Below are 72,089 nucleotides of genomic sequence, written 5' to 3' on the forward strand. Positions count from 1 at the left end.
TTAATCTGAATGGGTCGTGCATGAGTGTGAATGAATAGTCGCAGCCTACTGGTTTGATTTTTTTTTCCGGGAGGTATCTATTTGTAAGCAGCGTCCCTTCTAGAAGTCCGATTCCCTTCAAATGAAGTGAACTGTAGTATTTCGAGATAAGAAGGAGCAGCTTACAAGAATAACCGTTGAATTGAACCAAGGGGACAAGCTGTCATTCCGACTGGGCTCGCTGCAAGACTCAGTATCGATACCATCTTTTTCTTTTACTTCTGCAGAGTCATGAACGAGGGAATAAGACAGGGAGTAGCATGTAACCAGTACTCTAGCAATGCTGGCTTGGTAGCTCAGAATGTTCGGTTAGGCGTCTGGTCACCCCCTCTAATAAAAACAACGTAGTGAAGTTGAGTTTGATAGTGTTTCAGTGGTATCATACGATATCCTCGCAGAACTGCTGGCGAAAAATGGCGAAGTAACACATAGAAGAAAAAACAGGGGGTAGCGTCTTTGACTAGTAATAACAATGTACTCCATCACGGGTTCGTACATAAGCAATGCTTGAATTTTGAATAAAAATTATTACTTAACCTAACAAAAGAGTTCCGGCATAAGAAGTCACCATTGTGTTGCGTACGGTCTTGTCAAAGATTGCAGAGGAGCTGACTGAAGTTCAGGGCACTCTCTTGCCTTTGGGGCGGAGAAATGCCTCTAAAATGCGGAAAAATCGACGGAATAAGGCTGCAGAAGACAATGGAAACCACGGAATTAAGGACACACAATGTGTACCCACATGACATGTGTCACAATGATCTCTCCATTGGCAAAAGATTCCGAATTAGTCCCCCATTATGATCTCCTGGAGGGGCGGAAAGGGGGACGTGATCATGAGAAAAAGACGGATTAGCGAAAGGGAAATGTTCTGCGAGTCGGAACGCGGTATTGCAGATATTGAAATGTTGTTGAGAAACTATAAAATCCGAAAAGAGAAATGCAAACGGTCAGTGTAGCTATAAAATAAAATGAAAATACACTCCTGGAAATGGAAAAAAGAACACATTGACACCGGTGTGTCAGACCCACCATACTTGCTCCGGACACTGCGAGAGGGCTGTACAAGCAATGATCACACGCACGGCACAGTGGACACACCAGGAACCGCGGTGTTGGCCGTCGAATGGCGCTAGCTGCGCAGCATTTGTGCACCGCCGCCGTCAGTGTCAGCCAGTTTGCCGTGGCATACGGAGCTCCATCGCAGTCTTTAACACTGGTAGCATGCCGCGACAGCGTGGACGTGAACCGTATGTGCAGTTGACGGACTTTGAGCGAGGGCGTATAGTGGGCATGCGGGAGGCCGGGTGGACGTACCGCCGAATTGCTCAACACGTGGGGCGTGAGGTCTCCACAGTACATCGATGTTGTCGCCAGTGGTCGGCGGAAGGTGCACGTGCCCGTCGACCTGGGACCGGACCGCAGCGACGCACGGATGCACGCCAAGACCGTAGGATCCTACGTAGTGCCGTAAGGGACCGCACCGCCACTTCCCAGCAAATTAGGGACACTGTTGCTCCTGGGGTATCGGCGAGGACCATTCGCAACCGTCTCCATGAAGCTGGGCTGCGGTCCCGCACACCGTTAGGCCGTCTTCCGCTCACGCCCCAACATCGTGCAGCCCGCCTCCAGTGGTGTCGCGACAGGCGTGAATGGAGGGACGAATGGAGACGTGTCGTCTTCAGCGATGAGAGTCGCTTCTGCCTTGGTGCCAATGATGGTCGTATGCGTGTTTGGCGCCGTGCAGGTGAGCGCCACAATCAGGACTGAATACGACCGAGGCACACAGGGCCAACACCCGGCATCATGGTGTGGGGAGCGATCTCCTACACTGGCCGTACACCACTGGTGATCGTCGAGGGGACACTGAATAGTGCACGGTACATCCAAACCATCATCGAACCCATCGTTCTACCATTCCTAGACCGGCAAGGGAACTTGCTGTTCCAACAGGACAATGCACGTCCGCATGTATCCCGTGCCACCCAACGTGCTCTAGAAGGTGTAAGTCAACTACCCTGGCCAGCAAGATCTCCGGATCTGTCCCCCATTGAGCATGTTTGGGACTGGATGAAGCGTCGTCTCACGCGGTCTGCACGTCCAGCACGAACGCTGGTCCAACTGAGGCGCCAGGTGGAAATGGCATGGCAAGCCGTTCCACAGGACTACATCCAGCATCTCTACGATCGTCTCCATGGGAGAATAGCAGCCTACATTGCTGCGAAAGGTGGATATACACTGTACTAGTGCCGACATTGTGCATGCTCTGTTGCCTGTGTCTATGTGCCTGTGGTTCTGTCAGTGTGATCATGTGATGTATCTGACCCCAGGAATGTGTCAATAAAGTTTCCCCTTCCTGGGACAATGAATTCACGGTGTTCTTATTTCAATTTCCAGGAGTGTATTATGTATGGTCCTGGTCGGAAGAATGTGGGGTAAAATCAATAGTATTAGCAAATGGTATAATGGGCGTTCGGTTCGTAATGAATAGGACGGAAGGGCAGAGAGAGAGAGTTACTGCGAACACTTTGGTGGTATGTTTGATCAGTTGTTCTCATCCGATTTGACAGAAAATCAACGTCGACAACAGTAGTTCAGGTATACATGTCAACATCAGACGCAAAAGATGAAGAAATAGGGAAAGTACATTTGAACTGCTAATTCTGTGTGTAAACTAATAATCGTGGGGAACTAGAATGCGGTTGTACAGGAACGCACAGAAGAATCAGTTACGGAAGAACAAGGGGCTTCGTAGTACTAATGAGAGAGGAGAAAGACTGTTTTCTCCAGTAAATTTCGGCGCTGCTGTTTGCTACTGTAAGATGAAAAAACGAGCTGCCTAGCACAGGTTATAGATTGCAGATTTAATTTGCATTATGATATGACAACAGTGACAATTAATCGTTTTTTATCTGAAGTCAATGCTTTCATATCATATTGCACATGCATTTAACAACCCGATGACGGTCGGTCGACCGAAAATGGTTGTTTAGATAAATAGTTGTTTAGATAAATGTTTTATCAGCAGCTCAAAGCGGTAATCTAAATTTTTCAAACTATAACGAAATTACAAGTGCCGTCCTAAGTATTGGCAGCCATTCTAAAGGCTGTTACTGTGACGATGTCAGTCCTCAGGACGGCATAGGTTATGTCACTTCATTCTAGTCTATCAGCTGGGTGGATGACATGAAGTGCATTTTATAAAGACACGTTTGCAAGGGAGGCGCCAACGGAATTTTAATATTCTTATTCATATTTTTATCTTCAGCACTTTTAGAGACTCTTATAATAATTCTTATGATAACGGCTTGACATTTGAAACACGTCAGTTTTAGTGTTTTTGTCCTGTGAAATGGTGGCTGATTTGAGATTTTAAGATTGATCTAACGTAGATTAACTAATCATGCCTCCGCCACGGCTATGATCTGATTCTTTCTTTGATGTCTTAACACATAGCAATACAAGAGACTTACGTTCTGTCTAGACTACATCCTCTCGAACTAGCTGGATGCCCACTTTTTGGAAATACAACGTTGGTATATTGCTTTGGCATTTTTACTAAAAATGCTCAAAATTACGCTCCTGGTCCCTTTATAAAACCTATAACGTTGTTACCGGTAACGGTGACCGCTCTCATCTTATAGGTTTTAAATAGTGACCAGCAACGTGGTTGAACATGGTATTGCCTGGCTTGAGACCACAACAGAATGGATAATATATTCTATTCTGTGAAAGACTGTTCAGGTATGTACTTGATGTCTCTTCAAATACTCTGTTGCGGAATATAATTACACCACTTCGACAATTATAGGTAATTCCGCACCGCTATTGCCGCTGTAGTCACATTATTTTCGTGTGTCCCGACGACGATATTTTTGTCTCTCCGAACCGGCACTGACATGCTGTTACACTGCAGTGCTCAGGTTCCATATCTCATAATATTTACTGTTATTTTGTTTGAGCTTTACTTGTTGGAAATCCTAACATGGACGATGTGGTGGAGTGACTGGGCAACACTTGGGGGAAGAACAGAAGCCCTTGTTACTTAACAACTGGATCAGGAAATACGGGGAATTCCTCGGTAATCTGTCGATGAAACACCTGATCCATGATACTGAGAATAATTCATTCTTCAATTCATGCTTTATAATTAATTTTACTGCCTTGTCCCAGTAGATTACCTTTCATAAACTAATGCAAGCTACAGCATTCACTAATCTCAACTTCATTTTACTATTCTAACTATCAGTATACTGTCTAAGCGTAGTAGTTGGGACTATAATATTGTATATGTTAGCTATTAAATATATTAATGCGTCACTGCATGAAACTACATAAACCTATAAAGAATTATTTTTTTTGGGAGGTACTTCATTTAATTAAAATTAACGTAATGAGCTTTGACAAGATACTTTTGCTAAAGAGGCCCAACGGCAAGGAACTCAGTGAATCGTTTTCTGTAAAACAAATGAAACATTGTTGTTCTTTCATTCTCGCCACATTTATGCTTCTTTTATTGTCCGACTGTTGTAACATAAGCACCCCTCTTTCTATGTACCGTAATTTTGAGTTAAATAGTGTGTATTATTAAAACTCCGTATCTGGAATTCATTTAAAATGTGAGACATGATTGTTTTCCATGTTAGTAACCGTAACTTTATACGACGAATTGTTCGAGGATATAACGGCCGAATACTTTCCGTGTTCTTTCCTTACTTACGTTGTATCGCTTTTAGTTCCTTGCCTATAGTTTTTACATTAGAACCTTGTTAGTTAATGGGTCATTCTCTTCTAACAATGATGTCGACAATCGCTTCAGTAACGATTAGATTTATCTATAATTATCGGATCAGGTTTGTCGTCTTTGGACGTTTCTCTCGCTCGTCATGATATTACATTATAATCAGTACTTTAATAAAAGTATTGTACTCTTGACGAGACTTAATGCAAAAATTTTCATTTAAAATACGTGAGCCTTTTTCTTGTAATAAATGGAGGAGCCTGCATCAGTATCTTCACGGCATAGAAGACGCCGATTCTCGTAAAGTAACATTTTTTTTCTCCTGTTCGTTGTACGTTGGTTTCCCATTGCTCGCTATCCTTCCTGAACCTACAATTCTATTCGAACACCGATTCGACTGCCGCGATATAAAATAACTGCGATGGTTAGGGCCGCATCAAACGAGGAATATTGCGACCAACACCCTACTGCGTGTTGATACGTAGGCACATTACCATGTTATATTTCACGAATAATGTTCATCACTTTTCACAGACATATCGCAAACTTGTATTCTTTGTGAAGTACGAGTAGATCTTTCGTTTCTCAATGGCAGAGGACGACTGTCTTTTGATCTACATCTATATGCATACTCCGCAAATCACACTCAAGAGCCTGGCAGTGTGTTTGTCGAGCCACCATTTCCGATGTGCACGAAGTTTCTCAAGCGGTTCATCGCCCGTTGCGTTGATGATATCGGCTCATACATTACGTTTCAGATACTAATAAACCATTGGCAGAGAATGTTTCACGTAATTGTGTGGTAAATCAAACATGCCACTTCGTAGATTAATACAACACAGGCATTCGTGTGCCTATTTCCTAAGTGTAGTCTCCGAGCAGCTGCGGTGTTACGTGTACGCTCGCAATATGTGTAAATAGAACCGTCATAATTTCTGGCCTCTACTTCCCTCCCCTTTTTTTTTATGTTTCTCACATGTACACATAATTTCATTTATATCGACAGTTCCACTACGTACCAAATAAAGCTGTAGGTGGGTATATGTTGTTGTTCACATTTGAACTTAAAGGAATGGATATATACTGGTTTAAAAGAATGGTTAGCATTGCTGCCTCTAGATTCGAGGTACAGGCTTCGACTCCCGACCAGGTCGAAAATTTGTCGGTCGAGGAGTGGGTGTTCGTTTTGTCTTTATCATTTCATCTCATCTTTATCGACACGGAAGTCGCTGAAGTGGCATCAGATAGAAGTACTAGCACCAGGTGACTATGGCCAATACTGACATATGATCATTTCATTTCGTCATTGGTGATAGATTAGGGGTTTATTTTATGACAACGTGTATACAGGTTATTAAGGGTACAGGTGCAGATATTTTTATTGGTGACTGAGGACAGTGTACTGAACAATGTTACATCAATATTCATTGCATTTTCGTACTAATAACTATAGCTTTTCAGAATGGTATATTTTTAGGTTGATTAGTACCTCCAAGAAAATGTGGCAAGAGCAAGCCGTTATTGATTGTTTTCCCCTAGGCAGCAGGTCAGGTGTTGAGGTGTGGATGTGTGCATGCATAGACAAAAGACAGTCTATACTGACGGGCACAGTCCACTTAGTGGTTCAGTTATGACCGTGTAAAGAAACATCAGGTAGTTAATTAAGCGATGTTTTTGTGGGAAGACTGTTGGATCCAGAGAAAGGACACCTAATTGAAGTGGGAACTTTTAAGGTCCCAACGATCACAATATCTGCATTTAAGCGCCTAACACCCTGTATGTAACTGAATATTTATTTCGTACTTTTACTATAATAATATTTACATTTAAGTTGAACATGCGTTAATGTCACCTAAATATGTCGGGATCAAAAAATTATTGTGAATGTATCTCGTTCTTCACAAAACTTGGAATTTACACTTGAGATTTAAACCATTTATTTTACCACAGCATTATAGTTTTTGTATTAGTGGCTTCGTATTTGTCTTCATCGTTTTATATTGATGTAACCAGTAGTATTTATTAACTGTATACAGATTCTAACCTTTGTAGACGTGTAGTCCTTCGATACTTTAAGGGTGTGCCAGGCGATTACGTGGTATCAAATTATTCGTTGTTCGTGCGATACACAATGCCATTCAGTGTGCAAACAGTTTTCTTATTAGACGCTGTTTCCGAATGCTATTAGCCTGCTATTACAGTCTCTAGCGACAAAACTGATGATATTATCTACTTAACCGTTATCTCGTTCTTTATTACCGTTTAAAAAAATAGGAAAATAGTCTCTTGCCGCGTCCCTTATATCTTTCAATTCTCACTTGTTTTATTAGTGTGAGAAGACACATTGTTCAAGATGTGACACGTAGTCACGCAAGCGTCCATTTTATCGAATTTAAACTATTGAACAGTGCTGATGTGGACCCTGGGTAAATATTTAATAGTCACTACACGTAAGGCAACTGCTTTTCTAACGTGTTTCGAAAACATTCATCTTCAGAATCAAGTTAGGGAAAAGAATTCATCGAGGCAGAATGGGACTATGTGAATATTACACGCTCCAAAACATAAGGTTTTTGGAATGTGTAATATTTCACATGAACCCATACTGGCTGTATTAAGTTTTTCACCCTTATGCAAGTATCCGAAACATGTCAATGAAGCGGTTTCCTTACATGTAGTTACTATCAAATATTTATCTAGCCCCCATATCAGCACTTACTAACATTTTAAAAGATATATTGCATTTACGTTGTTCACGCAATAATTAAACTAATGACTGCCAGTCTTGTTAAATACACAGTTGCTTTTTGAAACATTGTCTTCTTTTTCCAGTTACAGATGGAGATCAGCCGAAATATGTCAGACAATTACTAAAACCACTGCTATCAACAAAAACATGCAGTTCAATTACGTGAGTGTAACTATGAACACTGTACCTCAATGCTTGTTAATGTAGTTTGAGCTGAAATGCCGTTACCAAATATTTCGCCGAATGAGGTATGGAAACAAATTGGTTCACCTGTGAAAGCCACCATTATGAAAGCAACATTGTAATGAAGAAATTTACATCACGATATTTATATCGCCAGTGCGATTTTATAAAGCGGTTTTCATCAAAATGGCTAATGGATGCATGTTGGAAATGGATGAGTGGCTCTGAAGGGAACAATCTTATAGTGGCAAGGAACAGCAAAAAAAAATTTAATAATCTCTTTGTCTAACAAGAAATTTTCGTTTCTACCTGAAATATCCCACTTAAAACATATAACGATAAAAGGAGATCCATAATCGGCGATTCTTAACAGAATAAAGAGATAAACAGATGACAGGGTTAGGATTTTATCTAGTGTCACGCACAAAGGCTCGTGAACACTGCGGAGACAACAGATTTTATTTGTTCAGAAGTCTTCTGTGACGTTGAAGTATCATTCGGTCATCATCACGTTATGAAGGGGTAGAAGCGAAATTTTCTTTTTACAATATGGTAAAGGTCAGTGAGATCGAAAATCTATGACAGAATCTGTGTTGGAAATATCGCATTTAGAATTTTCTGCAGACATTTAATGTTGCTATAGTTACTACAACCATACTCCCCACTGTCTCTGACACTAAAACATAAAATCATGTTTACATTGTAACTACACTATGATATGCCCTATTTTACACTCTCAAAGAACACGATGCATTTACAAACAAGGGCCTTAGCCGACAAAAGGTCAGAGAAAACGATCCGCGTTGTCAGCTCGTGAACTTAGTATCCTGTTTTCAAGGGACTGGAGATTCCAACATATGTTTCTCCATGGGATTTAGGGTTGCAGTGAACTCATTAAAAGAATCTGCCTCCTTCGCCCAGTATACACTAGATGGGGAATGAAACTCATCAAAACTTCCTGGCAGATTAAAACTGTGTGTCGGCCCGAGACTCAAGGAAGTGCTCTACCAACTGAGCTACCCAAGCATGACTGACGACTCGCCCTCACAGCGTCAATTCTGCCAGTACCTCGTCACCTCCGTTGCAAACTTCACAGAAGCTCTTCTGCGAACCTTGCAGAACCAGCACTCCTGCAAGGAACGATATTTCTAAAACTCACACACAGAGTTATTAACCCCATGTATCTAACTTTAATTAGTTTCTTGGGTAAACTCATTTTACTGTGTCAGAAATTCCCCGCATTAGTAGTTTGCATTACTGCACACTAACGTGATATTTATTGCATATACTATTTTAAATATTCTCTTTGAATTTTTAAAATTTGTCGTCTTATTTTCTTGACTTTAAATTTAGTAAACAGCTCTCTGTGACGTACGTAGTGATTCGTAAGTAGAAACCAAGTAGGTTTGGCTCGCACAGTTCCTTGGAGCAAGATAAATTAAAATTAAGAATTGGGCGAGAACTTGCTCCCAGGCTTTTGTTGTCACTGCAAGTTCTCCGCATACTTGATGCTACAAAGGACAGATCGCGAGAGGTAGAGCGTAAAAAAAGGTTTCTCACTGGACGGACAGAAATTCCAGCACTTTTGCGATTGCTTTCGCATGAGAGAGTTTAGCCTTCGCTGCTCCGAGGGCATTCGAGAAGTTTCAACTTTTGTAACGTCCGGATTATACGTCATAGTCAGAGCTCACGTTTAAGTTGGGTGGGTGCAGAAGGAATCGATTTAACTCTTGAGGACGCTAAAGCACTCCAGTGATTAAATAACCAACCTAGCCGTCAGATGTCCACGTTGACAATACGCCACACACAGCAGTGCCTCTCGTAAGACCTGGCAACTGGATGTCGATGAATGCAATTCACTGGTCACTCCAGAAATTAAACGGGATTCTGGAAGAAACCATTACACAGAACTCTCGTAGCTCTGTCAGTTCCTATTGTGCCCTTAGAGCCAGAAAGCATGTAATGTATCTTACTCCTATTTAAATAGGAGAGCATGCTGAGGAGAAATGCCTCCGAATTTATTATGTGAAAACTGTTCAAGCATTTTAAATAAAAATGTAATTAACGTTGTAAATATTTATTCAACATTTCTATATATTTACTTCTAAACATAGTCACCCTGGCGACGAACAGATATCTCCCAACGGGAGACCGGTTTATTGTTACCGTCGCCGGCCGCGGTGGTCTAGCGGTTCTAGGCGCTCAGTCCGGAGCCGCGCGACTGCTACGATCGCAGGTTCGAATCCTGCCTCGGGCATGGATGTGTGTGATGTCCTTAGGTTAGGTTTAAGTAGTTCTAAGTTCTAGGGGACTGATTACCATAGATGTTAAGTCCCATAGTGCTCAGAGCCATTTATTGTTACCGTCACTGTAGAATGTTTGATTTCTTTGTCAGAGTCACAATCGCACTTCTCTTTTCTCCGCTTCATCGTTATCAAAATGAAGTCCTTGAAGTCGTTCTTTAACTTTTTGAAGCAGATGAAAATAGGATGGGAGCAAATCGGATGGAGGCTGATCGCTGAAAGTGAACCAAAGATATTGGATTGTTGCAGAATTCGCAGCGCTAGTGTGTGGTCTGGCATTGATTTAAGTCTTTTGTCCTGTTAAGTTACGGTCTCTACAAACAGTATACTGTAACGTACGACAAATCAAAGAATACAATATTAAATGAAGTAAAGGAGAAGAAAAACGGAAATATCGTCACGTGTCTACCATGAATAATTACTTTCGGAATAATATTTCCGTTTCTTAACCATGCTTTACTCAACATATCATGCGTCCTCTTTTGCTTTTTTAGTAGCACAAACAAAGCGATTATCAAAGTCAGCGCATCGTTGTCTGAGCCCGACATTTCCTGGAAAAGAAACTGATGCTTGTACAAGCAAGCCTGAGCCACGTGGAAGCGCGGGAAATTTTGCATGCTTGCGTAAGCCATGAGTGAGTAGCCATGAGTGCGTAGCCACCCTAAGATTACCGACGTGTGTTACGCACCTTGTAGAACGGAAGAGTTGCCGCAAAATTTTTTATTTTTCTTTTTTTTTCCAAAATGCACTAAGGCCCACTACTTGTCTAATTTCAAATTACACATTGCTTCGTTGATTTCTAGAAAAAACTCTAAAATGTACACTGAGATTTTGGAGACACAAAATATCAGAGTGAATAAGAGCCTAGGGGACGGACGTCAAAATGTTTCAACAAGATAACTCATCTGTGCACATTTCTGCTACGACCAAATAGTGCTATGAAGAAAAAGACGTCGATGCCTTATTCTCTCCTGCTTGCAGCCAGGATTTGAACCCCGTGGAAAAGCTCTGGGGAATAATTACAAGGCGTGTTTATTGGAATGAAACGCGATTTGAGACCATATGTGAGCTGAAAGGAGGATACCACAAGAGTGGGCGACAATTTAACTCTAAGAACTACAAACCCTAATAAAATCAATGTCGAAGAGAATTTTTGATGTCATTAGGAAGAATGTAGGTTAGACAAAGTACTAACTTCCTTTATACCAATTTCTATCCGGCAAATGCAAACGCGTTATTTTGTTACACGTGTTATAAAACAGACTCTGTAATTCCATCATGATTGATTGTGTATGACATGTATCTACTAATACGAAACTTCCTGATAGATTAAAACTGTGTGCCGGACCTAGACTCGAACTCTGGACCTTTGCCTTACGTGAGCAAGTGCTCTACCAACTGAGCTACCCAAGCACGACTCACGACCTGTCCTCACAGCTTCAATTCTGTCAGTACCTCGTCTCCTACCTTCCCGCGTTCGAGTCTCGGTCCGGCACACAGTTTTAAACTGTCAGGAAGTTTCATATCAGTGCACACTCCGCTGTAGAGAGAAAATCTCATTCTGGATGTATCTATTACTTTCTTAATGAATTCTTTAAATGAATGCTTCAGGCGTTGTGCTCTTACTTTCGTAGGAACCTTGCCTTTATATTCACTTCCACTAATCAATCCCATATAAATAAGTGAAACATTTTTTGCAATAAAACAGATCTAGTGTGATAAAAATAAGTTAAAGTACTGCATCAGACATCGAGAGACATATTACAAACCTAAAAGGAATATTGATCGTAAATGAATGGTAGCTGGTACCGGAAAATAAACTTCATCTGCATTGGTCAAGACGTTTATGTCATACTAATAACGAATTGTTTGCCGTAAGCTGCTTATTCGAAGTGTTTTGTTTTACCGGACTAGCTTCGGGCTTCTGATGACAAAAACTGACAACGGCCGCTAAAGCGGCGTGCTGACCACGTATCCCTCCATATCCGCATCCAATGACGCTTCTCGGGTGAGAACAACACGTCGGCCGGTCAGTACTGTTGGACCTTCCGAGGCTGTTCGGACGGAGTTTAGTTTAGTGTCGGATCTTGCTGAGCATCAGCGGTGTCTTACACGTAATGTTCTCTATCGAATGACAATTACAGTATTTCGCAACATTCATGTAAAACTACGATTATGTCATTCATACAATGTACATACAGGCAAACAGGATAATAGAAACTGAGTATATTTTCGTAGAAATTCCTTATCGAATGTGTGTGAAATCTTATGGGACTTAACTGCTAAGGTCATCAGTCCCTAAGCTTACACACTACTTGACCTAAATTATCCTAGGGACAAACACACACACACACACACACACACACACACACACACACACACACACACACACACATGCCCGAGGGAGGACTCGAACCTCCGCCGGACCAGCCGCACAGACCATGACTGCAGCGCCGAAGACCGCTCGGCTATCCCGCGCGGTAATTCCTTATCCTTACGCTGATTATATGTATGTGTATAAGTCATATAATCGTATTATTACGTGTCATACACTAGAGAACGTAGAGTATAAGACACCGGTAATTATGGACAAAGCCCAAAACTTGTATAAAATAAATCACTACCAACAAGCAACTTGTGTGATACAGTCAATTATTAATATGACATACTTAAAATTTCTACAAGCTGCAGAGCACCAAATGTGAGATTATGATACGGAATTTCGAATATATGTACTTTCCAGCAGAAAATCTGGAACATTTTAATAGGAAGCACTTTAAATACTGATGAAGAAACGGAACCATGCTGTAATGGCAACAACAAAAGGCAGTAGGAGCTCAACAGAAATATTTGTCGACAGACATGCTAGTTAATAGCGGAACTTTACCTATATAGCTCAAGAGGATATTGCGACACACAGTTTCGAATTTAGGGGCTCTGCAATAGTAGGCCTAAATCGAAAAAGATTTGACAAGAAGCACATTAAATATTTGTCAAGAATAAACGAAAATGAATGCAGTAAAAAGAAGCAGCACAGCTATGATGGACGTAAGGAAATGCAGTACTAATTTAGAGAACACATTTTTCCTGAAGAAAATATACTTCAGCTTTATGTTTCACACTCCAAGAGCAGATGACAACACGCAGTTGCGCACGTACGTACTTTCAAGTAGTAAATTGAAACATTAGTGACAAGAACCTACTTAATTATTTCTCGGAATTCGGCCGAATCGAGTATCATGAAGACAGCTCTACAGTTGTAGTTTGCTCCGTGACACACAGTATGAACTGAAAAAGAAACTCATAAATAAAATGAAGCTACTATTGGGAAATACTCTTTAGCTAAGGCTCAAGAGAAAACTACTGTATACAGTTCAGTACATACATACTTACCAGTGCTAAATCGAAATGATCGTCACAAAAAGAACTTACACTACACAACGGTAAGAAAACGGGTCGAGAATAGTAAAACAGTTACAGTGGGAATCACAATACACGTTAGGGACTAAAACCATATTTAACGTAAGTAAATCAAAGCTGATATCGAAAATACACTTTAGCTAAGTAGCTCAAGTGGAGACTGCAGTTACAAAAATATATCTATGTATCAGTAGTAAACCAAATTGTTTATCACACTACAACTCAAACAGTACATCTGAATGAAATCGAGACGAGTGTCTTAAGGAAACGCTTCGGCTGTAGTAGGGAACACTATAAACAGTCTGAATTTTTAAAAAAATGTGGTAAAGATTTCCTTCGAAAGAAATCAGATGTTATTCGTACCTCATGCCAAGAAAAGATTAAAATTATAATTTCTCTCGTAATCGAAGAAAATACGACAACTTATAGCGCTATTAATAATTGCAAATCGAATTGAACACTAAGAAATGGTATCACAAAAAAGTAGATAGAGTAGGGTTTAACATCTCGTCGACATCTAGGTCATTAGTTACGGAGCACAAGCTAGGAATGATTAATCGATGGGGAAGGAAATCGGTTGTGCTCATTTTGACAAGAGCCATCTCAGCGTTTGGCTGGAGCGACTCAGGGAAATCACGAAAAACTAAACCAGCGTCATCGAAAGCGAAACGCCGTCGTATGCGGGTCAAGTGTGCTAACCACTGCATCATCTCGTTAAGTGATGTCAGAGGTCAAAGCTGACTGTAGGTATCACAAATTCCTCTTGACCCGTACATCGTAGCATAGGAATGATCAGATCTTGATAATACCGTACTGTCGGAGAAACGAATCCCGGGGTTCCCTGGTCCCACTGCATGTTACGCTGCTGCCAGCTTATCAGTGTTGCCCAGACGTCAAATGATCTTGTTTTCGTCTTGTTGTTTCAGATTGTAGCTGCTTTCTTGGTTTTTATAGTCTCTGACGATACCTCCTTCACTAGAAGACGGGATTTTAGGCGGGGAAATATTCTTTGGGTCACTTGGTAATGCACATACAAATCACCAAAAATCTAAATGTCCTCGTGAAAGCTTGCAGCTTGCACTGTGTAATTCTTCGAAGGGTCTTTGCAACAGTGTCACGGAAAAAATGTATAGCTCCATTCTAGAAATAAACATCTGTGTAATGATTCGCTGGTGATAAAAGTTAAAAAATTACTCTCACACATCCGAAAATTTGTCACATTGTCCGTTATAACTTTGAAAAAACCGCAATTCGATGTATTTGCTCGTTTGGATATGTTTCGATAATATGTCTTGTTAGTTACCACACTTTGAGAGGAATGATGACAATTTACTTAGCTGACAGGATCAGAAACGTCTGTCTTCAGTCAGTGCGCCATCGCTCTGGCGGTTAAAGAAGCACAGTAAAGAAGCACGCTGCCTGTTCGCCTCTGTAGCTGCACGGTCAGCCCTGTGGATTTCTGACCAAAAGGGCCTGAGTTTGATTCCCGGCCGGGTCGGAGATTTTCTGTGGTCCGGAACCGGCAGTTGGCTCTCCTTACGTTCGTATCGTCATACTTTAGTTCCACTGTTGAGATACATATATGGGCCATCACCCGAAAGAAACAGGCAGGCTAACTGTCTCTGGTATGCTAATGAGTACTTGAGCTAAACAAAATAGATACCAACTTCTTTCTTCATCATCATGGTCGCACTGTCATCTATAGCGATTGGTGTTGAGAGATAAATGAATATTATACAATAAATTTTTCTTCGTTTTCATATAAAATAATTTCTTTGTGTACCGAGCGAGGTGGCGCAGTGGCTATCACACTGGACTCGCATTCGGGAGGACGACGGTTCAATCCAGCGTCCGGCTATCCTGGTTTAGGTTTTCCCTGATTTCCCTAAATCACTCCAGGCAAATGCCGGGATGGATCCTTTGAAAGGGCACGGCAGACTTCCTTCCCCGTCCTTCCCTAATCCGATGAGACCGATGACCTCGCTGTATGGTCTTCCCCAAACAACCCTACCCCCAATTTCTTTGTGTAAACGTAAAAATAACACATTATTGAACTCTAGGAATAATGCAAGTGAGATAGAGCTGTTGTGAAACCTTTAATACCGACCGCTCTAGCGAATTTCGAGTTTTGTTCCTTCCTGCTGTAAGTTGGTTGGTGGATTGGGGGGAGGGGACCAAACAACGAGGTCATGGTCTCATCGGATTAGGGGAGGATGGGGAAGGAGGTCGGCCGTGCCCTTTCAAAGAAACAATCCCGTGGTTTTCCTGAAGCTATTTAGGTAAATCAAGAAAAACCCAAATCAGGATAGCCGGACGCGGGTTTGAACCGTGTTCCATCCGAATGCAAGTCGAGTATGCTAACCACTGCGCCGCCTCTATCGGTCCCCACTGGAAGGTCACGGCCCTATGACTGTCCGTTCCTTGTCCAACCAGACCTGTACCTATGAAAGGCCCGTTTCATATGAGCTACATACTTAATAATCTGGCATAACGCTGCTCAACATCTTTTCGGTGAATCATCATGGATCTATTCTGCTCTTGGTCATTTTATGATAGAATATGATCGATTCCTGATAGATTCATGACAACACCAAGCCACGTCATTCATCGTCTTATTTTCCACAAAAGAACTGTCTGTATTTTTCATTACAAACAACTAGCGGCAGATTTCCAAGTGACGTTGATTTTGCTCGCTATCCGAGGTATGCAAAACAAACTTTACACAAACGTTTATCTTCTTCAAAACATTTAGAGATGTTTGGTTCATTGCACCATTGACCTATGTAAGACAACAGTGTTGACACTACGGCCACACGTCCAAGGTCCACTGCTTAGCACTGCTTGCTCACAATCGACTGTTCGAATCCATATATGTTGTTTGCAGTTGTTAACTCAAGATGCTACAGTAGTTACTGCGCTGACACCGCTTGTACGCCACGGTTAAACGGACGGTGTATTTATTGTCATGCCATGTGAGAACACCGGTTGGTTCTTCCGTCTGATGAGTATTTAAGCTCGGTGGCCACCTCAGTTCTACTGTTCCCGACGTCGTCACTCTCATGTAATATTTAAACGCGTCACCGACACAACAACCTATCAGCAACCCTGAATAACAACATATAGGTAGTCGAAAACAGAGAACTAGCTCATCTCTGAACATCCAGGAAAGCGTTAACCTTGGCTTTGAAGGAACAACTCCAGCACTCATCTTTGTGGTGGTTCTTTGAAATCCGGAAGGCTATATAGACTTCTAAGATCGCAGTAAGTCGAAAGGGGAGATTTCTTTAACTGTGGAGGAGAAGAAGATGATGTGAAGTCCATTGTTTTCGTTACTCTAATCTCTCGTTCGACGAGATAATACCTACTCAGAATTTTTCGTTTGTTTCCTTTACTGCTTGCTCAATATACAGTTGAATAACATTGGGGAGAGGCTGCAACCCTGTCTCACTCCCTTCCCAAACACTGCTTCCCTTTCATGCCCCTCGACGCTTATAACTAACATCTGGTTTCTGTACAAATTGTAAACAGCCTTTCGCTACCTGTATTTTACCCTTGCCACCTTTATAATTTGAAAGAGAGTATTCCAGTCAACATTGTCAAAAGCTTTCTCTAAGTCTACAAATGCTAGAAACATAGGTTTGTCTTTCCTTAATATTTCGTCTAAGATAAGTCATAAGGTCAGTATTGCCTCACGTGTTCCAATATGCCTCAAAACATGTCCTACCAACCGATCCCTTCTTCTAGTCAAGTTGTGCCACAAACTTCTCTTCTCCCCAATCCTATTCAATACTTCATTAGTTACGTGATCTACCCACCTTATCTTCAGCATTCTTCTGTAGCACCACATTTTGAAAGCTTCTATTCTCTTCTTGTCCAAACTAGTTATCGTCCATGTTTCACTTCCATACATGGCTACACTCCATACAAATACTTTCAGAAACGACTTCCTGACACTTAAATCTATACACGACGTTAACAAATTTCTCTTCTTCAGAAACGATTTCCTTGCCATTGCCAGTCTACATTTTATATCCTCTCTACTTCGACCATCATAAGTTATTTTACTCCCTAAATAGCAAAATTCCTTTACTACTTTAAGTGTCTCATTTCCTAATCTAATTCCCTCAGCATCACCCGATTTAATTTGACTACATTCCATTATCCTCGTTTTGCTTTTGTTGATCTGTCAACACCTGCTTTCTTTGGGATTGGAATTATTATATTCTTCTTGAAGTCTGAGGGTATTTCGCATGTCTCATACATCTTGCTCACCAGCTGGTAGAGTTTTGTCAGGACTGGCTCTCCCAAGACCATCAGTAGTTCTAATAGAATGTTGTCTACTCCCGGGGCCTTGTTTCGACTCAGGTCTTTCATTGCTCTGTCAAACTCTTCACGCAGTATCATATCTCTCATTTCATCTTCATCTACATCCTCTTCCATTTCCATAATATTGTCCTCAAGTACATCGCCCTTGTACAAACCCTCTATATACTCCTTCCACCTTTCTGCCTTCCCTTCCTTGCTTAGAACTCGGTTGCCATCTGAGCTCTTGATATTCATACAAGTGGTTCTTTTCTCTCCAAACGTCTCTTTAATTTTCCTGTAGGCAGTATCTATCTTACCCCTAGTGAGACAAGCTTACATTTGTCCTCTATCCATCCCCGCTTAGCCATTTTGCACTTCCTGTCGATCTCATTTTTGAGACGTTTGTATTCATTTTTGCCTGCTTCATTTACCGCATTTTTATATTTTCTCCTTTCATCAATTAAATTCAATATTTCTTCTGTTACCCAAGGATTTCTACTAGCCCTCGCCTTTTTACCTACTTGATCGTCGGCTGCCTTCACTACATCTCTCATAGCTACCCATTCTTCTTCTACTGTATTTCTTTCCCCCATTCCTGTCAATTGTTCCCTTATGCTCTCCCTGAAACTCTCTACAACCTCTGGTTCTTTCAGTTTGTCCAGGTCCCATCTCCTTAGATTCCCACCTTTTTGCAGTTTCTTCAGTTTCAATCTGCAGTTCATAACCAATAGATTGTGGTCAGAATCCACATCTGCCCCTGGAAATGTCTTACAATTTAAAACCTGGTTCCAAAATCTCTGTCTTACCATTATATAATCTATCTGATACCTTTTAGTATCTCCAGGATTCTTCCAGGTATACAACCTTCCTTTATGATTCTTGAACCAAGTGTTAGCTATGATTAAGTTATGCTCTGTGCAAAATTCTACAAGGCGGCTTCCTCTTTCATTTCTTCCCCCCAATCCATATTCACCTACTATGTTTCCTTCTCTCCCTTTTCCTACTGACGAATTCCAGTCACCCATGACTATTAAATTTTCGTCTGCGACTGCGGCAGACATCCTCCGAGGTAAATCGGCGAACTGCAAAGAGAACTCGAGGAAGCGCTGATTATATAGGCTGTACAGAGGGCGCCACTGTCCATCACGTGGCGTCGGCTATGAGACTGTCTCTGGTAATGCCAACATTCTCGATTGAAAATAATCGATCTTCCGCTTCCAGTACAACGCTGACATCCTAATTTTATCCAGTTTAAGACCTTCGTCTTTCCTGTTATAATTATTACGGTGTTTATCAGTCTCAATAGCCTCTCTATAAATGCGTGCATAATAATGCGAGGTTTTAGATATGACGCTCGCCTCGCTGAATTTTATTTCACGATTACCTTCCTGGTAAACATTTTCTGGTACGGCCGATTTATCCGTATGACCCAGGCGGCAATTCCTCTTATGTTCAACAAGATGGGTGTTCACGCACTTTTTGTGGTACCGATATACACCTGTCTACAACTACAAGGAATTTTACATAACCCCGGTGTAACCAAAGGGCGTAGTGCATCTTTGGCAGATCTTCAGTGTTTGTTTATTTTCCTGGTTTGTCTGAAAATAGTTTCCACACCATACTTGCTTAACACTTTCTCTATGTAATATGCGACCTTACTAATGAACGGAAGAAAAACCTTGTCGTTGGACGACTGTTGTTCGTCTTTGCTCATGATTCTCTGCCTAGAGCGAAGTGCTCGATCTATATCCTTGCAGTATATATTACAGTCACTACCATATTAACACCCCGTGTCACACTCATCGAGAAACATAATGGCCACTGACTCGTCGCCTCGTCCATGTCCGTTTAGTTTACGTACGAAAGCTCAGCGTTATCGTACATTTAGGTTTCTGATATTCAGTACTAGGCTTCGTTTGGTGTTTCCGACAGCAGGTGGAAAAAAGCTCTCCGTCATTATTTGAAATGCGTGTTGTATTTTTCGTATAACATGCAGTCTTGTAAATAGGGTTTAAGGGAACAGACAAAATTCCCACGCTAAATAATGTATTAGGATTCGACGGACCGTTAATTCAGTTGCCATATTCAATCGATCAAATGTTTTACACCATAAATCTCGTTCTGGTTTTAACGAGCGTAACACAAAAAGCGGTTTGCATTCAAACTCCATTCTATTATTTGTGCAGTGCTTCGATGCATTCATAGGTCAGTTAAGCGCGGTAGCACGTTTACTATGTTTCAGAACTCGTAAAGAAATAATTGGTAGAATGATAAATAGTGCGTAGATAAGCTTATTAAACTATACAGGATTATTTTGCTAAATAGGAATAATCTGCACGAAATGATCCCTGAGAGATAAAGTGCAGAACAAATCTTATGGCTATGCATCCGACAGCAAACGTATCTAGCATGTTCCAAAACGCCGCGCATGAAAACAATTTTGCGATGCTCTTGCTTCGGGTTCTGTCGGTGGTAAAAACGTAGGGTCAACTGTTTTTCATAGTCGCTGCGCTAGGGACCATCTGTATAGCAAACAGAAAGATCATCTTATAGTCGTATCCTACAGTACAGGGCCAAAGTATGACACTTACATACCTCCTTTTGCTTAGGCAAATGGAGACAATCAGTTGGTTCTTTTTGCACCTGATGAGTCTACGATGTGTTTGATGGTACTTGCGGAGGCATCATTAGTTCATGTGCAGTTCCTCGAAAACCCCACAAAAAAGGTTTTTCCCATTGTATTTTCACCATCACCAGCGGACTAAAACCCAGGCGAGGATTCCAAAACGGCTATGCACAGAAACCAGTTGAAATTTTTACGATGTATTTCTAGGATTCCGATCGTGAACAAACTGGAGAATTATCTTCGTATCTTTATCCTTTTCCGAGACACAGAGGTTCTAAGTTACCCTTCTTGGACATGTAAGATATGGCCGTAAACTCTAGTGTGAGGCGAAAAAGTAGTTCATAAAATGATATAGTACGGAGAAACGGTATGTAGCGAGCTTCCGTTATCTAGGAATCTTGTAGTACGGAAACACATGCAAACATTTTTGCACGTGAAATCAGGTCTGAGGGATAAAATTCGTTTTGCGTATTTCAAATTCAGGTAAGTGACAGTTTACTGACCAATACATTTGTTTTCCTGCTGCAGTAGGAAAAAGAAGGGGACCAGAGGAGAAATGCCCCTACCGGAGGAAAAAACTGTGGTTATGTTTCTGTTCACTTAAAAGACTCTGGCTGAAAAGTGGGTTACCAGCTACCTCATTCTACCTTTAAAAAATTTTTCCAAAATCTCTGGATGCGAACGTATTCGTCCTTCCTTAATGCTGAGGGAGAAGAAGGCAGTTGCAATGGCAGAGAGAGAGGAAAAGTGATGAACACTGGAAGATAGTGGTTGTGGTATAGAAAGAGCGAAGCGGATAATAGCAGTGTGAAAGAAAGAAGGACACAGTGGGAGTAGAGCATAGTTGACGGCGACAGAACAATCTTAGCAAAGGGGTGAAAGAGATAGTGCCAGGGGAGGAGGAGGAATAAAGAGAAAGAGACAGTAGAAGTCGGTGAGAGCCAGTTACAATGAGAGACATAATATATGACAATGAAACGAGGAAGACAGACACAGAGGAGATTGTCGTTGTAGGACAGAACGAAGGGCACTGTGGCTGTGACGTAAGAGACAGTGGTAGCGAGAGGCGAAGAGATAATGGCCATGAATTGGGCTGAATGAGTGAGTGAGAAAGGACAACTGGGAGTGGATGTACATGAGCGACTTACAGTGGTGGACTAGTGGGTGAGTGAGTTATAGTTAGGGGAGCTTGTTGGAGTTTGAGGTGAGTTGCATGTAAAAAAAAGCATGAGTGTGTTCGCATGCAAAAATATTTGGGGGAATTTTAAAGGTGCTGAGAAAGGTAGAATGAGGCAGTTGTTACCCCAATTTCAGTCAGAGTCCTTTAAATATACAGGAACATATTCGAATATTTTTCTGCACTGGTAGTAGCGGTTTTCCTATTGTGCAAAGGCGGCCGGAAATACATTCCAAGGTAGGTACGCCCACTGGATGGTAGAGATAAAAGCTCTTTGACTGTGAAGCTTTTAGTGTTTGAAATCACACACGAGAATAATCCAGAAAAGGGAATTGTTCTGTTTATTGTTTCAACACCTTAGTGAAGAGGGTAGTAATGCTGTCTGCGGTGGGGCATGCTCACACATCAGTACTATCGATCTCTGTCAGCCATCCTGTTCATAGATGAGGCTTAGCTTTACGGGGGCGGTATCATCAACGTTCACAACGCCCTCCTGTGGGTTATGGAAAATTCCCATAGTGCGGTGGCAACGAGGCCTGAGTAAAGGTACAGCTTCAACGCTTGGGCGATAATTTTTGGTAATGGCTGCATGGTACCAGTTATCCTTCCATAACACCTCACATGTGAGGCACATTTGCACTGTCTGGACATTGGTCATATAGCCGCCTCCCCATCTGGAACACGTGGCTTTGGTGGTACGAAGTGATTTCCCTTCGTGCCCATGGTGCTCCATCTCACTACCCTCTTGAGAGTGGATCTAGAACACTGGTACAGGCAGGATAACCCCACTTTCCTGGTGTGTTTTCTGTGCGCTTTCCACCACGAAAACCTTCACTGTCAAACAGCTTTTATCTGGAATGAGATTTTCACTATGCGCTAGTATGAAATTTCCTGGCAGATTAAAATTGTGTGCTGGACTGAGACTCAAACTTGGGACCTTTGCCTATCGCAATAAATTCCTCTATCAGCTGAGCTACCCAGGAACAACTGACGACATTTTTCAGAGCTTGACCTCGCCAGTACCACGTCTCCTACCCTCCAAAGTTCTGAGAAATTCTCCCGCTAAACGTGTGGGGCTAGCACTCCTGGAAGAAAGGATATCGCGGAGGCATGTCTCCTGGAAGAAAGGATATCGCGGCCTGAGAGATGTTTACAGAATGAGATTCTGACTCTGCACCGGCATGTGGCCTGATATGAAACTTCCTGGCAAATTAAAAGTGTGTGCTGGACAGAGTATCGAACTCAGGACCTTTGCCTTTCGCTGGCAAGTCCTCTGCATACTTTTGTTTTCACTTACCCGCAAGTCGAGCACCACTGCGCAGACTGAGGTACTCAAGCACGACTCACGACACGTCCTCACAGCTTTAATTCTGCCAGAAAGGTAGGAGATGAGGTACTAATTGAAGTAGAGCTGTGAGGAGAAGTTGAGAGTCGTGTTTAGGCACGTCAGTCGGTAGAGCACTTGCCCACGAAAGGCAAAAGTCCGAGATCGAGTCGCGGTCCGGTACACAGCTTGAATCTGCCAAGAGGTTTCATCTTGTATATATAATCTCGAACCTAGGAATGAATTTCCAACCGCATGTCTGCATGATCTTTTCCGCTTCTCCTCTCGGAGGACGTTTCCTGTAGTTTTCCCTCATTAATCAAAATAATCCTGCATTTTGGAACTGAAAAATATGACGAAAATTATCTTAGCGGATAAGACATAAGAACACAAAGCTCCGGTTGAAAATGTTTTAGACTCTCATCAACCTCTAAATGGATTGTTCGAATAACAGCCGGCCAGTGTGGCCGTGCGGTTGTAGGCGCTTAAGTCTGGAACCACGTGACCGCTACTGTCGCACGTTCGAATCCTGCCTCGGGCATGGATGTGTGTGATGTCCTTAGGTTAGTTAGGTTTAAGTAGTTCTAAGTTCTAGGGGACTGATGACCTCAGACGTTTAGTCACATAGTGCTCAGAGACATTTGAACCATTTTTTTCGAATAACATGGATGAGGTAAGTCCTCCGGAGCAAGTCATAGGATAGTAAACAATGTTATCGTGGACAATGAGTCATCTCTACTAAATAAAATAAATATATCATCGTAAATAATCGCAGATCGAGTGAATTGATAATTTCTGCAGGAGGCTCTCAAGGTTCTATTCTGGGGCCGGTGTTACTTCTAATAAAGATGTCACGTTTACATAGTTAAAAATGGTTCAAATGGCTCTGAGCACTATGGGACTTAACATCTGAGGTCATCAGTCCCGTAGAACTTAGTACTTAAACCTAACTAACCTAAGGACATCTCACACATCCATGCGCGAGGCAGGATTCGAACCTGCGACCGTAGCGGTGGCGCGGTTCCAGACTGAAGCGCCTAGAACCGCTCGGCCACACGGCCGGCTTTACATAGTTATAAATGCATAATATTTTGAGACAAAAGACACTTCTTTCAAAGGAAATCACTCTAAATGCAAAAAAGGGGAAGCACAGAAATATGGGCTGCTCAATTGCTCCTTGAGAACTGAATTGTTAGCAGTAATACTACGTATACGATCTTAGTCAAACGTTGTTGAATTATACAATAGGGCTATTGGGAATATAAAACTGGACATAAAATTGACATGTGTGCACAGATCGAGCAGATATTCAGTGAGCTATCGAACTCCCTCTTACGTCCATCGAAACCCTTGTACTCGAAATAGTCGGTATTTGTCAGCTAGAAAGCTGGACTGCTCTGTCCACTGGCGCACCAATGGAAGCCAACTTTGTGGCCAGGTCCGTTGCGCAAAGCACTGAGCCTGACCGTCCACAACGAGCCGCTGCAATATTAATCTTGAGAATCTTTGTGCGTCTCTGTAAAATCTGTTGGAGATGTCGGCTCTCATCATGCTGAACGGCTATTGCAAAAACCGGGGTCTGGTATGAACCATACTTTACCTCGCAGATTTTTTCCATTTCTCTTTGTTTTTGTGACCCTTCCTGTATGCCGTATACGGTACTCTATCTTTCTAGGAAGCTTGAAGGGATTGAAGGATATGTTTAGGTACTGTAGCATTTTACTGAGCGGCGAAAAGGGGGCACCATCAATGTAAACACATTCCTTAAGAACATAGTACTTATTCCGTATTACATGTATTTTCAGTGATGTGCAAGTATTTTTTTTGTGCAGAGTAACAGGGTGGAGATTCCAATGGAGTCCTAAATTGTCCGTTGTTGATTCCAGAGAATGATGCGTTACACCGGCGACGTATCGCTCGTCGCGTGATGGTGGGAGTGGAGCACCGAAGCCGCAAGCAAGAACAGAGCGGCAGGTGGGCGGACAATGGGGGCAGAAGCAGGTGAATGTGACAGTTGACTCACCGAGCGGCTTGCTGTGTTGCACCTGGAATTCAGATTATAGGAGGCACCAAGTAGTGTGGTGCCTACGTGAAATTAATAGTTGCGGTAGACAGTAATTGAGATCGAGCAACGTACGGCTCGCAAAAGGGGTATACGGTGGATGCTAGGTGCCTTTAGTTGGTGTGGCATTGGAAGGCGTTTTAGCTAGCGGAAACTTATTCTATGAGGTTGAATAAATGTGAACGACACTTCGCCATGATAAGGTAGAGCATCTGTAAGACTGTTTATTGCCAGTGCCCCTGCTTTGTTTTAATGGGTTTCACCCTGTGCTCAACAGCACTAAATTCCATTAGTTTTATATGAATTTTGTATGTTATCTTCAGTATCCGTAGTTTTATTATTGTCCGTTATGTTAAAGTGGCTTTGAAGCTACCTTCTAATGATTTAGATTTTACTAAGCTGTTCTAAGCGGTGTTGAGCTTATTGAAAGAGACCCTGATTCAATTCCTCTAACTTGCAATCATTGTTCCATTTGCGGCAGTAACCGTTTGAAAATTCCTTTGCTACGGCTAGAGTTTCATTTCTAGCAGGGAAATCAACTACTGAATAGTTATTACGGTGCTATTAGCTAATGCTATGTATCTTTTATTTTAAGATGGTTTTAAAGAAACGTAAGGCTTCCTCATGCATAAAAATATTCTTTAGTAACTGCTGTAACTGTTTGTTACATCTCTCGAACTTGAGGTGGGTTGTAGGGTTTCAAAATGATTGTATTACATATAACAAAATACAGTCATTTTGAAACCCTACAACCCACCTCACCGCGAGATGGTGGGAGTGGAGCACTGAAGCCGTAAGGAAGAAAAGACAGAACGGCAGGTGGACGGACAGTAGTGGCAGAAGGAAGAAATAAACTTATATACAGGGTGAAAAGTATTTAAACCGACAAACTCTGGGAGGTTGTAGGGGACATCAAAAGAAATATTTTTCCCCAATGTCATTTGTTCCTATAAGGATGATTTAAACCGGTGGAGGCCGTATTACGCTCTTCTGCTGTTAGAGACCGTATTACGATCTTCAGTTGTTAGAGGGCGTATTACGCTTTTCAGTTGTAGGTAACTGCTATCCACCAGTGTAGTAGTGCATTGTCTCTGTTTACTAATGGAGCGATACACCTGGAGGAGTACACTGATATGGTCGGTGGGTACTACGTAGCGCACCACAACGGACGAGCTGCACAGCGGGTTTTCAACAACAATGTCCTAATCGCCGTACCCCGCATCATACGACCTTTGCTGGTGTGTACCAACGTCTGCGTGAGACCGGGTCATTTAGCAGATTACCTGGACAGGGACGCCGCCGCACGGTAAGAACACTGCAATTTCGGGAAGCTGTCTTGCAGCAGTGTCGAGCGGGATCCTCAATCAGCACTCGTGCAATTGCACGTAACATGGGGACGAATCAGACGAATGCAAGAACAGTCCTTCGAGAGCAATTGTTACATCCATCTCACTTAGATCGTGTCCACAACCTGGAACCAGTTGATTATCCACCCAGAGCACAGTTTTCGCAGTGATACCTGGAACAGTGTGAATGCATCCTACATATCCATCCTCTGTGTTATTTACCGATGAAGCAACGTTCGGGCGTGATGGAGTCTTCAACATGCACAGATCGCATACTTGTAGTGAGGATAACCCACATGCCACAGTTACTTGCGATTATAAAGTGCGGTTCTTCGTTAATGTGTGGGTCGGTGTTGTTGGGGACTGTTTAATTGGGTCGTATCTACTACCTAGGCCATTAAATGGCAGGCACTATTACAATTTCCTCGCCAGAGCATTGCCACAATTGCTGGAAGACGTCCTGCTTCCTACAATACAACGCATGTGGTTCCAACATGACGGGGCGCCGACACATTTGAGTCGTCGTGTGCTTGGACGACGGTCCGACGGACCGACGGTTCCCAGAAACGTGGACTGGCAGAGGTGGTCCTGTACCATGGCCTGCTCGATTCCCAGATATGTCCCCTCTGGACTTTTTTGTGTGGGAAGAGATGCGCAACCTTGTTTACGCAACTCCTGTTACATCAGAAGAGGATCTGGTTGCCCGGATAGTAGTAGCAGCAGGAACAATTCAGGATACTCCTGGGGTTTTGCCCGTGTCAGACAGAACATGATCCGACGGTGTAACCTTTGTTCACGTGTCAATGGAGGTATTTTTGAAAATCTACTGTAACTGAAATTGGGTTCTGTTAATGTGTTGTGTCTATGTCACAAAAAAACGGAAAAGTGTTTGTTGGTTTAATTAATTTGCCGCCAGAGAAATCCTCTACCGGTTTAAATACTCCTCATAGGAAAAAATGACATTGGGGAAAAATATTTGTTTTGATGTCCCCTACAACCTCTCAGAGTTTGTCGGTTTATATACTTTTCACCCTGTATGTTTACTTCTTGTTTTAGAAGTTTCCTGCACCAACCTGCCCGCGCCCGGGTTCCCGGGTTCGATTCCCGGCGGGCTCAGGAATTTTCTCTGCCTCGTGATGACTGGGTGTTATGTGATGTCCTTAGGTTAGTTAGGTTTAAGTAGTTCTAAGTTCTAAGGGACTGATGACGATAGATGTTAAGTCCCATAGTGCTCAGAGCCATTTATTTGCACCAACCTGTAACAAGAGCGCTCATGTTGTTGCAGTAGGCCGCTGTCGGCATAAGCTGGAGCCTGGGAGCATGTTGCTCCCGTTTTGTAACAGTATTGAATTAACGGTGTTTTCTTTAGTTACAGCTATTCAATTAGTGTAAAGCCTTTGTAATAAGGTGTGGTGACTTTAAAATTTTGTTACCTCTGCGTTATTTCCCTGTGACTCTCGAGTTTGAACATAAATTTGTTGCCGGCCGTTGTGGCCGAACGGTTCTAGGCGCTACAGTCTGGAACCGCGCGACCGCTACGGTCGCAGGTTCGAATCCTGCCTAGGGCATGGATGTGTGTGATGTCCTTAGGTTAGTTAGGTTTAAGTAGATCTATGTTTTATGGGTCTGAAGACCTCAGAAGTTAAGTCCCATAGTTCTCAGAGCCATTTGTTCTTCCTCTTGTGTTTATGATTATTCGTGGAGTGTATTTTGGGAGCTTGAAATACAGTGCTTAGTATAGATGCGCAGCTTAATCTCAAGAAACTCCTACACTTTAATACTCTACTTTAAAACTGATGGCAAAGGAGGGGGACTTCTCAGAATTAGCATCTTAATGGGAAGATCCTGAGTGGCAGCAGTGCTGCTGCCAAACAAGCTGCATACAAGATACCAACAAACACTGCAGCACTACTTACGAGTAGGTCTTATCCAGTATACCTAGAAGCTGACCTGAATAGAAGACAGAGACACCCTGCTACAATTTTCATTATACGAGGGTTGGAACTTTAATAGTGGCAACTACTTATTTACATCCCGTACAAAATAGATACGTGTTTCGAAGTTGTACTGACCGTCAAAGTAGTCACCAGCATTGTTTATAACCCGTTGCCAGCGATGTGGAAGTCGTAGGATACTCTTAGTAGTGCCAGTTGTGTTGACAGTTCGAGCGTCGCGGTCTACTGCCAGACGAATTTAAAGCGGTTCTGAAGAGAATGCCGTGAAGTGTTTTCATCAGTTTCGAAATCGAGTTGAACTTACAGGGGCTTAAAGTCAGGGGAGTGCAGTAGGTGTTATAGCACATAGCAGCCCCATCAGCCAAACGAATCAGTAGCAGCTTCCACCGGCCGGAGTGACCGAGCGGTTCTAGGCGCTTCGGTCTGGAACTGCGCGACTGCTACGGTCGCAGGTTTGAATCCTGCCTCGGGCATGGATGTGTGTGATGTCCTTAGGTTAGTTAGGTTTAAGTAGTTCTAAGTTCTAGGGGACTGATGACCTCAGAAGTTCAGTCCCATAGTGCTCAGAGCCATTTATTAGTAGCAGCTTGCACTGTACGTGCTTGACCATTGTCCTTCAAAATGATGGTCAGGTCCTGCAAAAAGTACCATCACTTCTGTCTCTATGCTGTTCATTTTTGGAACACAACCAACAACCAGCTTAGAGACAGAAGTGATGACACTTTCTGCAGGACCTGACCATCATTTTGCAGGACAACGCTCAAGCACGTAAAGTACAGACTTACTGATTTGACTGATGCTGCTAAGTGATATACCACCTACTGCACTCCCCGGAGTTAAGCCCTCGTGAGTTCAACTCAGTTTCTAAACTGAAGGAAACACTTCACGGCATTCGCTTCAGAACTGCTACAAATTCGTCGGTCAATAGACTGGACCGCTTCAACTGTCAACACAGCTGGCACTTCTAAGAGTATCCTACGACTTCCACATCACTGGGAACGGACTATACGCAGTGCTGGTGACTACTTTGAACTTCAGTAAAACTTTGAAAAAAGTATCTATTTTGTACGAGCTCTAAATAAATAGTTGCCACTATTAAAGTTCCAATCGTCGTAGTTCACAGTAAAGACTAACTCACACTATGCAGATGCTAATCGTTACTAGGGCGGCGAGGCTGAACTCGCGACATTGTGATGAGCAAATGTGAAGAACTGGTATCCGAGGTAAGATGTGTAACAAAACTTCTGTCTCCAGCGTTTATACCTCAAAAGGACGAAGAGAATAAGAAAGATTAGGACGCATACAGAAGCATAAAGTCATTTTTTCTTTGTTATATAAGCTAAAGGATCAGCACAAAGAGCCAAGGGCGTAAGCAACGAGAGTCATGAGTGGGAAGTTGTGTCCTCCCAAAAATCTAACGAAACTGAAAACTCATATCACACACACATCCATATCAATTCAGTGTAATTTCAAAGTCACCAAGATCTGACGGAGGAAACTGAGTGATTAACCGTGGATACTCAAGACTACTCTGTCACTCACCACTACGCTCATTCGTGTTCCGCTGCCAGCAATAGAAAGCTACTATTAGGTACATACCATTAATAGGCATCTTTAGTACACGTGGTAATTAATATAATTTTTTAATAGTTTCACGTTTCAGAATTTCACGAAAGTGAAATGAGTGTCTTTACAAATGTCTTCGATCTTTCTCCTGAGTACACTCTCTCAGAAAGTGCTTACAGAAAGTATGGAGCACTGACTCATCCACTGTACTGTTACTTCAGGTGCAGAGAGGTTGTTTCAGAACAAAGTATGATGGGCTACAGATCAGGTACGGTATTAAGAGCATTTGCTGTTAACGAACTTTCTACAGTCTGTAAATATATGAGATGAAAGTTCTGGTAGAATGTAAAATAAGATAGGAGTAAAGGAGACAAAACACCAAATAGCGGAAGTTTTGAGTCGTCAACAGCCACACAAAAAAGTGGAAACAAAAACAAAAAATTTCACACACACACACACACACACACACACACACACACACACACACACACACACACACACCTCTGAAGAATACTTGTTTCTCGGAAACGCCCACGAAATGCAGGTGGGTGTCTCTTGTTAGGAAAACGTTGGCTGTGAGTACGACGAGCATCTCCTTGGCTTCCCCTTATCACAGCACATAACTATGAATAGATGGGCAGCCAGTCACAAGCCAGATCAATGTTGGACGGCTGCTCGCCAGGAGCCGTACACTGCCAGTACCTTTTTCTCGGTTCCTCGCACACGACAGCGGCAACATTGTCGTGGTACACACGCGAACATTGCCTGAATGACCAGGGCCGTACAAGGGGTGGTTGGAGACCAATCACATTCGCTTTTCGGCTGTCATTCAAGAGGGTAGTTGTATGGAGAACGTTTATGTGAGAAAGGTGGCCCCATCGTCACTAACCGTAGACTTAAGAGGAAACAAGTCATCGAATACACAGCATAAAATATGGGTTAAGAACAAACGAACTAAGGTGTAAGAGGTATAGTAGAAAAGACAGCGATAAACTTAAGATCAGAACCTGAGACCACGTTGAAAATGAAGGAATCCCGATACCTTGGAAGCAAAATAATGCATGGCGGATAAACATATTATCATAGATATTGAGACATGTCTTGCCAAGAGACGTTTAGTTGTATGAAAGATAAGGCTCAGTAGCACGAAGTTTCAGAAACTGTACGTCTACAGTACAGCACTGTATCGAAGTGAAACGTGGAATGTGCGAAAATCGCAAGACATGTGGTGTTATTGAAGCGTTCTTAAAATTAAATCGGCAGTCTAGAAACAAGGACATCGTCCACGGATCGGCGAAGAAAAGAATATAAGGAGAAACACTTAGGGAAGAGTGTCGAACACTGATACACGTTTCAGACTTTCGCCCCTAGCTGTAAGAAAATTTAATAGACTTTCATACTCCATTTTAATGTGATAAGTTTCACTTTTCACGTACTGAAGTCTTTTTTCTCAAATTACAAGCAACACTCCAATTTTTCCCAGGTATAACATGGTAATGTTCCTGAAAACAAGTGTCCGAATGAGATTTAAAAGCGTTGTAGTCTACTTTATCTTGTCAATGTATTTAGTAGTTTGTCTGTCGCATTTTTACTATACTACATACCAACCGTCAGTAAGGGAAATTCAATTAAGCAGAAGTATATTCAAAAACCAGTTACAAGTTTAATACATTTTGAAATAGAATATATTACAAGCTAACATAACCCATTTTCAAGACAGGTAAAACTGTGAAGACAATAAAGAAACGCATTTCATGCGCAGGTATTACATGTTCCATGGTAAAAGACCTTGTTCTGATGCAAGACATAAGATGGTTCACGACTGACGAAATATAGCTCAAATGTCCAATTGTTACATAAATAGTTCTGAAAATATGTACCAATTGACCCACCATAAAGTTCTGTATCTGAGGAATGAACAATATTCTAAATATATTTATTATGTTACACAGCGCTTTCCTATGTAGAACGCGAAATATTTGCAATGCTGAACAAAACACACCTAAAGTCCTACAACAACAACATCAACAAGAAGTGTAGAAAATGACGGACACTGCTTAGGGTGTGTTAAGATTCCTTCACGTGGTTTTAAAATCAGTTATTACTCCAACGAACCGGCCAAGAAACTTCGTATATTCCTAGGTACACTATGCTATAGGTACAACATCCACCCCTGCTAGAAACCTTGGCACCACAACAGACCATTTGGTAAGATACCAGTAAGTAATTCCAAGATACTACAATACTTGAGAGAGACGTGGATAGCAAGAACCGTAGGGGAAGAATATATTTTCAAGAAATTAGAATGCTGAATGCAGATGTTATTGTGATATGAAGAGGTATGCGCAGGAGAAGATATCGTGCCGGGCGTCATCAAACCACAAAAGAACGGTTTTAGATTATGTACGTCCATCTGTGGAGTCACATGCCAACCTTTAATTTTGGTAAGACAATGCGCTAAACAACATCTCTGCAAGTGATTGAATGGTTTGAGACACGGTTACCATATTGCATTTCCTGACTCCCATTGAGGTCATATCGGAGGACATAGAGCGAAATGTACGCGTCTTCGCTCCTCTCAGAGTCTGAGTTGCGTGCGGCAGTTCAACAATGTGGATTATGTTGTCTTCCAGATGTTTTCCATGTATTTTTTTTAAGTAGCATCTGCAATACGATATAGTACTAGCAACTGATACAGTTGTTACAATGCGTTTATGTGTTGTCGACGTGCTACCAATTTCCAAAAGAAAGGCTTCAGTGACTAGCTGTTACGTAAATTTTTCAGTAAACTGATTTCTTCAATCTCGAATCACCGAAAGTAAAGCATTCTACTAATGAAGCTGAAGTGAGGTGATTCATTAAGGTTCCCTAATCGAGTTGTAATCTAGTTGAGGTGCCGGAAACTGAAGACTGTTTTCGTCTTATACCTCAGTGTTAAAAAAAATTGCAGTTTTATTTTATGTGACACACAACATTTTTTACTGAATGTAGTCAAAATCCAAAGACGATCTCTCTCTCTTTCAACAAACTGATATATTTAAATATTTCATTAGCTACTTTTCCAGCTGGAGGACTAAAATTGGTTTCTGTAACTTGTACTTGACATGCAAGTAGGAGAAAATCACATCTTGCAGTACTGAAATGTGGAAGTTTATTAATGTATACCAAACAGAAAAGGAACTAAGATAGAGTCTTGTGGGACACTGTCTCATTGTTTCCTATTCAGTATCTTTAGCTGTTAAACAGGTGAGGGAATTTGAGTATAAGGGTCTCAGTATGTAAGCAGACAAACGCAAATTTTAGAAGTAGTGAAACATCAGCTGTGGGTGTCTAAATCAGAAAGCTCATTATCTGCCGTTGTCGGCTGCGCCATGTTGCGTGCGGCGCTAAACATGCCACGGTGATAGCACGCCCTGTTCTAATCACGGTCGCCTCTGTCACGGGATGTTCCGCTGTCGATATGGCGACACGGCAGTCCGCTGTCTGAACAGCCATTCTTCGCTGCATTATGGGCGTGCGAGTCTATGAGGTCAGCAGGGGGGGGGGGGGGGGTGTAGCCTAAAAATCTTACATATTCGCCTCATTCAGGAAAGATCCAGCTTAACAAGTAAGTACCGTACATGTCCATTGTAGTGGCTTACTAACACAATATCCGATGTATCGCTCAGATGTGCGGTTCTCATTGTAGGTGAGCGATCAGTCAGTTACATTGCACAGGACAGCTAAGCACGGAAAATACCGGAAGAACACTGGCACAGGCGTAGAACGCTTCCTTAAGTGAAAGATATCTGCTAGACATGTATACTCGTTTTTAACATGTAGGGAGCTGAAGATGGCATTAATGAGATGTCGAAACTGGTCGAAAAGATAAAATAACTTCTGAAAACAAACAGCTGTTTCGAGTTTTTTTCTTCTTTTTTTGTAAATATTAATTGTAATCTGAGACTTTTCGCGGATGACGTATCATCTGCAAGGAACTACTGTCTGAAAAAAATTGCTGCACAAATATTCAGTCGGCTCCTGATAAGATTCTAAAGTGGTCCAGAAAGTAGCAATTTGTTCAAAAAGTTCAGATACGTAGAACGGTGCACTTCCTGAAACGAAAAGCGTAGTATCGTACGACTAGATTATCAACGAGTTACAATTCGAATTGGTCACCTCATAGAAATACTTGAGTGTTAAAATAAGTAGAAAAATGAAATGGAACGATCACGTATAACTAGTCGTAGGCAAAGAATATCACTGACTATGAATAATTGGTAGAATTTTTGGAAATAAAATCAGCCCACAATGGAGCCTCCATACAAAACACTGGTGTGACCCATCATAGAACATCACTCAAGTGCGTGGCACCCGTGGCAAATAGAACTAACAGTAAATATTTAATGTATAAAAAGAAGGGCAGCACATATGGTCACAGGTTTGTCTTGTTCATGTCAGTCACGGAGAGACATCATAAACTGAAGATAGACGCTAACTATTCCAAAAAAACATAGTATTTGCAAAGTTTCAGGAACCAGCTTTAAGTGATGAATGTAGAAATCTACTACGTCCCACTATTCAACGTTCCGTAGGGATACAGAAAAATGTTAGACTACTCAGAACGTGCACTGAGTCGTTTATTCATCCTGTGGCGCATACGTTAATGGAATATGGAGTAGCAATAAGAGGTGCAGGTGAAAGTATGCTCTTAGATTCAGTTCACAATGGTTTGTTGATTATGGATGTAGATTTACATGAAGAAGCGAGTCAGGAAACCTACGGAAAGCTAAATGTGGATGGCAGAACGGGATATGAACTGGCCTCCTCCGGAACTTGGAATACGTGGCTCACAATTGCGTAACCTCCCTCCACTACACCTCTTGAGAGAGCGTTGTACAGAAGTGATAATAAGGCCATGAAAAATCCGCAGATGAAACTGGAAGTATTTGAACTGTGCCGGTATTGAAGAATGTTACAAAATTAATGGACAGAAAAGGCCGAAATGAAGGAGTACAAGGCGTAGTAAAATAAAAACGAGACAGATGGAAAGAAAAGTAAGTAAGCTGTTAACTATTCCAAAAGTAACTGACATAACTGATAGTACATTTGTCCACCTGTGAGACGAGGTCATGCTTCGTGGAAAAACTTTGTGGTTGCCTGCGGAATCATGATTGTATTCAGGCGTGCACCTTTTCATCGGAAGCAAATCGACGACAACGAACGGGTTTCTTCACAGCTACAAAAATATGACAATCTCATGTAGTGTAAACAGGCACGTCAGACACGGTAATGTAGACTATCTGATCAAAAGTATCCAGACACCCACAAAACATACATTCTCCATATTAGGTACATTGTGCTGCCACCTGCTGCCAGGTATTTCATATCAGCGACCTCAGTAGACATCGAGAGAGAGAGCAGAATGAGTCACTCCGCGGAGCTCACGGATTTCGAACTTGGTCAGGTCATTGGGTGTCACTTGTGTCATACGTCTGTACGTGATATGTCCACACTCCTGAACATCCCAAGGTCCATGGTTTCCGATTTGATAGTGAAGTGGAAACATGAAGGGGCACGCACAGCACAAAACCGTAAAGGCCGACCTCGTTTGTTGACTGACAGAGACCGCCGACCGTTGAGAAGGGTCGTAATGTGTAATAAGCAGACATTTACCCAGACCATCACACAGGAATTCCAAACTGCATCGGGATCTACTCCAGGTACTACGAAAGTTAAACGGGAGGTGTAAAAACAGGATTTCATGGTCGAGCGGCTGCTCATAAGCCAGACATCACGCCGGTAAACCCGAAACGACGACTCGCTTGGTGTAAGGAGCGTAAACATTGGACGATTGAACAGTAGAAAAACGTTGTGTGGATTCACGAATCACGGCACTCAGTTTGGCGATCCGATAGCATGGTGTGGGTATGGCGAATGACCGGTGAACAACTGCCACCGTGTGTAGCGCCAACAGTAAAATTCGGAGGCGGTGGTGTTATGGTGTGGTCGTGTTTTTCATGGAGGAGGCTTGCACCCCTTGCTTTTGTGTGGCACTATCACGGCGCAGGCCTACATTGATGTTTTAAGCACCTTATCGCTTCCCACTGTTGAAGAGCAATTCGGGGATGGCGATTGCATCTTTCAGCACGATCGAGCACCGGTCCATAATGCATGATCTGTGGTGGAGTGGCTACACGACTATAACGTCCCTGTAATGAACCGGCCTGCACAGAATCCTGACCTGTATCCTATAAAACACCTTTGGGATGTTTTGGAACCTCGATTTCTTGCCAGGCATCACCGACCGACATAGATGCCTCTCCTCAGTGCAGCACTCCGTGAAGAATTGGCTGCCATCCCCCAAGAATCCTTCCAGCACCTGATTGAACGTATGCCTGCGAGAGTGGAAGCTGTCATCAAGGCTAAGTATGGGCCAACATCATACTGAATTCCAGCTTTACCAATGGAGGACTCCACGAACTTGTAAGTCGTTTTCGGTCACGTGTCCGGATACTTATGATCATATAGTGTATGATATTTTTTTCTTTATCTGCGAGGGGCCCTACTCATTGACGATCTGGAATATTGCACCGCAGTTAACGCGCAGAGATAGGTGATGACTGTGCAAAAATTGAAGTGCGTCTTGAAGTACAAACGACCAGGAATGTTGACGGATGCCATTATTCTGTTGCAGGATAATGCCAGCCCACATGCGTCACGGTTGTTTAGACTACGTTGAGAAAGTTTTACTGGTAAACCCATACACATCCTTCATTCAGGCAAAACACTTTTGCACGAAAACATCTCACAGTGGGATAAATATAGTAACTGCTTAGGCGATTACTATTGAAATAATCAACAATTTGCTTAATTTTTTCCCAACTGCCTCGTTTTCATTTGATCACCGCTTATAGGAAACACATACAGTGAGGAGATAAATCTACTGAAAACCCTTAGCAGAAGATGTGACAGGTTAGTGGAACACCGGCTACGCCGGAATAGAACTGGAAGGAGCAGTAGAGGAAGGAAAACACAAAGGTTGGAGTATTCAGAACAGTCTGTAGAGGATTTTGGGAGTGATGATAATTCCGTGTAAGTAGAAGACATAGCAACAAACCAGCCGAGAGACTGTTCTGGAATATGATGCCTGCTATGTGCATTCATTCATACATCCGAAATTACTGAATCTGACTGCAGACGCATTTCGGTCAGTTTTATTTCGTCCGCACTGTACATCCTAGCAACTGATACAGTCGACCCCTGATGAAAGCCGTTCCTCGGCAGATCATCCCTGAGTATAGTGTCCCGAATGTGTTTTGATATTTTGCGATTTGTGGTTGTCAAAAAAAGAGGCGTTTAAAGTCCCAACAACAGTGTCATTTAGCAATAACTCAGTCGGCCGTGATAGTATTTCGGAAAACGTAGGAGAATCTAATTTGACTAATTTCGTGATGAATTCGGTTCCGGTTGAGTAACTACCACATTATTTCCCTTGTGAATTTTGGATCTGAGTTAACTTTAAACCACATGTTTGTTTTACGTTCCACTGTGGACCATTGCTGCAAATGCAACTAAAGAAATTCAAGAAATCAAAATACGAGAAAAGAACAAAAAAGAAAAAAAATGAAACAGCTGGTAGATTAAAACTGTTTGATGAATCGGTACTTGAACTTCCATTGATAGAGTACTTATCCGCAAAGGCAAAGATCCTGGATTCGCGTCCCAGTCCGGCTGACAAATTTTGCCAGCCAGGAAGTTATGTCAATGCATGAACAGCTGTAGCGTGAAAATTCACACTGGGAAGAATTTCTTAAGCTGTAGAAAAGCCATTTACCTGCTATATCGTTTCTTCCTAGAGTGCTAGTAGCACTAGGAATGCTGAAGAACTTCTGTGAAGTTTGTTATTTGAGAGAGAAGACAGAGGTACTGGCAGAATTAAAGCTGTGTGGGCGGGTCGTGAGTCGTGCTCAGATAATTCAGGTTCTAGCCCCGGCGCTGCATACAGCTTTAATCACCCAACGAAGCAGTTTCAGATCAGAGCACAGACCTCCGCACAGTTAGAAATCCGCTATATATATATATATATATATATATATATATATATATATATATATATATATATATATATAAAACGAAAGCAGAAACACATTCCACTTGGTCACCGTTGAAGTAAGAATCCTGTGGGCAAAATGTCTAAATTGTACACAGATTCATCGTAGAATTGTGACCGTATTGGAATATCTACATCTACGTACATAGTCCGCAAGTTACCGTACGGAGCGCTGAACAACTAGTAGTCGTTTCCATTTCAATTACACTCGCCGGCCGAAGTGGCCGCTCGGTTCTGGCTTTGCAGTCTGGAACCGCGAGACCGCTACGGTCGCAGGTTCGAATCCTGCCTCGGGCATGGATGTGTGTGATGTCCTTAGTTAGGTTTAACTAGCTCTAAGTTCTAGGGGACTAATGACCTCAGCAGTTGAGTCCCATAGTGCTCAGAGCCATTTGAACCATTTGAGATTTTCACTCTGCAGCGGAGTGTGCGCTGATATGAAACTTCCTGGCAGATTAAAACTGTGTGCCCGACCGAGACTCGAACTCGGGACCTTTGCCTTTCGCGGGCAAGTGCTCTACCATCTGAGCTACCGAATCACGATTCACGCCCGGTACTCACAGCTTTACTTCTGCCAGTATCCTGTCTCCTACCTTCCAAACATCCCCCAGGCTGTGGCTAAGCCATGTCTCCGTAATATCCTTTCTTTCAGGAGTGCTAGTTCTGGATGGTTCGCAGAAGAGCTTCTGTAAAGTTTGGAATTCAAATATCCCGCTTTCCAGTAGCTCTTTACACACCATTTTTCAGAAATTGTTTGTCTCTGGTTCCATGAAGTTACTCTGAGTTTTTTACTCTGGATTGTTTGTAAACAGTGTGCTACACTAAAGTTCTTATGTCCAGTTCTTTCATATTTAGTGTTTCATTTTCCTCAGTGAAAATGCCTAGAGGCAGGACACAAGTGTTTAAAATGCTTGTAAACTGGCAAAAAGAAAGGAAAAAGGTGATTCACAATCAAAGCGAAGCATATGTTCATCATTATTGTTGGAAAATGTGAGACCACTTACTTCTGATTTTCTGAACGAACTTACTCCAAATGGAAACAGTGTATTTCATAAAATACTCAGAAATTTGGAAGAGAAACATAATTTACTTCATAAACAGAAGGAAGTTTTTGAACTCACTGATAAGAGTATACTGCGCGAAGCTCTTGAAAACAGTGTGTGATGCAAGAAGGTCAAGAAAACGTTTCTCTGAAAGTAGAATCGATGTCGGCTTGTCTGCCCACTTTAATTTAATACGCAGTGTTTGTAAATACAGCGGTTTCCAAGATCTGTTTCCGTAACTGTAAGTAACTGACACAAGAAAACTGAATTTTATAGTGCAAATGTTAGGTTAGTCTAGGGGTTGCGAACAATTGGTAAGTGGAAAGCAGCAGATGATATGCTGTGTGGTGTTCTTAATCTTGCTTTTGTGCCTTCAAAGTCTTGTGCTTACAACAATTTAATAGGATCCGCATCTGAAGATGTAGCACAGAAGTCAATGGAGCAAGCTGTGGAAGAACTGGTGAAAGATAATGACAACTGTGACCTCACAGCAGTTTTTGATGGCACGTGGCAAAAAAGGGGTCATATCTACAACAATGGTGGTATCACAGCAACTGGTGTTGACACTGGTAAGGTTACTGGTGTTGCGATGATGTCCAAATACTGTTGATGAATGGTTAGCTTGAAAAATGAACATCGCGATGATTGTCTTACTAATTATTATGGTAGTAGTGGTGGCATGGAGTTTTCTGGCGTGAAAAACAATTTTCATCGCTCTTCTGAGTGGTATAAAGTACTCTATGTTCAGTATCTGGGAGATAGTGGCTCTAAAGCATTCAAAGACGGGAGATTTGGAAAGCAAACCAGATGGGAGCAGTGTAAATACAAGCAAAATTTAATATGTTGGAAATGTGCAGAAGAGAATGGGTGCCAGGTTGAGAAGGTTAAAATCAGTTATAAAAAAAAGTCCTAGATGATGGGGAAACCTTGGATGGGAAGGATGATTGACTGATTCCATGATAGGCCTCATATGGAATTGCTATGGCCTAGCAATCAGGAGAAGTAAAGGCAATCTTGAAGAATTGAAGCTGTATGGGCTTTGTGTTTCCCCACGGCATCCACAGATGAGCATACGGAACACTGTTTGTGCCCCAAAGGTGAAAAAACTGGTGTAAATACAACAGGGGACTAATAACTGCTGGCCGAAGTGACCGAGCGGTTCTAGGCGCTACAGTCTGGTCGCAGGTTCGAATCCTGCCTCGGGCATGGATGCGTGCGATGTCCTTAGGTTGGTTAGATTTAAGTAGTTCTAAGTTATAGGGGACTGATGACCTCAGAAGTTAAGTTCCATAGTGCTCAGAGCCACTTGAACTAATAACTGGGGAGAACAATAGTCATCACCACAGTCTACCAGTAACCGTCACGGAAGAAATTAAATCCACCTGCAGAGATCTGGCTTACAGAACTCTTCTGATGAAATGCCTTCATGGAAGGATGCAGAACCCTAGCGAAAGCTTGAACAGTGTCATATGGCATCGCCTCCCAAAAACATTTTTAGCTAGAATTAATACAGTGCAGTTTGGAGTGTCTGATGCTGGGGCAACATTCACTCCTGAGAGTATTACTAAATGCAACGTCCTTGAAAAGTTGGGTTTGCGTGTTCTACCCCGCATAGTACGTGCTATGTTGACTTTATATCGGCACAGACTAAGGGACGCAGACAATATAATCAAGACGTTAATGAAAAAAAGCAATGCAGGTGCCAAAGGAGACTTGAAGATGGTTATGAAGACTGTGAAGGTGTTAGGTGTTGTAGTTGTAGTAGTAGTAGTAGTAGCAGCTTTATTCATCCGTAGATCTCTTTTTACAAAGATATAGGACATGTCAAAGTATTTACAAGTTTATATCAATTTAAAATAAACTAATTCGTGTACACATATATTTACAGAATCCTAGTTAGAGACAATCGTTAGATTTACTCCTGGTATACAATACTTTTCTTACAAGTAACTTATTAAATAATGTAATGCCACACTGTTCACTCATATCTCACTATCAGTCACTGCACACACTATACACTAATTGTTTCATAACACTTCACTCACTACACACACGCGCACACACACACACACACACACACACACACACACACACACACACACACACACACGCGCGCGCACGCGCACGCGCACGCGCACACACACACACACACACACACACACACACACACACACACACACACACTGGTGATTTCTGGGCCATTTTCTGTACCGCAACTTCCCATTCACTATCCTGAAAAACTGAGTCAGCATCCCTCCATAATGAGTAAGATGTTGCGCTCGGAAAGAGGAAGAGGTGTTAGTATTGTGCTATGGATACTTTGGGGGTAAGTATTTCTAGAAAGGAAAGAAGATGGAAGAAAAAACAAGAAGTGAAGGTGTTATGTGGAATGTTGGATGTTTTATTATTATTATTATTATTTATTCGTATAATTTTTTTTATAAAACCCCTATTCTGTTTTATCTAAGTAATCCTTCAATGTATAAAATGTATTGCATAACAGGTACTTTTTAGCTGCCTTTTTAAATAAGTGTATTTTTGCAATTTCTTTAATCTCTTTTGGTAATTTATTGTAGAGTTTTATTCCTTGGTAGAAAATGCTGTTTTGAGTTCTATGTTTATTTTTTCTTCGTAAATGTAAGTTGAGTCTATCCCCTGTTGCATGGCATGCAGAGAGCTGTTTGTGAAGTAATTAACAATGTTATTTTTGATGCGTACAACTGACTGGTAAATGTATTCACATGGGGCAGTTAAAATCCCTTGTGCTTTGAACAGATCTTTACAGTGAGCTCGACTAGTATTTTTGGTTATTATTCTTATGGCTCTTTTGTGGAGTTCGAAAATTGGGTTCATATTTTGTGCGTTTGTTCCCCAAAAACGAATGCCATAGCTAAGAATTGAGTGTACATAAGAATAATATGTAACTAAAAGACACTGTATGTAACTAAAAGACACCGTATGTTACACACTGATGATAGAATTCTATGGGCATAACAAGCTGATGACATTCTGTTTGCAAGCACCTTTCTGTGTTAACTATGGATCAGGAATGTTTTAATCTTCTTTCTCTCGTAAGTGTACTTTTTACTTCTTGTAAAAACATTATCTCAGCTACTGCTGAAACTAGAAGTCTGAAACATTCGTGTCACAGTCACACGGGGTTTTCGTACATACTGAAACACTGATTTTTGAATTACGTCATTCACAAAAGATTTAAAGGTGATAGTTGAAAATTGATGAAAAATTAACTGTAAGGTAAGTCTAAAATATCTGTAAGTAATTTATATGAAAATACTGTTGCTTCAGTAATGTTACAACGTGTCAATGCACATACAGTAAAAATTTTATCTCTCTATCTCAAAAAATGGTTCAAATGGCTCTAAGCACTGTGTGACCTAACATCTGAGGTCATCAGTCCCCTAGGCTTAGCACTGCTTAAACCTAACTAACCTAAGGAGATCACACACATCCATACCCGAGACAGGATTCCAACCTGCGACCGTAGCAGCCGCGTGGTTCCGGACTGAGGCGCCTTTAACCGCTCGACCACAGCGGCCGTCTCTCTCTAGCTCCTGTAGTTTGTGAGCAAATGTTCCCTATAACAGGCATAATTTCACATTGCGAGGATAGGGGATTCTCTATCCCTTTAAGATAATCACGCAATACTCAGCACACTATTTACCGACAGCATCCCGCCCCCCCCCCCTCCCCCCACTCCACCGAGTTTCATATTGCTGTCGCCTTTTTGTTCGTGTTCTCATAAACGCGACTCATTTCGTCTCCGAGTGCGACTGCCGCCACATTTTTTTCGCTCTCATTTTGTACAGTTTCGGGAACAATTTTGCGGCTGTGGGTGGCGTGTCGGCGTTGTGCAGGCTGCAGGCCGACTCATTCTGACCGCCGTACGCGCCTCGGGCCCTCGACGAAACCACGCGGCGGGCTTCCCTTCCGGCGACAGTCTTCTGTCTGCGCGGCGCACAGCAGAGTCGGCGGTGGTGTGATGCCCGACACGCACAGTCCTCTGTACTCTGCTATACTGTCATGATGTTTCTGAAATAATTCCGAGAAGAGAATATGAATTCAAAAATTAAAAACAGTCGTATAAAATACTCCTCTTCCAGTTTTATATGTTCTGACGAGAATAAAATAATGGCACATGCCACAAACAAGCAGAAAATGTGAGGGAATATTATCCCACTGGATGAAATATTAGTCAGCCTCAGGAGACATTACTATGTTACGTGTAACACAGCCGCTAGTGTGGATAACGGCCTCAGTTCCGAGGAAGAGTACACCGTCTTCAGACACGCCACACGGTATCCGGGAGAATGAGTGGTAGGAAACGAAAGCGACAGAACTTCGGAACAAATAAACAAACTTATTGAAATAAACATTGAAACTGTAAGTAGGCTGTTTAGGTTTTTATATTGGTAACGCCACGTAGCGCTCTGTATGAAAATCACTGGCTGTGCTGTGTGCACTCTGTGGCTGGGTGGCATTGTTGTAATATTTGCTATTGTAGTGTTGGGCAATAGGATGTGAACAGCGCATAGCGTTGCGCAGTTGGAGGTGAGCCGCCAGCAGTGGTGGATGTGAGGAGAGAGATGGCGGAGTTTTGAGAGCGGGTGATGTGGACGTGTGTCCATTAGAGACAGTAAATTTGTAAGACTGGATGTCATGAACTGATTATATATATATAATGACTTTTGAACAATATTAAGGTAAATACATTGTTTGTTCTCTTTCAAAATCTTTCATTTGCTAACTATGCCTATCAGTAGTTATAGTGACTTCAGTAGTTAGAATCTTTTATTTAGCTGGCAGTATTGGCCCTCGCTGTATTGCAGTAGTTCGAGTAACGAAGATTTTTGGGAAGTAAGTGATTCATGAAAGGTATAGGTTATCGTTAGTCAGAGCATTCTTTTGTAGGGATTATTGAAAGTCAGATTGCGTTGCGCTAAAAATATTGTGTGTCAGTTTAGTGCTGATCAGAATAAGTAAAGAGAGAAATGTCTGAGTACGTTCAGTTCTGCTTAGCTGTTTGAAAATTAAATAACGTAAGGGGTTTATCAGGACAATCATTCATAAATTTTTCTAAGGGGAGGGGCCAGCCGGAGTGGCCGAGCGGTTCTAGGCGCTACAGTCTGGAACCGCGAGACCGCTACGGTCGCAGGTTCGAATCCTGTCTCGGGCATGGATGTGTGTGATGTCCTTAGGTTAGATAGGTTTAAGTAGTTCTAAGTTCTAGGGGACTTATGACCTCAGAAGTTAAATCCCATAGTGCTCAGAGCCATTTTTCTAAGGGGAGGTTTCAAAACATATGCTATTATATATCATACGCGCCCTTTTACTTGGTTTTGAATATAATACCATAGACATTACCGCTATCAGGTTCCTTGCATTCCTCCAGGCAGTGCACGAATAATTCCGTGACCTGCATGGTTTAACCATGGAGCTGACGTGGCGCTCAGTATCTGTAATTCATTTACACCACGGTCAAGATGAAAACGGGTCTCATTCCATATCAGTCAGTTGTTTCTCACCTGCGGGTTGGCTCCCGAAAGTTGCAGGAAGTGGAAGGTGGTAGTTCGATGGCATTATTCGTTTACTTTCTATACGACATTCAGTTTGTATGGATGGATGAACAGGTTGTCACAGATGGTGTGCCGTGGGAACGACCTGAAAGTGTCTGTGCCAAGGCAAGTCTCGCAGCAGAAGCCTGAGACCTTCCATCAAGTGCTTGATGCAACAAGTCCACTCTCTCCGCCGTCTGTCGCGACCTTCGTCACGCTAAAGTTCTCCCCTTTGGACCTGATGCAGGAGTCTGGATCTTTCTCACCTACCGTACGCTCGTCCAACGATCCGGGACTTCCTCATGTCGTTTCAACTCGAAATGGCGACGAAGTAGTTGCTAAACTCTCATGGAAGGTTCATAATTTTCAAAAATACGCCTCAACAGCAAATGCTCCATTCTCAGGACTCCACAAGGGTCTAATTTGAAATGGAAGCCATTCCTCAATGCAGAACACACACATTTCGCGCAGGCAAACAGCGGCGTCATACTAAATCACCCATATCCTTCTTTTCATTCTGCACAGCTCTGTATAACTAAAGCCCTCAGAGTTGCCGATTGAGGGGACTGCCATGTTTCAACTTCCAAACAGTTCCACATAATTTCTGTGGGATAATATTGGGCGATTTACGCTCAATCTCATAAATTAAGGATAATTGCTAATGTCATGCCACACAACGTGGCACTACACAAAACTTGCGCTAGTAGCATAGGGACATAGGGAACACACACGACGCAGATCTGTAAGTCCACGGTATTGGAGATAAGTTTAGAAAACAGGCCCGAAACACACAAAACGCCCATCTACACCGACATCAATATGGGATACGACCACCATGCACAAGTACACAGGCCGCACAACTAGTTGGCAAACTCTGTACAGGTGGTCGAGCAGCTGCTGGGGTATAGCCTCCTATTCTTGCACCAGTACCTGTCGGAGCTCCTGAAGTGTCCAATGGGTTTGAAGACGTGCAGCGGTACGCCGATCAAGAGCATCCCAGACGTGCTCGATGGGGTCTGGAGAACATGCAGACGATACCATTCGCCCGATATCTTCTGTTTCAAACTACTCCTCCACGATGGCAGCTCGTTGGGGCCGTGTGTTATCATCCATCAGGAGGAAGGTGGGACCCACTGCACCCCTGAAAAGGCGGACACACTGGTGCTAAATGACGTCCCGATACACCTGACCTGTTACAGTTCCTCTTTCAAACACATGCAGGGGTGTACGTGCACCAATCATAATCCCACCCCACACCATCAAACCACGACCTCCATACAGGACCCTTTGAAGGACATTAAGGGGTTGGTATCTGGTTCCTGGTTCATGCCAGATGAAAACCCGGCGAAAATCACTGTTCAGACTATACCTGGACGTGTCTGTGAACATAACCTGGGACAACTGCTATAATGACCTTGTACTGTGTTCTTGACACAAGGCTTTACGGGCTCTCCTGTGACCAGGGGTCAGTGGAATGCACCTTTCAGGTCTCCGGGCGAATAAACCATGTCTGTTCAGTTGTCTATAGACGATGTGTCTGGAGACAGCTGTTCCAGTGGCTGCGGTAAGGTCCCGAGCAAGGCTACCTGCAGTACTCCGTGGCCTTCTGCGGGCACTGATAGTGAGATATCGGTCTTCTTGTGGTGTTATACACCGTGGACGTCCCGTATTGTAGCGCCTGGACACGTTTCCTGTCTGCTGGAATCGTTGCCATACTCGTGACATCACACTTTGTGCTACGACCTGCTTTGACCAAACTACAGTCGCCCTAGTATTCTACCCCTCATAACGTCATCAATATGTGTTCTTTGAGCCATTTTCAACACACGGTCACCATGAGCACGTCTGAAAACGTCTGCACACTAACTTTCTGCACCGTACTCTGACATGCACCAACACTCCTTTGTGTATGTGGACTGCTGCCAGCGCTACCGCTTGGTCATACCCCGAGGTGATTTAAACCCGCAAACCGTCCACCATAGCGTTGTTTCACCATGTACCAGCATTGTGCTTAATTTATGAGTGTAGATGGCTTGTCGTGGTATGTTAGGGGAACTGTACGTCGTACCACGCAAATATGCTTCCAACTATGTGAACAGATCTGTCGTCATCTTCAAAAGAAATCGGTACAGAGAAACTGCCGACAGCAAAATAACAGCTAATATAGAATGTGGAAGACAAACTCTCAAAAAAAAAATTTTTTCTATAAGTTTGAAAAGTTTGTGTGTCCTCCCCTCGTGATACGGTATACATCTACCCATACCTGACCTAGGTTGTCAGAAGCTGCTACAAAATTGTACCACAAGTCGTCGAGGTTCTTTGGTAGAGGTGCAACATTAACTCTATCACTGATGAAACCCCGCAAGGAAAAATTGCAAACGTAAAGAATGATGGACACGGGAGTAGCGCCAGATGAACGTCATCAGCGCAGCCTGACCAGCGGCGTGATAACGCCTCATCCGGAATGTGTCTTACACAATCGACGAAATTTGGGGGTTTGCCATTTTGCTGGAAGATGAAAGCAATGCTATCAGTACTACATTGTGGCACGAGCCATAATTTCAGCATGTGGAGACAAGTGATACACCACTGACCTCTAAGTGAAGAAGAATAGTCCATTGACCGTGTTTTTGGCACGGCACAGAAAACGTTAACTTTACAGAATTACACAATCGCACACGTTTTCGACTTACGCATTTCACTTTTCTTTCCCCATCAAGTGTGTGTGTGTAGCGTCCGTTGAAAAATTGTTCCAATGTGTGTGAAATCTTACGAGACATAGTTGCTAAGGTCATCTGTCCCTAAGCTTACACACTATTTAACCTAAATTATCTTAAGGACAAACACACACACACACACACACACACACACACACACACACACACACACATGCCCGAGGGACAAACACACACACACACACACACACACACACACACACACACACACACATGCCCGAGGGAGGACTCTAACCTCCGCCGGGGTCAGCCGCACAGTCCATGACTGCAGCGCCTAGACCGCTCGGCTAATCCCGCGCGGCTGCTCCGGTGAACTTCCTTGAAGGATGAAAAGTGACTTCGTTACAGAAGATTAATTTGCTTTTGTAGTGGTAATCTCTAACATCGTTTTGAATAACAACGCCGAACCGCATATGGCACAGTTTGGCACATTGTCTTATGGTTTGCAGAAGCTGCAATATCTACTGTTTCACTGTTAATCGTTTGCGAAGGATTCTTCACACTATTGCCTGAGGGATGTATAGTTCCGCACCATTTCAACAGGTAGACTTCGTGGGACTTTGCAACATCAAGTGCTTCACACGGTGCACTGTCTGTTCTGACTCGGCCTGTCGGCCCGTACGTTTTGCATTGCACAACCGACAATCCTTCACAGTTTTCTTGCACCACTTCACTGTTGGAAGCTGATGGTATCTTGTGACAGTTTCCAGGATATCTCCTTGCACACTCATTATCAACTGACATTTTAGCTTAAAAAGTGCCTTTTGTGTCTTATTCGCACCCATTTTCAGCAACTAAGATTTGCGGTGGCATTTTCGACGCTTTCTCAAACTAACTTGGCGGCACAATATGCATAGAAAACTTCGAGGGTTTGTCTTTCACTTACGTACACTCTCACTTGTTACGTTATGTTTAGCCATTTATCTATACCGATTTTTGAAAACGTTTCATGTATTTTATAATTATCCTCTTTGCCCATCATGAAGAAGTGGAACAAAAAGTAACACTTGGTCCCCGAGGATGCCAAAATAAGCATATCGAATCAATTTCACCGTAATCTCAGTGTGTGGTCGTTCATGATACCAAAAATGTAAGGGCGTGCATAAAAGTAATGCCTCCGATTTCTTATGTGAAAACTCGAAGCTTTCTAAATAAAATGAACTTTATTAACATCCTACACCTTTATTCTTCATGTCTACATATTTATTTGTGAACATAGTTACCCTGTCGATGAACACATTCCTCCCAGCGACAGACCAGTTTGTTGATGACGTCATTGTAGACTGAAGCGCCAAAAGAACTCATATACGGATGCGTATTCAAATACAGAGATATGTAAACAGGCAGGATACGGCGCTGCGGTCGGGAACGCCTATATAAGACAACAAGCATTCGACGCTGCTGTTAGATCGGTTGCTGCTTCTGCAATCGCATGTAATCAAGATCTGAGTGAATTTGTACGTGGCGTTATAGTCGGCGCACGAGCGATGGGACACGGCATCTCCGAGAAGCGATGAAGTGGGTTCAAATGGCTCTGAGCACTATGGGACTCAACATCTTAGGTCATAAGTCCCCTAGAACTTATAACTACTTAAACCTAACTAACCTAAGGACATCACACACACCCATGCCCGAGGCAGGATTCGAACCTGCGACCGTAGTAGTCCCGAGGTTCCGGACTGCAGCGCCAGAACCGCACGGCCACCGCGGCCGGCGATGAAGTGGGGATTTCCCCCATACGACCATTTCACGAGTGCACCGTGAGTATCAGGAATCTGCTAAAACATCAAATCTCCGACATCGCTGCGGCCTGGAAATGACACTGCAAGGAAGGGACCAACAACGACAGAGGAGTCTTGTGCAGTGCTACCCTTTTGCAAATTGCTGCATGTTTCAATGATGGGCCATCAAGTGTCAGCGTGCGAACCCTTCAACGAAACGACATCGATATGGGCTTTGAGACGCGAAGGCTCGCTCGTGCACACTTGATGACTGCACAACACAACACCTTATGCCTCGCCTGGGCCCGTCAACATCGACATTGGAGTGTTGATCACTGGGAACATGTTTTCTCGTCTGACGAGTCTCGTTTTTAATTGTATCAAACGGATGGAGACAACCTCATGAATCCATGGAACCTGCATGTCAGCGGGAGACTGTTTAAGTTGGTGAAGGCTCTGTAATGGTGTGGGGTGCGTGCAGTTGAAGTGATGTGGGACGCCTGGTACGTCCAGATACGACTCTGACAGGTCACGTACGTAAGTATCCTGTCTGATCACCTGCATCCATTCATGTCCATTGCGTATTCCGAAGGACTTGGGCAATTCCAGCAGGAAAATGCGATACCCCACACGTCCAGAATTGCTACAGAGTGACTCCAGGATCACTCTTCTGCGTTTAAACACTTCTGCCACTAAAGTCCCCAGACATGAACATTATTGAGCACATCTGTTATGTCTCGCAACGTTCTGTTCAGAAGAGATCTCCAACCCCTCCTGCTCTAACAGTTTTATGGCAAGCCGTGCTGGCTTCATAGTGCCAATTCCCTCCACCACTACTACAGAAATTAGTCCTCCACACCAAGTCGTGTTGTTTCACTTCTGCGTGCTGGAAGGGGACCTACACGAAATTAGGCTGGTGTTCCAGTTTCTTTCGCTCTTCAGTGTAGAATATCTGCTTGCACCCCTTCATCGTTATCAGTGAAGTCCTCTAAAGTATTCTTTAAGTTCTGGAAACAACTGAAAATAGCATGGAGCCAAGAGGGAACTGCATGTACAACTATCTGTGATAGTGAAATAAAGTGTCTGTGATGCAGCGCCAAGGGTAACCGCAGCCATGGTCTCCGAGCTGACAGTCCATGCTGCTGCGAACGTCGTCGAATTGTTCGTCCAGATGGTTGTTGTCTTGCAAACGTTCCCATCTGTTAACTCAGGGATCGAGACATGGCTGCTCGATCCGTTACAACCATGCGAATAAGATACCTATCATCTCGACTGCTAGTGATACGAGGCCGTTGGGATCCAGCACGGCGTTCCGTATTACCCTCCTGAACCCACCGATTCCATATTCTGCTAACAGTCATTGGGTCTCGACCAACGCGAGCACCAATGTCGCGATACGATAAACCGCAATCGCGACAGGCTACAATCCGACCTTTATCAAACTTGGAAACGTGATGGTACTCATTTCTCCTCCTTACACGAGGCATCACAACAACGTTTCACCAGGGAACGCCGGTCAACTGCTGTTTGTGTATGAGAAATCGGTTGGAAACTTTCCTGATGTCAGCACGTTGTAAGTGTCGGCACCGGCGCCAACCTTGTGTGAATGCTCTGAAAAGCTAATAATTTGCATATCACAGCATCTTCTTCCTGTCGGTTAAATTTCGCGTCTGTAGCACGTCATCCTCGTGGTGTATCAATTTTAATGGCCAGTAGTGTAGTTATGTTACACATCGCGGTCATGTTACGCGCTACAGTTTGGAGCCCTCTAGCGTCAGAGGGTTGCAGCCTGCGTTAGCGAAGAGGAAAGTCGACTGAGTAATATGCATGACTGTAATACCACAGCTGATGTCGAAAACAGAATAAAAAAATCTGAGAGATTACTTTTCAGCACGCCCTCGTGCTTCCAAAACACCACAGAACAACCTCATGCCTGAACTACGACGTCCACACACTGCAGGTTAAACACTTCATTAGGCTGGGGATGCGCTTGACGCTTTGCATCCTTCTAAAATGATGAAAATCGCAGCTTGTTGATGATTCTACACGCCACGAGTTTCTATGTTGAAGTGCAGATTTATATGCTGCTATGAGCAATTGTGTTTCAATTTATCTGACTTCAAATGTCCAATGCGTTATGTCCCCCTCACTGGAAAGGAGAGACACTCGCATATGGTTCTGTGACTTCATGTTTACCCCCTCTCTCCATCTCTCTTTCTTTTGTGATTACTCTTCCGATTGTTTTTATGCGGCCCGCCACAAATTCCTCTTCATCTCAGAGTAACACTTCAGCCTACGTCCTGAATTTTTTGCTGGATGTATTCCACTCTTCCTTTGTTGTTTTACTCTCTACAGCTCCCTCTGGTACCATGGAAGTTATTCCGTGAGGTCTTAACAGATAACCTATCGTTCTGTCGTTTCTTCTCGTCACTGTTTTCCCTATATTCGTTTCCTCGCCGATTCTGTGGAGAACCTCCTTATTCCTTACCTTATCAGTTATTCGTCTTACTGTACTGATTCTATACTACCGATTGCCTCATACCCCCAACTTCACTGTCGTGACTTAACGTTATCAGTGAAGGGTCACATGACTGCTGGTATCATTCCTACTCTATCAAGATCGCTCCAAAGCGATCAAGTCCTCTTTTAAAGCGTGATTAATACTTATCCTGGCAACCTTATTTAAAGTATTACAACTGCGAATGATAAGCATTTGAGGTCTCTTGCACATGCCGGTTGTTTCGCACCTGGGAATATTTGGTTAACGCTTTGAAACTATAGAATAATACCTAGGCACTATCCTGTGATACATGTTGGAAATACAGCTCTGATTATAGATTCGAGGATCTCCGTGTAAGAACTGCGTAAATTGTTAAAGTAGTGACATCGCTACTGTCCAATGACATTATTGTGACGCCGATATCAACGTGCAACAATCACTCACAAACACCTGGCGTCAGTACTGACAGTGCTTACATAAAGATTTTCAAACGGGACGCGGAAAACAGTGCAGTCCTTATAATAATACGGAAACCGAGCGATTTGTCTGATGTCCAAAAAAGTATAATATAGGATTTCGGGCCAAGGATGTAACCATCTCCGAAACAGCTGACTTTGTAAACTGTTCCTGTGACGCCATGGTCAAAGTATACCGTGAATTGCAAAATTGCGCTATCAAATGCGGCACCGAAGCAACTGTGGTGCAGCACTAGTCATAGATCGCAGGGGTGAGCCCCGGCTGCGGAGACGCGTACGTGAGAATCGGCGTGCTACTGTTAAGCAGCTGACCAACCAGATGAACCAATGGCCTAGCAACAGTGTCTCCTTGACGACCCCCAGCGAATCATGGTGCATATTGGGCCTGACAGTAGGCGCCTAGTTCATGCAACTACGCTGACTGCTGATCATCGGCAATGGAGGCTACAACTTGCACGCATATCCCGCAACTGGACGTCCACTGAATCGTAACAGGTGGCCTTCCCATTACCAAAGATACACAAGGAAAGTGTTACTCTGAGACCCATTGTTAGTGCAATCAATTCGCCCACCTACAGACTTGCTAAACATCTGGCAGGATTATTAGCATCAAAATTGGAACACTGTGAACACCATGTTGTCAAGTCTTAGAAATTTGTTGACACACTCAAGAGAATGAAGGTAAGCCCAAACGAGCTAATGGTTAGCCTGGACGTTGGGTCACTTTTTACTAGAGTGCCAATACAAGATTCGCTAGATCTTTTGGCCCAACATTTTCCATCTGGAATCATTAAGTTGTTCCGTCACGTCGTAAAGACAACGTACTTTTTGTACTGCTATGAATATTACGAGATGATGGACGGCACACGCATGGAACCACCACTGTCTCCAGCAGTCGCAAATTTCTTCGTGGAGTAGTGAGGAGCAGGCTCTGCAAACTGCAACACGACGGCCGTCTTGCTTTCTACGATACGTTGAAGTCACCTTCTCTATGCGTCCGTATGGTGAAGATACACTACAGCAGTTCGTCGATCACATCAACGGTGTCCATCTTAGCATTAAATTTACGGTCGAGATGGAGAAGCACGCCGCGCGGGATTAAGCGAGCGGTCTAGGGCGCTGCAGTCTTGGATTTTGCGGGTTATCCCGGCGGAGGTTCGAATCCTCCCTCGCGCATGGGTGTGTGTCTTTGTCCTTAGGATAATTTAGGTTGAGTAGTGTGTAGTGTAGTAGGCGTAGGGACTGATGACTTTTTTCTTTTTTTTTTAGAAGCACGGCAAGCTACCATTCTTGGATGTTTCGGTTGAGCGGAAGGTAGGAGACCAGCTTGGTCATTCAGTGTACGGGAAACCGACACACACAGATCGGCAGATCGGTAATGGAACGCCAATAGTTTCCACCACCCTGTACACAAGAAAGCGGTCTTGAACACGTTGGTTCATAGAGCCAAGATTATCTCTGACGACGACCACCTGCAGTCTGAATTGCAGAACTTAAAACGTGTTTTTGGGAAAATGGACACAGCAAAAGAGACATCGCAAACCCTTTCAAGGGCCGCCGACGAAAGACGCCTACTGATTCAGTAGAAGAGGCCAAACGGACTGCATTCCTGCCATACTGTGGAGCAACTAGCAGCAAGTTAGGACGTCTGCTTTGAAACATGGGCTAAGACTAGTGTTTCGGCCCGCCCCCAAGATACGAGACATGTTGTGCACTGTTAAAGACGACATTGCTCTTCGAGTGTCCGGCCTTTATGGTGTACCCTGTGGATGTGGCAGCATGTATATCGGACAAACAATTCGCACGGTTGCGAAGCGTTCTGCTGAGCACAAGCGACATATAAAACGAAGGGAGCTAGACAAGTCGTCCATAGCGGAGCACTGCCTAGAAAACGGACATAAAATACAGTTCGAAAATACAAAAGTGTTGGCACAAGTATGTACATATAGGCCCTCCGTTATGAAGGAAGCGGCAGAGATTCGTTTAAACAACAACAGTTTCTACAGAGAACGGAGCCCTCAGCAGGGCATGGGGACGAGCGTTGGACATCGAATGAAAGCAAAGACAGATGCGCGACGCGGGAGCGGCAGTTTCAAACGTGGCGCCTGCATCCGGCAACACCTGACGTCACCGGTGCTGCCACGGGCAACAGCTTCGCTAGCTCCCCGGGTCGACTTACGTGCGCAGCACATTGGATCTATCTGATTGGCTGCTGATGATATCATACCTACACAAGCGAGAAACCGTAGCAGCCCCGGCAGTCAGTGAACTTCTTACAACGATGTCGGAGATGGTCATCGAAAGCTCGAGGATTCTATTCGAATTGACGCTGCTGGAAAACCGAGACCGTTTTATTCAGGCCTTCCCACACTTATCACGCTTTGTGGTTCATTGGACAGATGGCCCGTTGGCGTGTACGGCCTACAACAATCGTCGGATGGGTCCAGATCGGTGCAGGAAGTGTTATGGTCTGCGGAATGTTTTCGTGGCGTTCCCTGGGCAATCTCGTCATTGAAGGCACAATCGATTAACGCAGGTATGCCTGGAGACCATGTCCATCCCCACAACCTGTTTCATTTTTCCTCAGCATGATACCACCTACCAGCAGGACAATGCAACATGTCACACAGCTTGCAGTGTACGTGCGTGATTGGAAGAGCACCGGGGACGAGTGGTTCTAGGCACTCCAGTCTGGAACCGCACTACCGCTACAGTCGCAGGTTCGAATCCTGCCTCGGGCATGGATGTGTGTGATGTCCTTAGCTTAGTTAGGTTTAAGTACTTCTAAGTTCTAGGGGACTTATGACCTCAGATGTTAAGTCCCATAGTGCTCGGAGCCATCTGAACCATTTGAAAAGCACCGGTATGAGTTTTCTGTACTTCAGTGGCGACAAAGCGCCCTGGATTTTAGCACAATCTAGAATATGAGGGACCAGGTCAATCGGGCTGTTCGTCAATAGATTGTCAACCGAGAAACTTATCGCAGCTGGCCACGGCACTTGAGTCGACGTGGCTCCACATACCTGTCGGTACTTTCCAGAACCTCATTGACTTCCTCCCTGCACGTTTGCGCTAAGAAAGATGGTTGTTCAGGCTTCTGACTCTTTTGATACGTGATAACAGTACTGTGACTCGGCCACGTATAACAATGACGAGCAGCCGAGTTATTTGCTCTTCACAAGTGTACATGGTCAAATGAACGCCAACTGCAACTCGTCATCTTGGTTTCCAAATGTCTATTGTAGCAAGAACTTTACGGAATCGTCATAGACATGCTTTAAAGCCAGAATGAGACACTGGAAAGTACGAAAGATGCATGACTAAGTAGGTGACCAACAGATTTGGACATTCCATACGGAAGGCTTCAATCGTTGGAAATACTTTCACTAATAGTGACGTTATCGTGAAGTAATAACATCGCGGAAACATGTAATGCATACGTGCATTCCCTTCACGTGTTTATGCTAAGTATTACGCACATTTATGCGATCGGGAATTCGCGGTAGCAGCCAGGCTACATGTGCATCTGATAATTATGCGTCAGCAAGGAGCATTAACGATAATATTATAGGAGGCAAAGTTGTGCTACCTTAGTAGAGACAAGATCCGACTATTCGGGAGTAGGGTCTTACAATCTGAGTGTTCCGCGATAAACTTCCGTCACAATGTCCGCAAACGTGACGTCAGATCCGCCCGGCTTCAGCGATCTAAACGCCCATTGGCTGAACGTTTTTAGTCGTATCTTGTCCCTACTAAGGTTGCACAAAACAAAGCACTAAATTTTCGCTGTATTAAGACGCCTCATGCTCTTTTAGTCACTTACGAAAAATTGACGCGTATTAATGTTGAAATTATTCGGAACTTTAAGATCTTGTCTATGTGTATAATGCAATGTGAACGCTGCACCCACCCGTGGAGTCAATCACTTGTTTACTAAGAGAATTGTGATGGGAGACAAGATTCGTTACCATAAGCTATTGGAGAGGACCGTTGCTCGGGTATAGCGATCATCGTCATAGTGATCCACAGATGGTCGATGCAGTTTATTTCTTTAGCATAGTGCAGCGTCCAGAAATAAGTAAGCAAGGGAGAGAGGGAGGGAGCAAGACTACGGTTCAGTGTTCCGTCGACGGCAAGGTCATTAGTTCCGAGTGCGACAGGACCAGTTTATATCTGACGAAGCTTACTGTTCGTGAGTTTAGTAGTAGGTTAGGTGGAACTGAAGCTGTCCTTATATATGTTTCACATTTCTTTAGTCATTGGGGGCCATCAGAGAGTTTTAATATTCCCGAAGAATCAAATTTGTCAAAATCGCTAACAGTTATGTTTATTAGTATGACCAGTTTCGACAGACCTACGCTGTCATCATTTGATAATGTAGCATTATTAGATGCCCATATTTTGGGTATTGCAACAAGCGTGTACATCATGTAGACCCGATGATAAGAGCGTAGTTCGAAAACGGTCACAATAATAAAACGACTTCCTAGAGATCTTGGCTCACTTGATTCTTCCAGAGTAATATGAAACTGTTGTGTTTATCATAACACCGGTTGCGGATCCAGTAGCGACTGGGAGGACGCCGGTTCTAGTCCCCATACAGGTTTAGGTTTTCACTGATTTTCATAAAACGAATTAAGGAAACTGCTGGGATTTATCCTTTCAAAAGGCCACGGCCATGCCTTCTCAATCTATCCCCAATCAGAGCTTAGACTCCGTACTAATGACTTCATTGTTGACGAAACGATACTTTTCGTTCCTTCCTTAAAATCGACACTGAGAAGGAGGAAGCAAATCGGGGTTTGTTTTTCAAAGAAACCATCCCGATATTTGCCTTCAGTAGAAGATTTGCATCCACTCTTCCCAAATGCAAATCCAGTACCTTGACCACTGCATCATCTTACTCACTTTTCTTAGAAGACTAAAACTGTTTTATGCTGCTGTAAAACATTTTATGAAACGATTGTCGACTTATTTGGGATTACAGTGAGGCAAAAATAGCATAGAGTATCTTCCAATATCGTGTAGGACCAGCTTTATCCCGGCTTAGGGCAGCAGCTCGACATGGCATGGATTCAACAAGCCTTTGTAAATAGGACTGCCAGAGTTCTGCCGGTGCAGCATTTCGTGCGCGGACTGAACTCTCGATAATGTCTCATAAATCTTCAATGCGATTCATGTGGGCGATCTAGGTGACCAAATCATTCGCTCGAACAATTGCGGCCCGATGAGAGGAAGCATTGTCATCCATGAAAATTCCATCGCTGTTTCGTTTGGGAACATGAAGTTCACAAATGACTATAAAGGGTCTCCATGTATGCAAATACAACAATTTACAGTGAATTATCAATTCATTTCGACCAGAGGACCCACTCCATTCCTTGTAAATAGAGGCCACATCATTGTGGGGCCACCGCCAGCTTGCACAATGTCTTCTTGACGATTTGGGTCCATGGCTTCGTCCGATCGACGCCACACTCCAACCATATCCCGGCTCAACCGAAATCAGAATTCATCTGACTATCCCATGGTTTTGCAGTTTGGCGGTAAGCCCAGGAGCGGCGCTACAGTCGATGTCGTGCAGTTAGCAAAGGCACCAGCGTCGGTCACCAACTGCCATAGCCCATTAATGACAAATTTCACCGCAGTAACGGATACGTTCGTCGTTCCTCCCACACTGAATTCTGTGGTTATTTCACTTGGTTTTGCTTGTCTGTTAGCACTGATCTCGGTTGTCCGTAGTGAAAGATAATTTCTGAAATTTGGTAATCTCGGCACAGTCTTGGCACTGTGGATCTCGGAATTTTGAATTGTAAAAGATTTGTGTGAAATCTTATGGGACTTAACTGCTAAGATACAGTCGCTAAGCTTACACACTACTTAACCTAAATTATCCTTAGGACAAACACACAGCCATGCACGAGGGAGGACTCTAACCTCCGCCGGGACCAGCCGCACAGTCCATGACTGCAGTGCCCCGGACCGCTCGGCTAATCCCGCGCGGCTATTGAATTCCCTAACGATTTCCAAAATGGAATATTTGATACGTCTGGCTGTAACTGCAATTCCGCGTTGAAGATCTGTTAATTCCCGCTGTGAGGCCGTAACACCGTCGGAAACCTTTTCTCATGAATCACCTGATTACAAATGACAGCTCCACCAATGCGCTGCCCATTTTCTACCGCCATCTGTACATGCGCATACCTTAAGCGTGTGACTTCTGCCACGTCAGCGTATATGCTCCTTGATACCTAGGCAACGGTATTTGAGTGGGTCGAGCATTGGGAGTGAACGTTGACTGAATTATTGTAATGAGCTGAGACTTCCATTCTTACTTGGTGATTGAGCCGGGTCAAAATGAACTTACTAATCACCAAGTAAAAGATAGCTCCCTAATTCTTCACACACAGAGTCTCTTCGAGTATGAGGAACTGTGTTCGAAGTGTCTGCATTCTGTGTAAATTACCGTATTTTGTCGTCTTCGTCGAGGATGATGCTAAAGAAGAAGAAGAAGAAGAAGAAGAAGAAGAAGATGATGATGATGATGATAATGATAATGATAATGACGACGATCACGAGTACCGACGGTCAAAGAATATAAAGGACGTAATTCGGTACCTGACGTATCCTACTCTTCTTGAAACGCACCAGAACCGAATAACGCCTAGATTAATGTCCCCGTCCCACGGGCGAATCACCACCAGCAGCGTTACATGTCCTCATTCCACTCAAACCAAACAGGTTGATATGGCAATCAATGAGACCGTCCGAATCTTGCCGGGATGTATGAAGCGAACTCTAGTCGATAAAATCCACCCGATTGTTGGAATAGCTGCCTCCACTATTAGAAGGGGTGTGGCTGCTGCTGTAGAGAGGGCTGAGCAAACAGGATCCCCGACATCCACTGCATGATCATCAGGCTGTAGTCCGTCGGCTGAAGTCGACAAAGAGCTTCATCACCAGGACTCAACCACTAAAGGGAACACCAGAGTCTAACCGCATCACCAGATGGAAGAGCAAGCTATCACCTGATATCACTGTAAAGAAAGAGCTAGCTCCATGAAACGCCCTACCCTATTTGGAGATCGCTCAATCGTCTTAGAGTGGGCTTTTCTCTTTGCAAGACCAACATGCGAATATGGGGCATTCTTCCAGTTGATGGAGATGCATCCTGCGAGTGCGGCAGAACACAGGACCCGGCCCACCTGCTAATTTGTCCTCAACTTTAACAACCCTGCACAACACAGGACCTGAACGAGGGAAACAATAAGGCCATCGGAGTTGCTACCTTCTGGAAATGCTGACCGGATGAATGAGTGAATTCCACGAGACGCTGCAGAGAGGTATGGTATGTAGTTGACATTTGGCCCAAAATCTAACGACCAAGAGCTTCATACCAGTACGCCACCGCCCCTTGCTAATCTAATACCGGGAATGAAAATTTATTTTAGGTTTCGAACCGGCAGCCTTCCAGCTGAGCGCCAGTGCCAATCTGACCTTAACCACTCCTGCTATTGAGCGGATGATGAACTTAGTGTTCATTACTACATTTCAGACAAGACTCTTTCCACAGTTTGGTGACTGTTGACACCATTCCTTTCCTTTAACAGAATAATAATGCTCGTCTCCAAAAGGAAAAATAAATCAGAATGATGTGCTCTAACATGGTGATCGAAGTTCAATATGAACCGCAATGAACATTTTAAGATTAAATAGAACATACGTTGTTCGAATAAAAAGATAAAACTTGTTCATCGTGCTTTAGGACGATTGGAAATTAACAGCACATTAAACTTTCATTAACTGGAATCCGGTCATAGGTACTGAAAAAACTGTTTTCGGTTTTTATATCGAAAAGAATTGTTTAATTAATTCTCTAAAAATGTGGTGATATATGTTTGTCGTCACATTTCATCTCCCTGAAGTCTGTCGTTCAAAGGTTGTTGACACAGTTGTCTAACATGGCACTTATTGTTTCCTATTCAGACGGTGTTTCTGTAAAATAACGTAATATTTTTGTTGTTACTATGGAAATTGAACTTAGTGCGAACGTAGAGCGATTCAGTAATGTTTTTAAATAGAGGAACATCCTAGAAGTTACTGTATGTAAGGAACAGAATAAGTGTAGTCGTGAGATAGTGTGTGAGGAAACATCAGCATTCACTGAAACGATTTGAGGAGCAGAATTGTAGTCCAAATCGCGTTATTCACTCTCTCATTCTCATTCTGTGAACTAGCATGCAGACATCTATTCAGTAAAACAGTACCAGTCAGATGTATAAAAATTGATTGTATGATGTCCATAGCTACGTTTGACAGATTATAGTTATATCTGCAAACATGCGGTGAGACTGTGTCTGTTGCATTTGGAATAGGTATGTGAAAATAAGCCAGGTAAAGATTCAAGATTTGTACACAGAAAATATTATATTCTACATCTTGTATTATTTGATGCTACTGCCACTTACAGAAAAATAATATTCTTGGCATGTGATCTGTAAAATACATTAATGGCGCTATGGCTTTCATATCCAATGAGAACAAAAGAAATGCTGAGTGGAAACCAAAGAATTTAGAGCGACAAGCTAGGGTAAGGACGAAAGCTGCTGAAAGAATCATAAATGTTAAGTCGTCTGGTTACTTCGTAAATCTTTTATATGGTCCGGGTTCAAATTGTTGTTGAAATTTCGCAGCATCCATAAAATTTGCTTCTTCGCCATATAAAAGAAATTCTCAGAGATTAAGATCTTCACACAGCCCAAAAATGTAGCGTTTCCTTAATACTTTAGTTATAAAAGATCAGTGTAAACAGAAGATTTTACAGCCTGCAGACGAATAGCATCCAGAGAAAAGTTACAAATGTATCGAAATCTCTTTGACAATAGGTGCCAAACATCCCCTTTGTGTATTCAGAGTGGGAGCAAATGTCTTCCCACTGTCTAGTTTTACCTTTGGCATGATATCCTTTAATAACATCGATCCTTAAATTTGGTACGGAAAGTGTAGCAGTATGTGTGTCTCCTTAATGGAAAGAGTATGTGGAAGAGTTAGCGTTGCAATAAAAGCGAAATAAGATCAATTGTAACTTATCCATGTGGATTCGACGGAGATAATTCGAAATGGTACGGAGCTGTTTACCAATACAGTGTACATACCTTTGTTAGCCCGTAATTGGAGAAGTGCGAAAGCATTTCTGTGCCCGTTTTAATCATTCTAATCCTTTGATCGAATTTAGAGCACAGTTATTCCTGTATTACAAACGAAAGCTACAAAATTTTTCAGAGAGAACTTGAATGAGTGGATTCCGTCCATTCGAAGGAGAATTGTACGGAAAGATTACGCTTATCTAACGTCGAATTAATGACGTCTGCGCTGCGTTTCAACATACTTCAGGCTTCCGTGGTGTTTCATTATCCGATCTGAATTCTGTTTGTCTGCTGGGAGATTTCTTAGGAGTCGCGTATTTCACAAACTAAAACGTTCCACGTCGTTTCAAAATTCCAGTAGTTCTACCTACATAATAACGTAATTAATGTATTTGTTGAAGTAATTTGAAGCGTAAAGGTTTTCCAGATGGTGCTCGAAACGATTATGGCCGAGCAGTACTTGTGTGCAGACCACACCGGTCGCATAGCTCGCGAATGATTTCGTGTCAGTTCCCTGATGGCACATTGATCAGCAGCCTCGAGCGACATTATTCATCGCCACACGCACAGCCGCTTCTGACACGCGATCGGGAACGTTGATTCCTGATGTCTGAATAAGGAATACCAGATGCTGCTGATTTGTTCCGCGAAATACGGACGCTAATTGCTACAGCTGGCCGTTAATGTAGATACTATCTTGCATTATAAGAGTGACCTGCACATTGTCCGTGGAAACGGCTGACGCCGTAAGAACCGTTATAGCAACTAAAACAAGAGCAACACAACGCCAGAGTCCTCTGGATTCGTTGGCTGCTTGTACAGTGTGTAAATATCTACAGCCACCGAGAAAACATTCACGTCGAGCATCTGTTCGCATGTTCGGTAGTAGATGTAGTTGGAAGTCTTTTAATTTGCTTTGATTGAGCTTCCGGTGCACTATGAGGGCCACCGACGATGGTGTGCTGGCGGAGTTCGACAAGGACAGGAAGTGTAATTGATTAGTTAGTCGATAAGGAACCATCTCAGCACTGGATTGAATTTATTTAGAGATATCACGGCAGTCAGTGTCGAATGATATGCCGGGGTGGATGGTGGAGCCATTTTTGGGTCGGCAGCATACAAATCGCCGTAAGCTCCTTCCTAGTGTTTCTTGCCACGTTTGTTGAAGTTAATACAGAAAGTTGCTTGCTACACAAATCTTTTCCCGTCAAATAAGCGGACAAGCAAGAAGGGAAGAAGAAAGATTCAGGCTTAAACTCGCGACATTGCATTATTTACGGAGCACAAAGTCGGTTAGAATCAAAATGTGGAAGGAAATCGGCAGTGTCCTTTTAAAAGTAATCACGTCGGTACTTGCTTTTATCGATTCTGAGAAATCGCGAGGCAATAAGGATGTCTCTAGGCGTAACAAAGAGATGGTGCTGATGTCAAACAAATTATTTGTTGTGATGGTAATAATACAATTAGGTGTCAAGCTTCCATCGGATTCTTTTTAGTTTGTACAGCTTTCTAAATTAGACTCCATTTATGTGTTTAATCATATGGATAAATTGGAATACTGTGCCGTGGCAAGATTATTCTCTATCAGCTGAGGAACTGTACTGCCAACACACAAGTTTCCCGGTACTTACATTTGTTTGTTAACGTTGCCGGTTTCCCACTGCTCAAACAGTCAGTAATATATATTTCGCAAAGCTATAATTCAATGTTTGAAGAAAAATCCGAAACCAGTGCGGTTCGCAGCGACGTCTCCATTTCGGAATAACTGATGGCATATTGACATCTTTCAGCTAAGGTAATAATTCTATATTCCGGCTGGTTTATTGCTGATGGCTTCCATTTAGTGGCAGATGAAGTCTTGCAAGGAGACGAATCCGTCATTACGCCTGATCAGAAATGGGTAGCCGAATTAATATGGGGACGTATATCGCCTTACAGTGGTCCAAGTGAAAGGTGTCCACAAACTGCAACGATGCACGAAATCCGTGAACGGCTACAACACATGAAGTAAATTGTGAGCAGTAGATGACACCGAGTTCAAAAGTTTCCCTGTGGTAGACTACTCCTATTCTGGGTCAGACTTCCTCACAGTAATCGTGAACTTTTCTTTGGAATGTGCAATTTATTGTTATAATCTCTCACAGTTTTCCCATGTTTTCTTTTTTTTTTAATCCTTCATCTGTAATTTTTCTAACAACATACTGTAAAGCTTGCGCCTCCGTAGCTCAATGGTCAGTGTGTCTGGCTGCAACGCGGAGTACCCGTGCTTGATTCCTGGCACTGCCACGGATTTGTTCCTTGAAAGCTACTGGGTTCACTTAGCCTTGTAATGCCAATTGAGGAACTACTTGAATGAGATGTTCAGGCTCCAAAGTCAAGAAAGTTGATCACGACAATGATATCGGTGTGTCGACCCCATGCTCCTCAATACCCCATCCACATGATGCTATTGGCAGGAGATGGCACGGTGGCCGGTGGCCGGTCCATCCCGACTGGCCCTTGTGGAACAAACCGTGGAACTTTGCTTTTTGCTGTTCTGTTAAGTACGGCCTCACCCGTTCTATGACTACGTACTTTTAGCTCACTTGGTCACATGCGTAAAATAAAAATACGTAAAAAATATGGATGTAACTTAAAGAGCACAATAAGTTCTACAAGAATATTTAAATATAAAATGCTTTTTTATTCCAGTCTCTGATCACAATATCAATTCTTTAGACGGTGACCGGTTTCAGTCCGTAATGACCATACTCAGAACTTTTTTACACAATGTCCTAAAGTGATACTGCCATATTGGCATATTTACGTATGCTAAATCTTCCTGCAAGGTGAATCCCGTGTTTGTTAACCGGTGACCAAATTTAAAATTTAAACGCGAAAAGCTGTGTTTCAATAATGTTCATACACATTTAAGAAGACTTCAACCAAATTCGGGAAATGAATGGGTAGGAGTTACAGAGTGGATTCCCCTAATATTTTTCGTAGTTGATGTCCAATGTATCTACATAACATGCACTAAAGTAATTATCAGATATTTGCCTATTAAACAGGGAGGTCCATCGATCGTGACCGGGCCAAATATCTCACGAAATAAGCGTCAAACGAAAAAAAACTACAAAGAACGAAACTTCTTCTAGCTTGAAGGGGGAAACAAGATGGCGCTGCCATAGGTCAAACGGATATCAACTGCGTTTTTTTAAATTAGGAACCCCAATATTTTATTACGTATTCGTGTAGTACGTAAAGAAATATGAATGTTTCAGTTGGACCACTTTTTTCGTTTTGTGATAGATGGCGCTTTAATACTCATAAACATATGGCTCAAAATTTTAGACTAACAATTGGTAACAGGTAGGTTTGTTTAAATTAAAATGCAGAACGTAGGTACGTTTGAACATTTTATTTCGGTTGTTCCAATGCGATACATGTACCTTTGTGAACTTATCATTTCTGAGAATGCATGCTATTTCAGCGTGATCACCTGTAAATACCACACTAATGCAATAAATGCTCAAAATGATGTCCTTCAACATCAATGCGGTTGGCAATAAGTGTAACGACATTCAACAGCGAGTAGTTCGCCTTAGGTAATGTTCGCACGTGCATTGACATTGCGCTGACGCATCTTGTCAGGCGTTGTCGGTGGATCACAATAGCAAATATAATTCAACTTTCCCAACCGAAGGGAATCCGGGGACGTCAGATCCGGTGAACTTGCTGGCCATTCTTCGACTACCAATCCACCTGTCATGAAAAATTCTACTCAATACCGCTTCAACCGCACGCGAGGTATGTGCCGAGCATCGATCATGTTGGAAGTACATCGCCATTCTGTCATGCAGCGAAACATCTTGTAGTAACATCGGTAGATCATTACGTAGGAAATCAGCATACATTGCACCATTTAGATTGCTATCGATAAAATGGGGGCCAATTATCCTTTCTCCCATAATGCTGCACCATACATTAACCCGCCAAGGTCGCTGATGTTCCACTTGTCGCAGCCATCTTGGATTTTCCGTTGCCCAATATTGCGTATTATAACGGTTTACGTTACCGCTGTTGGTGAATGACGCTTCGTCGCTAAATAGAACGCGTGCAAAAAATCTGTCATCGTCTCGTAATTTCTCTTGTGCCCATTGGTAGAACTGTACACGACGTTCAAAGTCGTCGCCATGCAATTCCTGGTGCATAGAAATATGGTACAGGTGTAATCGAAGTTGATGTAGCATTCTCAACACCGACGTTTGTGAGATTCCCGATTCTCGCGCAATTTGTCTGCTACTGATGTGCAGATCAGCCGCGACAGCAGTTAAAACACCTACTTGGGCATCATCATTTGTTGCAGGTCGTGGTTGACGTTTCACATGTGGCTGAACACTTCCTGTTTCCTTAAATAACGTAACTATCCGGCGAGCGGTCCGGACACTTGGATGATGTCGTCCAGGATACCGAGCAGCATACATAGCACACGCCTGTTGGGAATTTTGATCACAATAGACATACATCAACACGATATCGACCTTTTCCGCAATTGGTAAACGGTCCATTTTAACACGGGTAATGTATCACGAAGCAAATACCGTCCGCACTGGTGGAATGTTATGTGATATCCGGTACTTATAAGTTTGTGACTATTACAGCGCCATCTATCACAAAGCGAAAAAAGTGGTCCAACTAAAACATTCATATTTCTTTAGGTACTACACGAATATGTAATAAAAATAGCGGTTCCCATTAAAAAAAAATACAATTGATATCCGATTTACCTATGGCAGCGCCATCTAGCGGGCCAAGCATAGCGCCATCTGGTTCCCCCTTCAAGGTCGACGCGTTTCGTTCTTTGTAGTTTTTTCGTTCGACGCTTATTTCGTGAGATATTTGGCCCGGTCACTATCAATGGACCACGCTGTATAATTTTTCTCTGAATGTACTTCGCAGTATAAGGTTTTTACAACATTAAGTGCTTTAAATATGACAAGAACGAAAATATCGGTTGATACTAGTGATTAATGAACTACAAACTTTAATTCTTATTCGTTGGCTCCAGCAATTCGCAATTAATGTAATAAATACGTGTAGACACATGGTTGACGACATATGGAGGTTTGAGTCTGGCCGTGAGCCAGAAGTATCACGCATGTGAAGCCGTAATTTCACACCACAAATCGAACCGAACTGTAAACTTTGAGTGAAAGCTGATGAGTCGGCATCAAAAAATGCATTGTCGATTTCACATGCTGGAAAGGATATTCAGCATTTTTTGCTGTGCAAAACTGTTTCGTATACCGATTAACCGGAATAAGAGTAGAATAACTAAAGAACTGTACGAAAGGTATCTGGATGAAGCAGGTACATAATTACGCTAGAAGAGGACTAAAAATACCTAAGATGTAGTTATCAGTTAAATGAAAGTCTATTTTGCAACGATAAATTTAGGACATTGGGCCTACTTCATCAAGTTTAATCCGGCTCTGCCATCTGCCTATTCCAAAAAAAACATGAAATTTTGTCTAGTATTGTTCTGAAACGAAGGAGACCACGTTAGTAAAGTGGGAGAAAACGCCTGACAAAAGTAAAAAAAAAAGTACCCCACTGACGTAAACAGTCTTTCATAGGCGGGCGTAGAAAATTTAACTATCGCTTCGCAACACTCTTTGAGCGAGGAATTACGCTCCGGAATATCAGAGGTCGTTTTACCTCAAAGGAACACTACAAAATGCCGCCATTTAGAATTTTACCTATGCTAAAATTATTAATGATCGGACTTATGGCGTGTGACTGTGGTACGCAGTGTTACATGAAACTTACCTGATACGTACAGTGAAAAATCCTTCAAGCCGATGCGTCCGAGTACTATTTGAGAACAAGATGAAAGAGACAGTGAGGTGAAGAAAGTAGCCTCCAACATCAATCTTATGACTACAAAAAGATGATTTGACGTATTGTCGAACAGATGTGCAGAACTATAGATCTATATCTCTAACGTCAATCAGTTGTAGAATTTTGGAACACGTATTATGTTCGAGTATAATGACATTTCTGGAGACTAGAAATCTACTCTGTAGGAATCAGCATGGGTTTCGAAAAAGACGATCGTGTGAAACCCAGCTCGCGCTATTCGTCCACGAGACTCAGAGGGCCATAGACATGGATTCCCACGTAGATGCCGTGTTTCTTGACTTCCGCAAGGCGTTCGATACAGTTCCCCACAGTCGTTTAATGAACAAAGTAAGAGCATATGGGCTATCAGACCAATTGTGTGATTGGATTGAAGAGTTCCTACATAACAGAACGCAGCATGTCATTCTCAATGGAGAGAAGTCTTCCGAAGTAAGAGTGATTTCAGGTGTGCCGCAGGGGAGTGTCGTAGGACCGTTGCTGTTCACAATACACATATGTGACCTTGTGGATGACATCGGAAGTTCGCTGAGGCTTTTTGTGGATGATGCTGCGGTATATCGAGAGGTTGTAACAATGGAAAATTGTACTGAAATGCAGGAGGAACTGCAGTGAATTGACGCATGGTGCAGGGAATGGCAATTCATCTCGATGTAGACAAGTGTAATGTGCTGCGAATACATAGAAAGATAGATCCCTTATCATTTAGCTACAAAATAGCAGGTCAGCAACTGGAAGCAGTTAATTCCATAAATTATCTGGGAGTACGCATTAGGAGTGATTTAAAATGGAATGATCATATAAAGTTGATCGCCAGTGTAGCAGACGCCAGACAGATTCATTGGAAGAATCCTAAGAAAATGCAATTCGAAAACAGAGGAAGTAGGTTACAGTACGCTTGTTCGTCCACTGCTTGAATACTGCTCACCAGTGTGGATCCGTACCAGATAGGGTTGATAGAGGAGATAGAGAAGATCCAACGGAGAGCAGCGCCCTTTGTTACAGGACTATTTGGTAATCGCGAAAGCGTTACGGAGACGATAGATAAACTCAAGTAGAAGACTCTGCAGGAGAGACGTTCAGTAGCTCGGTACGGGCGTTTGGTGAAGTTTCAAGAACATACCTTCACCGAGGAGTCAAGCAGTATATTGCTCCCTCCTACGTATATCTCGCGAAGAGACCATGAGGATAAAATCAGAGAGATTAGAGCCCACACAGAGGCATACCGACAATCCTTCTTTCCATGAACGAGACTCTAATAAAAGGGAGAACCGATAGAGGTACTCAAGGTACCCTCCGCCACACACCGTCAGGTGGCTTGCGGAGTATGGATGTAGATGTAGACTTATTCTTACCTGTCAAAGATCTGTCGTGGATCGGACAGCGTTGGAACGAGCGTGAAAGATCCTCCTATTTGTTGGCCGCCATCGAGTTCCCCACCTGTCTGTACTGAAGTATCAACAAGGAGAGTTTGCGACAGTTGGTACCAGAAGCACCGTGGACGTCCGACTGCAGCAGGAACATCGCTGCACGTAAACCAACACCGCTGCCCGCTATAATCACCCCCGTGGAGCGGCAGCTACACCAGGACACGCGCTTAAGTAACCGTGCACCAGCAGAGGTCATCAGTCGCAAGTCCTAAGTCAGTCCGACTCTTGCTAGGGAGCTTCTGCTGAACTTCCGTCGTGATTCAAGTCTTCTAGTCATCGAATAATACGGAAACAGTGACCGATAGATAGGCACTGGTTACTCTTGAGAAGAAACAGTACAGTGAATAGTCTTCAGCAAAAACAGCACAGTGAATAGAATTACAGTGTAATGGACAAAAAATGGTTCAAATGGCTCTTAGTACTATGGACTTAACATCTGAGGTCATCAGTCCCCTAGAATTTAAAACTACTTAAACCTAACTAACCTAAGGACATCACACACTTCCACGCCTGAGGCAGGATTCCAACCTGCGACCGAACCGGTCACGCGGTTCTGGACTGTAGCGCCTAGAACCACTCGGCCACTCTGGCCGGCGTAATGGATAGGGACAGCCCGCTTGGAGATGAAGTTCAGTACTGTTAGTTTGGAATTGTTCTTCGACCAGTACTTCAAGACAGAAGACAACCTTTTTCTGACTTTACTTCAGAGAACAATGCTTAGATGTGTTAATGGAACTGCAGTCAGAGCAGGACAGATGGGCTAAACCTGCATTCTACAGTTGCTGTAACCTGCGTTACTAAAGTTGAGTAATATATTTTACTATTCAGTATTCTGTGCTACTTTCATTGTGTGCGTGTGCTGTCCTAGAACACACGCATCCGTCCTACTAGGACATTAGTATCAAACTTTACCAGCGGCAGCGAGATTTTCATCGTAGTGGACTCCCCAGTCCACAACATACTGAAGCTCCACCTCCTTACGCTTAAGAACTGTGAACGTTTCAGAGTACTTTTGCGAAATATTTACCATAGAGCCACTGCGCCTCTAAAAAGTTGATGGTACGTCCCATTAGACGCAACTTAGATTATAATATGCAACGTCATCTACTTTTAAGCATCCAATCCGCAGAGTGCAGCGAACTACCATTCCGCGCCACTTACGACGGATGTGAAGAGAGTAAAGCGCTCCGTAATACAGCCATAATGCAACTCAACGCAGTTAGAGACATTAAAACGTATTCCATGAATTGCCTCTCTAAGTGTCTCTCTAGTAAATTTAACGAAGTGAATGGCATTGTAAGTTCCGACAGCGTAATTTCAGGAAGAAAATAAAACTAATGAAAATTTTCTACTCGTCATTCGCGTAGCACTAGCTTTACAAACGCTGACAGTCATATGTAGCGCCCTCCATCTAGACAGCTGACTCACATCCACCAAAACGCTGTTAATACCAGGTGTACAAAACCGTGATCAAAGGTATTTCATCAAAAGATACAACAACAAAAAATTAAGCAAAAATCTTACCTGCAAGAACATGAAGCGTTAGTTATATAGGTATGGTGTCTATTCTTTCTGACATGCATGTATGAAAGATCACACACCAAAACTACATAGTGTATGGGTCCGACGGCGTATCGATCGATCTCTTTGTGCAGCTGCAGAATAATATTCGATGCCCGAGGGAGGACTCGAACCTCCGACGGGGGTAGCCGCGCGAACCATGGCAAGGCGCCCTAAACCGCACGGCTACACCTCGCGGCTGAGAGCTTGTGTAAAGCGGGAGATACGGGTTCGGCTCCTGGTCCGGGCTAAATTTTTGTCTGTCGCCTCTGAGTTATTTCCAGTGCAGCAAAGGCCGACAATTTCTTTCGTCACATATAAAGCGTCAGCTATTGTTGTTGGACTCCTATTTACGTTACATGTAAAGTGAGCTATAGATACACTGTTTCTTGCGACTACCACCTTTCCGTGGTCAGTTTTTATAGTATGTACTCAGTTATGATAAGGTAACCAACTAAAGAATGATAAGAGGCAGACAGAACCTAATTCACCGTAATTTGTTCTACGTCAACATTCGTAACTCTTTCATCTTATTTCTTATTCCTCTAAACAGTTCCTAGCAGAGGTACAATGATTCTCATTTCTGAGGTATTTTTTAAGTTTTGGTTATACTGTCCCGAATACGTATTTTAAATAATTTCTCTTCTTGCAGTATCTGAAGAGATACGTTTTGAAAAATGAAAGTGTTCCATAAGTACACGGATTTAATTTTATTTCTTTAACGTTCGTATTCGCTGTCTTTCTGTAGCATTGTCGCATTATCAAAAAGTCAAGTATAAAAGTAGTACATGAAGTCTGTGTCACTTCATAAAAAACCAATCTGCATAAATTAGATTACAAAATAATTACACTGCCACTAGTGTATGTAATAGATGTTTAATTCTCTAGAAAGCATGAAATGTAGATAACTGAAAAACAGGTTAGTAAACTGTGAACAAATACCCTACTTCGTCAAAGGAGTGAAATAGATACTAAACAACTTGAAGATGGTGAAACTGTCAGGGATGAATAATAACTAGAAACTACACAATCTATTAAGTGTGTGTGTGTGTGTGTGTGTGTGTGTGTGTGTGTGTGAGATCATATATCCATGCTGAATCATGATCAACACATCACTAGGTATAATATTGTGCCGTATAACAGATTTGCAATACGGTATTTATGCGAAACAACACTGCCAAACATTGGAGTAAATGCAAAAGACTCATTGGATCATACAAATTGAAGGGGAGGCTACTCCAGATTAGGTGAACACGTAAATGGTTCAAAGTCGCACTTTCGCTAACGTAAGTGAAACGATACATAAGTGGATAGCTAAATACGCATTTGTTTTCTGTAGCCAACTGTACAGTGCAGGAATTAGAGTTCTTCGTAACAACATTCGCGTGTTCTGTACTAAGCGCCTTAATCTCTCTCACGTGGCCATTATGTGCGAGGTGTAATACGGTGGCAGCGGAATGGTCGGCGCATCCTTCGTCGAATACGGGTTCTCTAAATCCACCCTACAGAGTTTCACAAGACTGACAATTCTGTTACTTTCCACGTGCACAACCAAACAATATGTCAAACTTTACTATATTTGTTTAATATTTGAGCGTGTTGTATACTGTTTGACGTGCTTGTCAAACATAGAGAGCATTTGATACGTCTGAGAGAAAATTTGATTTATGGCAGATTAGAAGGCTGATGTTTACCGAAAAAGCGTTTCATTACAATTTATGTAACTGTATGGCGAGTCTCCACGACACTGGAAACTACGACCAGGGAAACAAGGAAAGTAGTACTGGGAGTTACCAAAATGTTACACGTGTCCCGACTTGTCCAGCCACATTCACCCCAAGAAAAAAACAAAAAAGTACCACAAAGGAATTAAGGGGTTATCTGAGTGGGACTAAAATCAGGCCGGCCGCGGAGGCCGAGCGGTTCTAGGTGCTTCAGCCCGGAACCGCGCGACTGCTACGTTCGCAGGTTTGAATCCTGCCTCGGGCATGGATGTGCGTGATGTCCTTAGGTTAGTTAGGTTTAAGTAGTTCTAAGTCTAGGGGACTGATGACCTCAGATGTTAAGTCCCATAGTGTTCAGAGCCATTTGAACCATTTTTTAACTAAAATCAGTAGAT

The sequence above is a fragment of the Schistocerca piceifrons genome, chromosome 8 (genome assembly GCF_021461385.2).
Source record: "Schistocerca piceifrons isolate TAMUIC-IGC-003096 chromosome 8, iqSchPice1.1, whole genome shotgun sequence".
NCBI lineage: Eukaryota > Metazoa > Arthropoda > Insecta > Orthoptera > Acrididae > Schistocerca > Schistocerca piceifrons.